The following is a 72,089-nucleotide window of genomic DNA, read 5'->3' as shown; positions in this document are numbered from 1 at the left end:
GCAGAGAAAAAGCTGCATGACCCTTCCCTGCCATGTTTCTAACTATATGCAAGTTTATCTGTTTGTAAATGTCACCAAACACACAATCTAGGAATAAGGTAAAGCATAATGTGATTGAGGTCCTAATTTTACAACCAAATCTGGAAGACTCTTTCTGATGAATTGTGAGGCAAAAGCTATAACCTAGCTTGAGAACTACACATATTGTTCTGTGCAACAGTGGAAAACACCATACACGAAACACAGTTTGGGGGGATAATTCATAATCATACATTCAAGAATTTTCTTTTCTTAAACCTGATTGGTGTGTGACAGGAACTTATGTTTCAGAAAAGCTGCATGCATCTGAAGGTGTTCTGCCCATAGAAGAAATCAATGCCAGGTAATTGGTCTTGTCCACCTTCTGCTTTTCTCTTCCTTTTTATATTACATCAAGGAGTTTATTAACAGAAACAAGAACAAGAAATTTTTCTTCATCCCAGACAAGTCCCTGGAATGTGTTTTCATCAATTACACAAACATAGATACAAAATCTGCAGTTTAGTCTAATTAGTTCATGTTCTGTTACAGGCCTAGTAATTAGTAGCTACTTTTCTGATTGATATTTTCAAGATCATTTTAATAATCTTTATACAGAGCATTTAAGGTAGTGTTTAATAACACAAATCTATCATAGACAATGTATTCCCGCTGGTATTTAGACTTGTTGCCAACCTGCATCCCCTCTACAATGCTGGCTTTGCACCAATAGAAAAGTAAAAAAAAAAAGTTGGTGTTTCAAAACCAGTATTGTATGTAACCCAACATTATATGCAAAAGGAATTGAAAGAGAACTTGTAGTGACTTGTGAGTTTTGACATATAAGGATTTCAAGTACCTGCAGGTGATTTTTGACATTCCCCCTATTTCCTGTTTTTAATAAAACATTATTAAATTCAGTGGATGTTCAGGTAAAAATCCTCTTAGCATAATGTTTGTACTTTAAATAGTGACTAGCACATGAGAAATCCTAAACATAGATTTACAGGGGAAAAAAGATGTAGTTTTAACAATGTCAACAATCTTTGGGTGTTGGAGAATCTTCTGGACCACTATTCTTGCTTTCTAAACTTGAATGCACCTCTGCTCACACAGAGAGTAAAATGGTAAAATGGAAGATATTCCTGAAGGGCAAGAGTTGGAAACAAAATTAAAACAGCTTGGACTAACACCCGTGGGCACAGAGGGGTGCTCCAGCTCGGTGTCCTCTGCCATCCAGAGGCGCCAGGCAGAGACACCTGGTGGCAGAGGGACATGCTGGACACCCACCCTCCAAATGCCCCTCTGCTCTGCTCTCCAGGAGTCACTGCTTTCCCCCGGGTCCCCATCACTGCAGCTGGCTGGGGCTGCCCTCTCTTTCCTGCAAAGGATCTCGTCTAGAAAACAAGCGAAACCCATCTCCAGATTGGCGCCCAGGAGGATCAAGGCAACTCCATTTACTCCGCACACACGTCTTCCACTAGCAACCATTCTTCTCCTAAAACATGTTGGGATGTCAGGTTGTTCATGACCCATCTCCATGGACTGCTCCGTCTTTGAAGTGGGTGGCTACAAGTTAAGCCAAAGGCATCAAGTAAAAAATGTTGCCAGGAGAAGAACCCAGATTTAAAGGAAGATTATGTAGTGTGTCTCTCTCTCTCTCTTTCTCTGAGTAGACCACTGCACCAACTCTGGTCCATCATACTGTAACGCCTTTGTTCAGTCAATAAAATTGTACTTGCCAGAAACATAAACAACAAAATATATGGGGAGGCAAAATGATACATTTGTCATTTAGAGAATGGTAAATTTATTTTGTCTTGAAGTAAAATAACTTAAAGTATGTTTAAAATGCAAGTATTTATTTTATTTTAATTACTTTTACTTTAATTATGTGTCCATAGTAGAGGATCTTAATGCAATTCCATATTCTGCTGGACACAAAATTTACAGGGGTCTATTTGACTGCACACAGACCTTTTCTTTGGAAATATCCATCCAAGCGAATCATCAGTGTTAGCAGTCAGAGTAGTGCAGTAGAGCAGCTACATGAAACCCAATAGTATTGAAAATTTGAGGGGTCTGCCTACATTATAACGTGTCTTTAGCAAAGTACAGGGCCATCCTTCTTTGAAGCTTAACAAGACAAGAAAAAATACAAATTATCCAGTTTCCTCCATCAAACTAATTTTTTCGTCTTAGATATTCTAAAACTTTTGGGGCTTTCTTAGTTCTCTACTTACATTTAACTAGTTGTAAAAAAACTTATCTTCTGTGAGACTATATAAGAGACTTTTAATCTGAAGGATTGCATATCATGACAGTCAGAATATTAATGGTTCCTCTCTTTCCAAGTCCAGGCTATTAATGACTCTGCTTTACAGAATACATAATATCTAGTGGAGGATAGCAAAGCTGAGATCTACTTTGGGAGGGTGCAAGGAAGTATGACTGACCCATCCTTCCCAAAATCACCATGGGACTGCAAGCAATGGCTTTCTCACCATCTTCCCTCAGGGAAGAACTGTGGGAACCCAGAACAGTTCTGGGAAGAACCCAGAACTGTGGGAAATGGATTTTACAGTATTGTCCTGCAGCAGAGCATGGAATAGTAGTGCTTTCAAACAGTAGTGGCTGGATCCCAGGCAATGCCTTGGAAAGGATTTGTTGAAAAAAGGTTTCATCTGATGGGACTCACCAATTTGATGAGTGCTGAGCATAGAATTCTCCAAGGCTCCAGGCAGAATCATGCCTGATGGAGCCAGTGAGCACAGTATGCTCGCAGCCTTTCACAAGAAAGCTGTCAGCTGCAAATACCGACTGTGTAAAAATAAATATCTGCAAACACTGATATTCCACAGGACACAGAAAATCAGTTTTAAGAAATAGAGTGTACAGCTAGGAAATTTTAGAATATTTAGATTCAGAATATGTTTGTAAAGTATACATTCATATTTTACAATTACTTCTTGCTGCTTCTGGGTTGTTTCTTAATTCACCAGTGAATCATTGCCAATGATTCCCCTGTGCTGAGTGACATACAAGCCTCTTCATTTCTGTGTTGAGCTCGTGCATATGTGTCTTCCTAGTAGAAATCTTAACAAACTAAAAAGACTTTGGGCCTGAAAATCTGCTTTCGCTCTCCATCTGGGAGTTAGTTTATCCTCACATATACAGTGTTATGGTATTGCAGTACTAGATTTTTGACTCTCCAAAATTTTACATATCAGCCCCTTTTCAATGTCTGAATTTGTCATGTTTTAGAGGATTTAATAATTGGAAAATCAGCTTGATAGATGGAAATGTTTGGGGGAACAGGATAGCTTGGTTCTTTCTGTATGAACATCTGTAATAGACTAGAGAAGTTCTATGCCACTGCAGATACTTCTTAAGGAAATGGGTCATATTTATTTTTTTTCTTTACTTTGTTTCTGTAATCAAATACATTTGTTCTTGGCTCTTCCAGTCTATCTTTTACATGTTCTTTCCTCTGATTACAGGTATCTTTTTTTAGGGGGGTTTTCAGTATCAATGAATTTGTATGGTTTTCTTTTTATTTTCTGTTTAAACTGTAGTACATACCAGTTCACTGAGAATGAGTTTGAATGTTATAACTTAGTATATGTCTATTACATACAAGCAAGGCACAGTGTCTAAAAAACATGAACAAAGTTGTCTCCATCCTGCTACAAATTTGATGGATATGGGGATTTTCCCCCTGAGTGTCTACACTTACAGTTATCTCCTAAAGAGACAATAGATCAAGCTCTTCTAATAACTTGAATCATTATTATAAACCAGCATTTGTTGCGCATTTTAATTTCCCCTCAATCTTCTAGTTTGGTTCTTAAACCATGGCCATATCCAGCTGTGAGCCTTGTTTTGAGGATTGCTTAATTTAGTTTGAATGAGATCAGCTTGATGAAAATTGCTTCAGGCTTAGAAACATTTTTGTTAATAACAGAAGTTGTAAGTTCCCATCATAGCTATATGCACATCATTAATTGTGGGTTTGCATTCTTTTAAAGTCGACCTAATTGCTTCCTACCACTGCTGCAAATTGTGTAAGTGTCATAACAATAGGAAAAATGTTAGTCTGGGCTCCAGAGAGTTCAGTATGAATGAAAAAGTCAGTCAGCTGAATTCACTATCTTCCATAAAAGTATTGATACCCTGGAGTACTGCAATTTATGCCTATGCTGCAGCTTCCTTATGTCATGTATTTCAGTGGCTTTTCCAGCTTTCCCACTCACTAAAATCTAACAACCTCCAGCCCTTTTGACTGCAGAGGCAATTCCTTCTTTGTTGGAATTGATCCCCACTTGAGTCTGAAGATAGCCTGAAACAGTGGCTCAGAGATGTGACTTTTCCTAGCCTTGAGTATGCTTGTACTGTGCTTGAGGCACAACCATAACACTTCAATGTCGCCCTAATTGTTGAATGATTGTGCACTACTTTTGTGCCTAGAGTGGCCTGGGATTAAATTCTGAGTTGAAAAATAATATCATTTTTTACACTGAGGCATCTTAAAAAAAAAAAAAATGGAGACTCACAAAATCTTGGCATTAAAGTGGGAGACGATAGGAAATAAAAAGATGAAAATGCCCTAAAAGTTTTCTCTCCCTCTCTCTCTTTTTTTTTTTTTTTTTTTGGTAATATAAGAGAAAGATAAGTTTATCTAAATTTAGAAAAAAATAAAAAGATAGGTAAATTGACCTGGGATTCACTGAGTTCAAAAAGGAAACTGCATTGCAAAAAACAGTAGCAGGGCAGTGAACTTCTGCACTGAATCCAGGCAGTTTATCCAGACTGTGGTTCTCCCCTTAATGCCTTCTTTCACAGCATGTCCTGCATGTTCACCCTCTGTTGGTTTTGCTCCCAATGATTTACATATCCTTCTTTTGTCAAATGACTAGAGTTACATCCAGCACGTAACCAAATACAGGTATCCCTCACTATTATCATAGAATAGGTATGCTTCTAGTCACAGGCTAGGGGCAATGCATCAATGAAAAAGTGTAGGGCCCAATCAGATTATTGCCCCTGTTTTATAAGAAGTGGCTAGTTATTTCCCCATATGGATATTGACTTAAGAAGAACAGCAGCAATAGAAGCCTGGATTTCTGCCATAATCAATGAATAACCATTTAGTGTAAAATCTCACAGTTTCCTCTAAATTACACTAACCTTCCATTGTTTTAAAATTCAGACATCATGAGACAGTAATAGCCAGCTAATTTCACTTGCTGGGTTGATAATTCATACATAATATAGCTGCTAATTTGGCAAGCAAAAGCATCAGGCATGCTGATATTGTGCACACATATCTTTATCTCCTCTGATTCCTTTGTGTTTCATCATCACTGAAGATTTTTTTCCAACTCCATGTTTCATAACAGGAAGGAAGTGAGCTGAAGAGCTATGATTTCCATCTAAACTACTCTCTTTTTGTCTGCACTACAAAAACTAGCATCCCTTTACCAACATTTGCTTAGGTATTTTTCAAATGAAAGGAAATTATGGGAGTGAGAATACAAAAAAGAAGCAAAATCTTCTTTTTACCATAAAGTGTGCATTGGAAATGAGTGAGTTTCCTACTGTTCAGAACATATATTTTAACAGTAGGAGACAATGAATGCCCTAAGGATTGTCTCCTGCCTGGTGATACAGTAGAGCAATCAGAAGACAGAAGGCTGTTTGCCTTTTGGAAGGAAAAAAATCAGCCCTTCTTGAGAGCCAGTGGCAAAATTCCTTATTTTCATCTCTCCTGTGATGTTTCCTGACCTCATTCGACTTTTAAAGTTACATACAGCTATCTTTTCCTCTGTGCTTTCTGGTCCTGTGGTTCTCCCTGGAATATGTAGGATTCCCAAAGACAAATTCTTGAAACAGGGTCTGTCAATTCTATGACATTTGGGGGGGAAAAAAATTTACAGATTTGCTTTTTAACTACATTCAGTATTTGCTAATAGGAACTTTTTGATGAACATAGTGAAATCAAAGCCTCTCAAGTCATTACTTACCTTTAAAAATCATAAATACAGTAAGTTTCTTTCTGTTCATCTTCCAGTTTCTAAATCATTAAGCAATGTTCATATCACATGTTTTGTTTTGTTGGGTTTTTTCCTACAGGAAACTAGAGCTTTTAGGACAATTTGTTCAACTGATTGACTGGCTGAAGGATAAACGCTCTAGAGAAATAGTATAAAGCACTTGTGGTTTAAGAAAAAACTTTGGATCTTGCCAAACATGGTATTGCAATAAGATTAGTGTAAGTCCACCCCTGAAGGTCCCAAACCTTCTATTAATTTAAGTGCTGCACTTTATGGTTCTAAGTGATGGCATTTTAAAATTGAGACAACATATTAAAATTGGGCTGATAGCCCTTTGATAATCAAGCAGTGGCAAACATTCCAATGTTTAAAATAAAGTTAGCACATTCTGTTCTGCAGAGAGACTGAGGGTAAATTCAACAGAAAAAGTGGATTCTTCAGCCAGAGCTCAGGTAATTTTGCAGACTCTGCTCATGATGCCACTGAGGTACTGTCTCTCACAAACAGTTGCTCAAGCCGTGAGTGAAATTCCATTTCAAGCAAAGCAACATCATAAAACCAGGCTGACTTTGGCCTTGTGCAAGAGTTAAATGTAACAATCTGAGCAAATTTCCCAGAGATTTATATTATCCTCCCTTAAAAAAAAAATAACCAGGTAAAATAGACATAAAATTCATAGGGAAAAATGAAAAAGGAAAGAGGACCCAAAAAATCAAAGGAATACCTCTTAATCTATGCAAATGCAGAATTTGCTTTTCTTTCACAGCTTGATTCTTTTGGTATGAAAACCTGTTATAATCTCATCTTTACACAAGATGTCATGGTATTTTGTGCAATTAAGTAAGTACTTTTTCAAAAATTAAAATATAATTTAAAAAAAAAAGGTAAAGAAAATGAACCCGTAATCTAATGCAACTAAAAACTAAAAAGAAAAAAAACCAAAAAACAAAAACAAAAAAGCCCAAACCCTAACTACCTAACTACCTACTTACAGTGCAACACTGAAAACAGCAAATAATCGGGGCATATGTTTTCTAAAAGGAATGGTTGTTTAGTTAACGTCTCTCAAAAATATATTTCTTTTTCTTTAATTCACCTTAGATAAGGAAGAAAAAAACACAACAAAAGTATAACTGAAATTCCCCAACTCTCAACTCTCACCTTGTCCAGAAATTAATTGAAGAATACTCAGTAAAAGTAAAAAAAGAAGAAAGAAAGATCATAAGTTCTCCCCCAAGCCTTAACAGCTTGATGGGCCACAGCAGGTAAGGTCAATTTCTGTGGTAAATGGATGATAAACAAATTAAACAATTGGCATAATGCCCAACCATCTCTGATTCACCAACAAAATGGTTCTTTGTAAGGGGACCAGCTGGGAAAAGCAAGCGGAAATAAGGTGGGGTGAGATCTGAGTTCCTGCCCCTGAACCATGCAGGATCTGTTCTCTATCATTCACTCTCATCAGCAAGGAATATTTAAAACTTTTTGCAGTCCTATGCATATTCATACTTCCATGCTGTACCTATTCATTCATGTATTCTGCTCTAATTATGGGTTCACTGCCACTTCAGGAAGATTTGCCAGGCATCAGCCCAGGTGTATTTTGCCTTAAATATTCTATCAAATTATTTGCTTGCAAACAATCTGTATACAAAAATAAATACAAGGGTTTGATTTTCAGCTGCAAAAAAGCAGGTGCAAAAGAAAACATATCCATCATGATACAGATTTCACTATGTTTGCATGGCCTGAAGCAACCAGTTTGAACTCGTATATACACATCCTCTTTTAATTCTGGTCATCCTTCAATACAGAAATGACTGAGCCATCCATAGCACATGGAAGTTAAATCCCTTACAGGTTATTTCAACATTCTTTATCTTTTTCAATATTCCTAGTTTAATCAAGGTTGAGCAAAAGGAATTCATTTTCTCTGCCAGAATCAAACATTTAATTAGGCGAAAATCTCAATTAATTAAAATCCGATGTCATGGCTGTTATGGAAAACACAGATTATATTTCATATTTTTTTCAAAAACAGAGAAAACAGGACTTGAAATTAAGTCTGCCATCTAATAGCTATGAGACAGCAAATTGCCCTGGAATACTGTGGGCTTGGCAGCAGTAAAGGACAGCAGCATCCTGTGGTGCATCAGCAAGAGAAGTAACATCATTTTTCCACTCTCCTCAGCACTTTTTAGGCCACACTTGGAAAAAATGCTCAGCTTTCATCCCCAAGCCCAGGAGAAGCATCAAAAAATTGAGACGGTCCAACGGAGGGCTACCAAAATGGTTACAACACTGTAGAACTTCATATATAAAGAAACATTGATGGAATTTAATTTATTCAACCTAGGAGGCTCAGGAGGAACTTAGCCACACTCTACCAATACCATGTGTATATTTATGAAGAAGGAGAAGGTACCTTCTTCACAAGGAAGACTGGCACCAGGACAAAGAGAACTTCATCAGAAATTTTCTTTGAGTATAAGAAAAATGTTCTTTACTGTGAGAACAACTGAACATTGCTCAAATAAGTGGTGGGAACTCCCATGCATGAAGTACTGAATACATGGCTTAACAAGGCCCTGGAAAACTTGGTCTAAAGATTTGCATTTGGTAGAAGTTGGGACCAGGACCCCCAACGTCCCTTCCAGCCTTTTAATTAATGATTTCTGAATTATTTAGTTTTTCTTTGTTGGTATTCTTGCTCTATGTTTAAGATCTTCTCTTTTCCCTAAAACTACTCTTACTTTCTAAAATTAAAAAAAAAAAAAATTAAAGTACATAGAAAGAAAATGTGTATGGTGCATTGATATTCAGCCCCTCTGCTAGATTTGAAAGAACATGAGAGGGATATGTGCAAGAAAAATGAGAATGTGCTCTTTATCTGACTCAACTGTTCATGTAATTTCCACAGGAGAAACATATAATGAGGCTTTCAATTTAAGCTACGCTGCCTCTGGGTTCCCCCCTCCAGTTATCAGGCTGAAACTTGAGTCACATTACACTTATACAAGAGTGGGATTACATTCCCCTAATGGGGTAGGATTAAGCCAAAGGAGGTGGAACAGCTTTCAAAGGAGCAACTTCAACACAGGGGGCCAAATTCTACTCTCAATTACACACATGTGACTGTCACAGTGATTTCAATGGGGATACTCAGGTGTAACCAGAGGTAGAATGCCTTTGTGACATGGAGCAGATGTGAAAAATCCAAGTGTAGGCTAACCATGAGCATCTAACTTTCAAACAGTCACTGTATTGTGGCTGGCAAGCAATGGAGCTTTAAATAGGATCATGATCTACAGCACTTGAATGTAAAACTTCCTTCCATACTGAATTCCTCTTCAGCCACTTCCAACTGCTATGAAGTACAGTGAAACTAGAGTAACAGATACTGAAGAATGAAGGTGAGATTCTGGAAGGTTAGATTCTCTTCCCAAAGACCTCACAATTTTTCTGCTTGTTGAAGCATTTGTCTTGCCTCCAGCAATACATCACCTGTAGTGTCAGGCTGTGATGAGAGCTGCTTTATATCCCTCTTTTTTTAATTCTTGTAATTTTAAAAGTCAGTGTCTCACTTTTTCTGTCTTAGAGCATTTTTTCACTTATCTGTGCATTTCTGATTCCATATATAAGTTAGCAAGTGCAATAGAACAGTAATGAAGGTTCTGGGTTTGAAAGATTTATGTAAGTAAAAGAGATTTTAACATGACTCACAATATGGATCCCTCATTTGAAACATACTGGACAAACTTTGCAGTAAATTTCGTCAGTGTCTGTAGAAAAATGTAAATTCTACAATCCTTATTCAGACCAGCAATTTGCCAGAGTGCTAATAAATTGTATCATAAGTGGCTGAGGTACAGGCATATTGAAGGGAAGGGAGAAATATCAGCAGTAAAGCAAATTGCTGACTGGAACGCTGCTGTCCAAGCTGTCTGTCTAGGATCAGCTCATCTGATGTAAAAGACACCACCATCACCTGCGGAGACTCTTGCTGTACTGCTCGTGCTACGTAACCATATGAATAATGCTGACAGAACGAGTCACGCCATGGGCACCCAGGAGGGTGAATCACAGGGCTTTTACTGTGCCTGCAGGAACTGCCCAGCCACCAGAGAGCGAGCACACTCAGACCTCACTCGTGGTCATACTGCAGACCCCGGGAGAAAGAAAGGGGAAGGGCAAGGAGAACTAATCTGGCAGTAGAGCAGATTTTTTCTAAATAAAAAATTTAAATCCAGGTAACCCATGTTAAATGTATTAAAGCTTTTGTTCACTACAGAAATTATTCCCATTGCATGTTTTATTTGCCTGAGAAACATTCCTATCATTCTTTAATTAAGTGATTTCACTACCACTTTTTGAGAACTGACTGGAGCCTTTACCTCCCCAGCCTAGTACTGAAAATCAGAAAGGTAAGAACGGAATCCAGAATTAGGAACAGATATACACAGCAGTGGGACCTTTAAAAAATTATTGTGTTCAAACACAATAATTTGGATCATATTCTTAAAAAGTTAAAAGTCAGAAAAGAGTTGCCTCTAAGTAATGCTGTGGTTCTATAATTTTCATGAGTCTCCAGTGACAAACTTTGTCTCTCTCTATGTATTTGCCCAAACATTGCATATTTTTTCAAAATCATCCAGGAGAGGAGTCAAGGCAAGTCAATTAAAACTGGACAAGACAAGAGAAGACCCTTATGTTTATGCTGAAGTACATTGTCAGAGGAGCCAGGCTGGGACCTAGAAACTGTCCAATACAGCCCAACTTACATAATTAAATGAAGGATAGATCATTTATCTGAAAAAAAAAAAAAAAAGATTGCCTCTTCACTGTATTTGGCAGAACACAAGAGGAGCCTTGCAGCTACTTTAGAAAAGCTAGTAAGACTAAACTGTCTCCCTTTCAGGTTGTGACACAGCTAGACAGATGTTCCTGAATTTCACTAACTGATGACACCTAAAACTGCTTCACTGGTATCATATGAAGAAAGCACTACAACCTTTCACCCACATCTTCGTAGCATGTCATAGATTCAAATTCTGATTTTCATTCTAAGTAACAACAGGAAATTAATACTGAATAATCAGTCTACTTGATAAGAAAAATAGCACAAGTAGTTAAGCAGAACACAAGTCAATCATCTCTAGGGGAACCAGACAATCCCTACACAAATAATGTATTTATTATAATGCAGAGAAAAATAATTGAGAAAATTGTTTCACAAATAATGTTTGAATAGTACTCATCTTAACCCTGCTTCTCACAGCTGTCACTAAAATTTACTATACCTGACTGCCCTTTACCATTGCGATTAATGCTAATAAAAATATCTAGTGGTGTTTTATGATGTTGTCAAAAAAAAAACCCAAACCTTCACAGGGCAAGTGGGTGAATAAAAATTTGCAGCACTGACTTAGAGTCATAAATATTACTGATTAATAAAGTGTGGCTCCTGTAATATAATTACTCTTCCCATTGTTTTATTCATTTGCAGCTTGATTGTGAATGGGTGGAGCTAGTGGTATTTTACCATAAGGAGACACAAAAATGTACTCATGATTTTTTGGAAAATACTGAAAAAACAAATCTCAGTGACATTCTAAGAATTATGTACACCTTCACAGATTTAAACAAAAATACCGCATAGACATTCTTTTTGTATTTTTCTTTGAAACCTATTGAAATCATGCCTTGTCATGGCATTTTCTCTGTATTTTCTAAGAAATGTGTAAATTCTCTCAAATAATTATTCGAGAATAATTTTCTTCTCAGCAGAGGACAGGAAAAATCATAAACCCCAGGCTCATTAAAGATTTTGATTATGAGAGGACTTGAAAAGTAAAATATTGAGCAATGAAGAAGAAATAAAAGAATTTATGGAGATAGCATTTCTACCATCTGTTTATTCTGTATCTTTGAATCAGATGATGGAGCAGTCCTGTTCTTCAGTACCTTCTTAGATCGCTCCCATTACTGTCTGCAACTCCAAGAGAAGGGGCAGGTATTAGTCTACAGTTTTATTTTTGTATTATGATTGAATTCAAAGGTAGAAAGCCTGTGATATTTAGTCAAGTTATGTCGGTGGCACATGTGTTCTGTGGTCGTACTGGCTTAGAAGTTTTACTAAAACAGAAGAAGAGCAAAGGAAACAATTTCATTGGAGTAGTTCTTTTGTGATATTAATTCAGTAATAGTTAAAAGACAGTATCTATACTGTTAGTTTTGAATATTTCATGTTTTATCCAGATAACTACAAAATAATTCCAGGTGTGCCAAAACCCAGAAGACCAAAAAGAGGATAATGGGGTGGTTTTTTCTGAGACAAGAAGGAATAGCTTTAAAAAATCATATTGAGACATAACATGACTTGGTACTAGAGGAAATTGTCTGCTATAGAGACATTTTATTTTATTAGGTAAAATGGTGTACTTTAAGAGTGCTGAGTCTGCCATAATACCTTTTCTTTACTGCTTTGGTGTTACTACAAAAGAAATGTTTCTTTCAGAAAGCTGACCAGTGACTGCAAAGTTGTGGAGAGAGTAAGGTAAGCACTGAACAGGGTACATAGAAAATTTTAGTCAAAAGATGATATAGAAATGGGAGACCTAAGGCTTTCTGTCCCTGCTTCTAGGTCAGTTGCCCTCTCATTTTCACAACAGCAGCACATATGTCTTGTAACTGCACTTCTGCCTAATTTCCTTATGTACATGGAGACCACTTCCACCTCTACCAGGAGCACACCAGAATGAGAAGAAAATGCCATTTTCCTGACTATAGAAAAGCAATAGATTCAAAGGCTGAGTTTGGTAGAAAAAACAAAAGCTCACATCAATACCAGTGAACTGTTCTTAGTGTATCTGCAAAGTGTCTGTGTGGTTTATAGTGATAGCGGCTTCTTGTAAATATTTTACTAGTTGAGTTCTAAATGTTATAATTATATAGGTTTTTTCTTTTCTCCAGTGGGAATAGGAATGGGAATGCAGTTTTCATTTAAAATTGTCACTTGTCCTAATGTTTTATTGCTGCAGTGCATGAGAACATATTTTTGTAGTTAGCACAGCAAAATTCCAGGCTGGAAGTAGTACAACATGATGGTCAAGAGATCAGATCCCATATCTTGGTTTTCACTCTTCTTGAAATTATTTTTAATCCGATCATTTATTGTCTTGGAGCAATAGAGTTTTGGTTGGGTTTTTTTGGTTTTTTTTTTTTTTGTGACAAAACCTATCCCAACTTTTCTATTTTCAGAATCCTATCAGGTTATGCCAATTCAGTTCATGCCTAAGTTAATACATTTGGACAAAATACTGAATGATAAGAAGGAGGCGTTGCCCTTATCAAGGTTTTTGAAATACGGTTTCCTTAGGAATGACCTTCACTGAGGGTACAGTCTGTGCATACAAAGAGCAGAGTCATTAATAAATTATATACAATGTAGGACTTGAAAAATACATATGAGGTAGACAAGGCTTTCTAGTCTGAAAGAGCTGCATGAAGCTGTTAATATATGATGTGACATGAAATAAAAGTAACTAACCATAAAATAAGTGTTTCTAGAAAATCCAGTACCATTTGAACAGAAATGAAAATCAAAGGAGGAAGTTAGCATAATAATTTTATCTACAGCTTTTATGAAACATTAGAAATAAAGGTAGTAAAGTTGTTCAGAGTCAGCAAAAGGAGAGGTTATAGCAAATTTTGAATGCCAAATTCTTTTTGACATGGAGAATTCAAACTACATCTTTGAGGACAGTAGATGAGAATAATAATTCATACAGGTGATACAAATATAGGTAAATCCATCTTAAAATATTCAAATAATTATTAAGATTGTTGTTTGAAATGTTACAACATTATCAATCAGTTGATTGATACTCCTATATTACTCCACAGAAATATTAAATTTCGCTTCAAACAGAATGTTTAATATCTTTTAACACTTGTATAGGTTATTGGGAACAAACAAACTGGTATTACATTGTCTGAAAAAAAGGGAGATCTCAGTCTTTCAAGAAGAACTTCAAGGAGGTGTCAAGAACCTTCTTCTTTCACCTTTTTTTCTTTCACCTTTCTCTGGTAAGAGAAAGTGGGGGATGTCAAGTATCTTCACATCTGAACAAATGAGTCAAAACTTTATTTTAATAAGGAGGACAAAGGCTAGAAATTGCAAGGACTCAGTCATCCTAAGAGTGAAGTCAGTAAAATGAAATTCTGTGCTGTTTAATGAGACAAGACTGAGTCCTGATATCTGACAAGATACTTTTATCCTGTCTCTAACAAAAGCATAAGAAAACAAGATGCATACAGACTGACCCACCCCTGATAGAGCCTTCTAGAAGCTGACACTGATTTTATTCCTTGAGCAACCTATTTACCCCTCAGTACCCATTAAAACTTGTGACACCTCTGTGTCAGCACCTCAGTGTTAATAATTATGTTGCCTGAAAAAAATGCTACTTATTATTTGCTTTTAAATCTGCTGCATGATAAATTGGAGTGGATCAAGTGAAACATAGATATTTTATTCCTTGTCTTTGACTTATCCAATATTGTGGCTAGCCAAACCTGGCAGGTTAAGAAATGGTTAGAGGACTGGTGCTATTATCAGAGTTTTGGTTACATAGATCATGGGACATGTTTTAGTCTGGTCTGCCGGGGCTCATGGTGTCCACAGGACAAAGAAAGGGAAAGGCATCTTTTGTTAGGGAATTTCCAGGCTGATGAAGGGGGCTGTAAACTAGATTTGCTGGGGGGGGGACACCTATCCATCCCAATCCTACCAGTCAGATGCCATCATCTCTAATGGACGTCAGGAGTAGTTCAAAGATATCTCAGCTGATTCATACAGTGAGTTAGCATTATAAGGTTGTTCAGATGCCTCTACACAAACACTCATACTAAAAGGAACAAGAAGAATTAGAGAGTTGCACATGCCTGTGTGGATAGGATACCACTGGCATCACAGAGACGTGGTGGGATGGCTCCTATAACTTCCTACAGTACTGGCATGGAAGGCTTTTCAGGAAAGATAGGCTAGGGGTAGGAGGAGGGCACATAACCCTCTACGTCAATGACTGGCTGGGAGAGTATGGAACTCTGCCTGCAGTAGGTCAAGATTAAAGGGAGTATGGGGACAGAGGATGTCGTAGTGGGGGTCCTGGTACAATTCTCCAATCAGCAGGATGGTGTGGACATAGTCCTGTATAGGCAGAGATAGGAGCAGTCTCACACTCCCAAACCCCTGGTTCTCATGGGGGTCTTCAAGCACCCCAGCATCTCTTGAAGGAACAACATAGAAGGGCACAAGCAATCTAGGAGGTTCCTGGAGTGTGCTGCTGACAACTTCACCACAGATGTGATAGAGGAGCCAACAAGGAGAGGTGTGATTCTTGATCTTGTGCTCAGCAGCAGGAAGGAGCTGGTGGGGAAAGTGATGCCCCAACAGAGCCTAGGCTGCAATGACCACCACATGATAGAGTTCCAAATCCCCACGGCAGTGAAGCCATCACACAGCAAGATAACAACCCTGAACTTCAGCAAGCAGACTTTGGTCTCTTTTTGGACCTAATCAGGAGAGTTCCAGGGGACAGAGCCCTGGAGAGCCAAGGGACCCAAGAATGCTCTCTAATCTTTCAGGACCCTCTCCAAGTTCAAGAACAATTCATCCTGACAAGGAGGAAATCAGGCAAAAATGCCAGGAGGCCCCCATGGATGGATAAGGAGCTGTTGAGCAAACTCAGAGGGGAAAAAATGGAACTTCCAGAAGGTGGAAACACAATAGGTGGCCTGGGACGAACAAAGGGAAATTGTATGGGAAGCTAGGAATAAGGTAAGAAAGCTAAGGTCCAGACAGAATTGAGTCTGGCCAGGTATGACCACAGGAAGAACTTCTTAGTATCTTGCAAACAAAAGAAGGACTAGGGACAATGTGGGCCCTTGCTGGAGGGAAGCAAGAGACAGGGCTATTCTGCATAAGCAAAAAGCTGAGGTTCTCAATTCCTTCTGTGCCTCAGTATTCAATGGCAAGTGCTTCAGCCACATTACTCAACCTGAGAAAAACAAATGCCGGCAGTAGAAGACCCTTAGGCAGTGTAGGAGATGACCAGGTTCAAGACCACCTAAGGAGATTGAACGTGCCCAAATCCAATGAGATTCATCCACAGGTCTTGACATTACCAAGACATTGCCTTTTCCAAAAAAATGTGACAGTCAGGTGAAGTTTCCAATGACTTGATAAAGGGAAATATAACCCCCATTCTTAAAAAGGGGAAAGTGGATGACCCAGGATACTACAGACCAGTTAGTCTCACATCTGTGTCAAGAAAGATCATGAAGCAAATTGTCCTGGAAACTATGCTAGAACATATAGGGAACATGTTGGCTGTTCCAAATCGTCTTTTTTTCTATGTGTTCTAGCATATAGAAAAAAAGGTGATTGGGAACAGCCAACATGGTTTTACTAAGGACAAACCATGTCTGACAGACTTGGTGATCTTCTATGATGGGGTGCTGCAGCTTTGGTGGACGGAGTCAGAGCAGCTCGCACCATCTACTTGGATCAGTGCAAACCATTCAACACAGTCCCACATGCCATCATTGCCTTTCTATTGGAGAGACATGGATTGATGGATCACCCACCTGATGAACAAAGAGCTGCCTGGATGGCCACACTCAGAGTTGTGGTCAGCAGCTCCTTGTCCACATGGAGACCAGTGACGAGTGGTGTCCCTCAGGGGTCGGTCCTGGGGCCCATCCTGTTCCACACCTTTGTCAGGGACGTGGACAGTGGGATCCAGGGCAGCCTCAGCAAGTTTGCTGGTGACACTGAGCTGGGTGGGGCACAGGGGAGGGAAGGGATGGCATCCACAGGGACCTGGGCAGGCTGGAGAGGTGGGACCATGCAAACCTCAGGAGCTCAGCAAGGCCAAGTGCAAGGTCCTGCAGCTGCCCTGGGGCAATCCCAGCCACAGCCACAGGCTGGGCAGAGAAGGGATGGAGAGCAGCCCCTTGGGGAAGGACTTGGGGGTGATGGCTGATGGAAAACTCACCACGAGCCAGCAGTGAGTGCTCCCAGCACAGAGAGCCGAGGGAATCCTGGGCTGCATCCAAAGGAGCGTGGACAGCAGGTCGAGGGAGGGGATTCTGCCCCTCCATTCTTCTGTGAAACCCCACCAGGAGCACTGTGTGCAGCCCTGGGGTCCCCAGCATAAGACATGGAACTGCTGGGCAAGTTCAAGCAAAGGGCCAAGAGGAGGGCAAATGTCCTTGATAAGAGCAATAACACATCTCCCCTATGAAGACAGACTGAGAAATTTGAGGTTGTTCAGCCTTCAGAAGGGAAGCTTGTGTGGAGACCTCATAGAAACCTGCCAGTACCAGAAGAGGGCCCACAGGGAAGTTGGAGAGGGGCTCTTTGTCAGGAACTGTAGTGATAGAGCAAAGACAAAGGCTTTGAAGTGAAAGAAGAAAACCTTAGGTTAGATATTTGGGAGAAATTCTTTACTGCAAGGTTGGCGAGGCACAGGATGATGTTGCCCAGAAAAATTGTGGATGCCTCATCCCTCACAATATTGAAGGTCAGACTGGATGGGACATTGAGTGGGAAGTGCCCCTGTCCCTGGCAGGAGGGTTAAAACCAGATGATGTCTAAGGCTGCTTCCAAGCTAAAGCATTCCATGATTCTAGGATTATTTGGGCCAATTATTTTATGGTGGAAGAGCTTTCACTTTCTTCTATAGTAATATTTTAGGATCTATTGTCTGAATTGAGGTAAATTTAGTTTCCCTCTAAAAGTGTGTTGGGTTTTTACTATGGACCTTTCATAATTTAGTATTTATTTTACACACAGTATTGTAGTTTTAATTTGAAGGTCTATTAAGTAAAGTGTGTTTCTTTACTAAAAATTCAGGATACAGAAACATAGGCACAGAACAAAAAAATAAATGCTATTTTCAGTTTTGCAAGAGATTTGGTGCAGCACAGGCTTGTGCTCAGTTTTCTCTTCCTCAGAAACATCCAGTAGGTCCTATTTCCAGTGAGGTATTGTGTAAGATCATGTTTATAACTCATCAACCAATGGTGGCCAGCCAGTCCTCTGTTGCTCTTGTTAAGAGCAATTGCTTATGTCAGGCTTCAGTGCCCACGCAGATGGCAGCAGTTTGCTGAGGATGCAGGAGGTGTAACAGTAACTGGCCATGTCAGTGTGAGGCTGCTCTCTTTCAGTGACTTTCTTACTGTCTCCCTACCTGTTCCGGCACTCACCAGAAGATGTATTCTTCTTCTTTTGCTGCTGCTGCTGCCGCCGTATGAGGCTTATGATTTCTGCCTGCTGCAGACAGAGGCAGACAAATGCTGCTTTTGAGGAAAAGAGCATTCTGTCTTACTTGATGAAATTAAAGTATCCATAGATATGTGTTTTACATTATACATTCTTACAAAAATGACTGCATCAAATAGCTATGGGATACTTCAGGGTCAAATTCTGGCTTATACCCATCGAACTGTATTCATACCAGTGAAATTAAGCAGTATGAAAGTGAAAGTAGTAAGTCACCATCTGTCTCTGTATCCCGAGACATAAGAAAACTAGAATATATTCGATTTTGTAGTTATATTTAAAATACATAATGTTCGTCTGCACATTTGAGTAAACGTGCAGTCTAGCATATCATGACAAAGAATTAACAGTGTGATAGCACTGGCATATGATAGAAGCACTGTAAGTATTTTTTACAAAGCAAACATTGTCTTTAAATGGGACACACAAGCTAGCTGAAAGAAGAAGCAGTTAGAGATTTATTTAATATCAAAAAGCAGGAAAAGCACACTTAAGTCCACAACAGCCTTGCAGCTTGGGTGGGTTTCACTTGATCCTTAGAAAAGTATACAAAGCCTTACACACTGATCTTCTGCTGTATAATGCTCTACCAAGTAGAGTCTCCAAACCTCAGACAGACAGCCTTTCTGTGGGAAAATCCCTAACATTTCTTTATAATCATGAATCTTGCTAGGGGCAAGCAGAAAGACCGTTTTAGTGATTAAGCATAGGATAGATTCTTTCAAAATGCGTTTGAGGAGGGTTAGCTTAGTCATTAGATATGCAGTATTTTTAAACATCCTGGATCAGCTCTTCAAACTATGCCCCAGCTTCTTTGTGCTGTGGGTGTGGTACAAAAGAAAGAAGCTGCCCTTGCAGGTCTCTGTCACACCTCCCTGAGCTTGTGCTGTGTTGTGAATCTGGACCCAGCAGTGCACCTAATCAAGGCAAAATGTGAGGAGAAGGAAAACTGCTATGGCTTCCTCACTCGCATTTAAAGTCTGGTTTAGATGGCACTGAACTATTCTGTAGAATATCTATTGTATGCTGACAAAAAATATGATCAGAATAAACTCCTAAACATTAAAACCTCATTATTCTGAGAAAAGAAATCACGATGTTGCCCTTCTGCTCTGCTCACCCTTGTCCTTAGTTTCACTGTTTTATTTTTCGTGAATAATAGTGAAAATAAAGCATATCTTTCCACATGCTGCTAAATATTTATATTGACCACATCACCCTACCACTACTTTCCATAACATTGTAGCTGATCATTTTAAACAGTTGGGACAACAGTTTCCATAAAAACCCTGGTGAGATTCTTTTGCACTCTCTGATTTAGCCTCCCATTGCCAAGAGATTTCTCCTAATATTCATGGAGTCAGTTGCATTACAAATTGCAATTATTATCCAAATTATACTTACAATGTACTTTTAGACAAGTCTACTTGTCTAAAGCTGCTGGTGTTTGACTGACTCTGTAGAACTGAATAAAGCAAGGATTACCAAACTTAATTTGAAGAGGTTACAGTACTTAGAGCTCTGTGTAAGGTCAAGTTCTTGCATAGGAACAGTTCAATTGCTCACAAACTGCACTGAACAGTTGCACAACAAATACAAGAATTTGGAAATGTCTCAGTAAGCTGTGGTATTCCTGATACAAATATGACAAGGAACTTCTGGGAAGCTCAGGAAGAGGAGACCATATCTACTAGTACTCAAGAAAGAAACATAACAGTTACAAATTGAAGAGAAAAGCTGTAATAACAGCTATTACAGACACTAAGAGAGTATTTTTGAAAATTAAATATTCTAACTCTAACCTCTAACTCGAAGATGGGCACAAAACCTTACCCATGTCTCTCAAATAATTACCTTTTCCTGTACAATCTCCTCTTCCTCACTCCCCAAGAAGACTTGGTCATGTACTGCAGGTCAGTGTCTTCTGGCTACACTGGCAACATGCAATACCAGAGAATACCAGAGAACTCAGAAGCAAAGACTTAGAAGGACTTGCTGGCAGGCATTTCTTTTCCATTTTCATATTGTGTCTGCTCCAGCTTGTAACCAGCTACTGCAGGTTTCAGGTGTGGACAGGTTGCGCAGGTAGATGCCCATGTTCTCACGCACACAGGCCAAAATTATGCTTTCAAGCTTCCCTTGGAGACCAAGCACTAACCAAGCACTGGCAAGCAGAGCTCTGGGAACACTGGTCTCATGCTCCCAGCAAGGTATAATGCTTAGTGAACAGACTATATGGCACTCTGGGTTGTAGCACAGAGTGACTAAATTCGCTGCAACAGATCATTGCAAGGACATGTGCCAGGGCATGGATCACAAGAGCATCTTCATCCATTGATAACAAATGTCTTAGAAGTAAATGAAGGGGAAGTGTTTTGGAGAACCTGCCTTTCGTCTGCTGAGGTGGGATCACCTAACTGCTGTCAAAATAGCAGTAATGCTTCCAGTTCAGCAGCCAGCAGAGTCCCTAGTCAGCAGGGCAGGTACAAGCACTGTTCTACCTGCTGGAAGTGTCCTCCAAGGTGTGGCAGTTCCTTCAGCCCGATTCCGACCAAGCTGTGGCCAGAGAGTTTGCAGTCATTTCTCAGTCTCACCCACACACTTGGCAAGGCAATGACTTGACAGCAATGACCATGTTAAACAAGGCAGAGATTCACAGTCTCCCTTTTCCATTGCAGGAGCCCTACAGACCGCTGTAATGCTGCTGAAAAATGGAAGCTGCCCAGATCTTTCCTCCTGTGGGGACTTTGGACTCCTTCTGACGCTGCAGACACCCTCCAGAGTGGCAGCCACTCAAAGAGGGGTGGAGATGTTTAAGTAGTTAAGGCCCAAAATGGGGTCCTCAAAACATTTTTTAGCTGATGACCCTTCCCAGAGATGAATGACCTCTACAGAAGACCCAGATTTCTATTTGGAATTTCTTAAACACCCAGAGCTCACCCTGCAGGGATGCCTAGTCTGTTTCTGACAAGCCACATACTTCAGGCAAGAGTCATCCTCCAAATTATAGAATTAGAAAATCATTACATTTGGAAAACACCTCCAAGATCATTGAGTCGAACAAACTAGGCTCAAAGATGCTTTCCAGGACAGAGGCTTCAACCTTCAAGCTCTTGATTCCTCTCTCCATCCTCACCTCCACTGCTGAATAACTTCAGTGAGTGGGATGGAAGCTCTCCAACAGACACACAACAGCTTCACACGTGCACGGGACTGCCTTGGATGGTGGAGGGATGCCTGGCTTTATCAGGCATGGAGGGAGTTTGAAACAAGGTTTGCCTGGTTTCCTAATAAGGTTATCCTAAATAAATGGTGAAACCACTGATCTCTTTCAGAGCAGAGGGAGCTACTGCTCCAGGCACCTTCTGAAATTAAAAATAATACCTTGCAAACCTAAAATTAAAAAAAAAAATAATAACGTGCACTTACTTAAGAAAGGGCTGTAAATTCTGAGAGGGATGGCTCCCAGTAGCCCTTTACCAGCAGAACCTTTCCAAAGAGGGTGCCATGGGCAGAGTCCCAGCTTTATGGACACAGGCCTGTCATGAAGCACAAACACAGATCCCGTGCTGACTGAGGAGATGGAGAAGGGCCAGGCAGATCTCTGCCTAAGCAAGCCACAATATCCTGCACATAGATGAGTCTGCAGTGCTGGAGTAGGAACACCCTGTGCCAGAGGAAGGACCAAGGAGTGTGGGAACTCAGGGCGAGGAGCCGGCCAGAGCCGGGCTCTGCACATCTGGAGAGTTCCAGGTCACAACCCAAGCAGTCCAGTGGGAAAAAGAGCAGCAATGCATTAAGGCATGAGCAGGCAGCCACACTCCTGAGAACAGACAAGTTTCAAACTCCCTCACCCAGATTCCCAGCAGCCGCTCTGGAGGGGCTTTCACGAAGAGGGAGAAAGCACTGACAGAAACACAAGCCCAGGCCTCCCTACCACTGTTCTGGTTCACTGTAACAAAAGCATGATGAAGTTTATTGGGGACACCTGATCTCTTTCCATCATCGAGGAATCAGTTCTCATGGTGGTCCGTGCTCCTTCCCGCACAGCTGATTTAAATCAGCTCTATGCTTTGGGAACTACCTGCCACAACATTTTTTCAGCATCCCTTCAAGGAAGAGAGTACCTAACTATCCCCACCAAAATCAGCACAGCCTATGCTGAAGAGGAGGGAAAATTCCTTTCCCAGAGAAGTTCTGCTGGCTCTTGAGACCAGCAAAACCCTTCACGAGCCCATCCACATCAAGACTGTGCCATGAAATAAGGGCTCCAGTATCAGAGCTCATTGTCAGGGTGTCACAGACTCTGTGGAATGGCACAGGCAGATATAAACCTTTTTCTCTTCCATGTTTTTCTTAAAATTGTATTTACCAATCTACTGTACCTGGCAGCTTCACTGACCTAACTGGAATCACTGATTATTTGTTCCTTTTAGACTCCACAGTCACAGGAGTTCATGCATGCTCTGGCTCTATTCACTTTTATTGCCAAATTACAAATATCTTGCAATATTAAAAAGATTGACTAAAGGGCAACACAGATTAGCACCACCTCAATAACAGAAATTATTAAAACTGAACCAGGTAACTCACCAAACTTAATTCATCATTAACTAGTTACGGTTTTTTTCTCTCCTTGATCAACAGCTGCTTTAATTACTGCCTTTTGTCCAGCACTATATTAAAAAGCACATCAAAACTTGAAATATAAGGTAATATAGAATATAGAGTTATCTTATTCTACAATAATAATTGAAGGCAAATAAAGCTCTAGTGAATGAACATATTGCTTTAGTGACTATAATAGACAGGCAAGTGTTTGGTCTTGCAGAACAAGACTTTCATTTTTCAGGGGGTTTTCCATCCACACTCAGTCCTTGCAATATAAAATTTGCAGTGATAATTGCAATGCTGCTACTTGTCATGCTCTTTCATTCTTAATTATCATTTCTTCTATGAAGCACTTACTGAATGAAGAGACCAAATTCTCCTGTGAAAGTTGGCAACAATTTTACCATAGAAACAGGAATAAGTGCAGTGTTTAAAAAATTATTTTATAATAATTTAGCATTTATAACACACAAGGCTTTCACTCTTTATTAGTCAGTAATTATTGCAGAGTTGTATTAACATGACTGTGTTGTTTTATTTACTTTTATGCGCTACAAAAGTTACAGAATTGCTGTAAGGACATGTGAGGAGCACAGTCCATTGCACTGGGCACTACATATCTGCGGAGGAGCCATAAGAGTCCTCAAATAAATACCTGCTTAAATGACCCAATGATTTCAGAAAGAAATGCTTTTGTGTAGGCAAAATGTTTACCAGGAAAAAAGTGTCAAACTGATGAAGAATAATTTTGATTTAATAGTTGTAAGAAGTAACATCTGTCCTTCAGAGTCTTCTGTACTTGTGGTTTGTTTTTCTTGTTTGGTGGGTTGGGTGGTTTTGGCTTTTTTTTCTTTTTCTGGTTTTTTTTTTTGGGGGGGAGGTGGGGGGTGGGGTAAGAGGGCAGGGGGGAGGTTGGTTTTTTGGTAATGGTCTGGTAAGGTAAATTAAAACTGCAAGTACCTTTGCCTAATGTAATCAGTTTTGGAGAACCAATTCACTGAGGGACAGGAATCCCGAATGTTGAAATCTCACTTCCAGGACAAATTTAATGACCTGCTTTGAAGAACCTCATAGTAGCATGGGTACCGTGAAGAAATATGATATGTAGCAGTCCTTGCAAAAATCTAAATGTTCTTTCTTTTGCTACTATATAATTGGCAGGGATTGCTGACTTTGAAATGAGATGGGCTCAACTGGATTGAGGACACTTGACTCTCTAAAAGTCCATTGGGGCTTTACTCAGAAAAAAAAATTAACATCAGAGCATAAAACAGCTGTGCTTATTGGAATGACAGGCAAAGATGCCTTGAAAATGTATTCATTAGAAGAAAAACAGTGAACAGAGATTTCAAAACACTGCTCCTGTATGAACAGTGGGAGTTAAGCTGTTTTCCTAGTTTACACTACCTAGTAAACAAGTAAGATCTGGACTCAGTGCTTGACTAAAGCACATCTATTTAAACTAATGCAAGAGCTTGAGCTTTCTGATCACAAAGTGCTCAATCCTGATAATCCTGACAATTATCAGAACTATCCAGAGATTTCAGAGAGAGCAGGCCCAGCCTCTTCTCAAGGTTACTTGAGTAACTGAAATACTCTAGCCTTTCAAGTGCTCATTTTGTCAAAAGGAAACCCTGCCTCTTTAGAACACCTCAAATCCTACCGACTGTGCTGTGTGTGAAGTTTGGGATCATTCTGCAACAGCAAATTGGGCAGCTGCTGAGCTCAGAATGAGCCTGAGCTTGAGTCATACGAGTAAGGTCAATCCTGCAAAACCTTCCTTACTTCATATCACAAAGGTGAAATACACGCCAATTAGACCTTCAGACCTGGTATGGGGATAATTCCATTAGGTTTTGCCAAGAGTCCTCTCCCTTACAATATAACACAGGTAACTTGGATGTAGTCTTCTACCCCAGGACTTGCGCATATGAAATTTCCCTTAGGCAGGAATGAGCAAGACAGGGAGTGGCTGTTTTATTTTATACTATTCTCAACATTCAGAAGAGTTATTATCCTATTTTTGATTCCCACACCAAGCAAGATGCTTTTACTGATGCGCCAATATCTTAATAGGATTTTTTGTCTTATAAAAGAAAATTGTATTATTTAAATTAAAATATGGAAGAGGAATCAGGTTGGTAGACAGGAAATTACTTTTTCCTACAAAATCACAACAGTGATTTTATATTATTTTTTTAAACACTGACCCTATACTATTTCTATGCAGATTTTAATACACTGATTTTTTACCCACATGTCTAGGAGGTTTGTCACTAGCTTCAATGAGAGTTGGACTTGAAGCTTCAAAGCTATGCATTCCTGCCTTACTAGAAGTTAGCAGCAAATCTTTCACTACCTTCACAGAAGGCCCTGTGTAAACTGGAAAGTTTGCTCCTGCAATTTCTGATTCACTAGAGTGCTCTAATATTAATTACTTCAGATTGCTTGCAGAAAGATATTCAGTGTCTGAGACCTCAGATTGTGTCTACAAGTTGGGGGAAAAATATTTGGCCTCCAAATTTTAGACTATTTTTAAGTGTCATATATATTGTAAGATCTTCTACATATCATCATATCTTTGTAAAAAAGGTTAATTTATGGGCTGTAGTTAAAACCTTCATAAACTTTTCAAGTTAATTCCCACCATATTTTACTTTATCATGCACTGTGACACGTCAGTATTATCTCTATATACCTGCTAAGTTTAACACTTTTCAAACAACACCTTGTATTTGTGACAGTTAAAAATAAACACAAAATTTTACCCATGAGAAAAAAAAAAGAGGAGTACCAGGATAATGGTTAAGATTCCTCTTCTAGGAAATGTTGCTCTCTTGATCCTGAATTCCCTGAGTTACTGGAATTTGAAATGGCTTAAATGTGCTTGATTGAAAATTATTCCAAAAGCCTTGGAATATAATTTGCTCTGTACACGAGGAAATTTGCAACTACTAAATCTGGAAAACAGCACTTATTCACAAGCCTCCTAAACTGCACAGAGAGAGTCCTACCCACTGGTAAATTTTGTAATTCCACATTAGCAGACTCAATTACAATATCCACTGCAAATAGCATATCAGTGCATCATAGTTACAGCAATCAGCTCCCAAAATGGGATATCATGGCCCTGAACTCAACCACACTGAGAAACAGCACAGAGTTTGAAGAGGAATTAAGCAGCACATCGGCTTTCATTTCAGCAGAAAAACAGCAAGGGTAGTGGATGGGCTCATGCACTGTTCAGGAATCTGAAAACCCTCTATCCAGCCACTCAGCACTCCAGGAAAGCTTGAAATCTCAAAAAAAACGCCAAATGACTAAATGGAATGAGTGACATCCAAGCAAAAGATGCTTCTTTCTCTTCACTTTCAAATGCTGCTTACTTTTGAGTTAAATGTTTTTATTGATTCTAACCACCTCAAATAAGCTTTACAGCTTGCAATATTCACAAATCCAGCATGAAGGACTGACACAGAAGGCAGTGTTCCAGTACCAAAGAAGATCTTTTATCTAAACTGACTTCCTCTCTTTTAATTGATTTGCTTTGATCATTCCTTAAGGTTCATGTACAAGAGTGAGTTTGGAAAATTTTACCCATTCTCTGCAAAACGTCAGCTGGGGGAAAAAAAAAAAATCCAAAAAATTTGCAGTGACAAACACACACACACAGAGTGGAAGGGGTGTTGCGATGGGGGGTCGAGAAAGCAGCAGTTCTGACCCCAGCGGGGCTTGAGTGTGCTCCGTCACTTCCTGCTGCACGGTGGCCCTTCGGTGCCCGGGGGGCGAGGGGGCACTGCAGTGGTGAGCAGCTGGGCGTGGGTTTGGCTGGGCAGCCCTGCGGTCATCCCTGCCCGGCGGCCGGGGCTGGGGGAGGCCGGGCCGCAGCAGCGGCGGCTCGGGAACAACAAAGTGGGCTGTAAAGCCTCCAGGTGGTGGGTGTATTTGTTGTCCTGTCTGGGAGGTGCGGTGGCTCCCCGGCCCCGGCAGATCCTAGCGCTGCTGTGGACATTAAGAAAAGTCTCTTTTGGCTGATTCCAAAACCAGATAAGGAGCCGCCGAGTCACCAGCTATGTCTAGACACCGGACCTCACAAGTCAAACGGCTTGTTTGGATTAGCCTTGGAGATCTACCGACCTGAACAGCCCTCCTAAAGAAAAGCCACAGTAACACCCTATTTTCCTCTTCCCATTGCCACACGAGGTCTGCCCGGAGATAGAAGTCGAGTTCTGCTTTGGTCCGTGTCACTTATTTCTGGAAAATTTTCCGTCTTCTCTCTTTCCCACACATTACCCCTGTTCTGTCTTTCAGAAGATAAAAACAAAGAAGAAGAGACACTCCAGAAAAAAAATCCTGGTTTGCAAACTTCCTCCTTCCTTCCCTCCTTTCTTCCCCGCGCCACACACCCCAGAAAAGAGCGGGAGCTGCAGGTGGTTCGCGCAGCGGCAGCCGCGGCGGAGCGCGGCCGGGCCACCCGCTGGAGCTGCTGCCGATCCCGGGAGAACCGGCCCGGCGCGGCGCGGATCTGCCGCGGCAAGGCTGTCCTTGTCTCCTTCGTCCTCCCTCCCTGGCCTATAGAGAGCACTTGTTTGGTGCCCTTAGCCGCTGCAAGAAAATTTAAGGAAATTCGCACGACACTGCAGCGTGATATAAAAGCAGCATCTCTCGGCTGGAATGCTGAGCAGAGCAGGATCCAGAGCCTGCCCCGTGCTCCCGCGCGGGTAGAAGGCTTGGAGAAAAGCACCTATTGATTTTATACGCTTTGCTCCTAGCTAGTGAGGGCAGATACCGGCAATATGGAAAGATCGGGTATACAGGCGAGTTTTCCCCGCTCCCCACCACCACCCCCACCACCCCGGAGCCTGCTTCCTTGGGAACTGCCTTCTCCTCCTGCACTTCACAAGCCCTGGGAGGTGAGGAGTGATCCTCCAGAAGGGCCGGCACACTGGGAGCTGTTAAGTTTATGTTTGTGGCGCCTGAGCTCAAACAGTCATTCAGTGGCTTGCTCTGTTATCAAGAAAACAACAATCAGGAACAATCAGTAAACAGGATCTCTTTCCAGCCCCTTTATTAACTACCTACAGCTCCGCTAAAGCACGCAAAGCGCCCAGCAGCAGCATCCCTCACCGTGAAACGCTTTCGGCGTTTCGGGCGTGTAGAGAGGGCCAGGGAGGATCAGTGCCCCTGAAACCCACTCGGCACCAGGACCCTGACCCCTCCCCGGCTCCGTCCCGGGCGCTGTGCTGGGGCTGGAGATGCTGCGGCTTGAGGTCTGGCATCACCTGAAGGCCCCCTATTCCTTCCCTGGCATCCGTTCTTAGGTAACCCAAGGTGAATTTGTTAATATATGTATGTATAAATGTATATGCATATAAATGTATATAAATGCAAACACTTACTGTTGACGTGTTTAACTGATCTCAACTCTGGATTCACGTACCCGGCTTCTGCGTCACACTGCCACGTTGGCTGGGGATGCTGAGAGCTAATTAACCTGGGTACAAATATTGAAATGAGAAGAGTTTGAATACTGATCTCAGTGTGTGCAAACGAAGCCCTCAGAGAAATTATAGCGGGTTTATTAAGGGTATAGCGAGCACTATTAAGGGTAGCTTCAGCAAGAACTAAACCGGCGGATCTGGGACTGCTAATGGCCACCCTCGGTCCAGACCGGAAAGAGGAATCAGAGCAGAAACCTGACAAAGCACCATAAGGCCATGCACTTCATGAAGAGGATCTTTTCTCTCGCTTACAGAAATCCTGCTGCCCAAGCTCAGGAAGTGCTCTACCGAAGGCACTAGGAGGATCCACTCGAAAGTTTGTCTTTATTCGCTTCAGGGTAGAAAACACTCGAAAGCTTGTGCGGCCTCGCAAATGCATGTAATGAAAAAGGGAATCAAAGGCCATAAAAGCGGAAAAAAATCCCACAACAAAACAAACCTCTGAAAATCAGACGAGTGTTGTTTAACCAAAATTTCGAGGGTGGAGGTTCCGGGATGACCGCGGGTGTGGGGGCCACAGTGGCCGTGGGGGCGCGGAGACCTCGGAGTGGCCGCCGCAGGAGTGACCCGACTCTTCCTACCCGCGGGCAGGGTTGGGGGTCTCAGGCGGCCTGCGGGGGCGCAGGCAGGAGCCTGGCGGTGGGTGTGTATGCAGGCACATCCCGAGTGGGCTCCCGGCCCGCGGCTGCAGAGCCGCGGCAGCGCTCCGGCTCCAAAGACACGCTGCTGCCCTGCGTGTTTCGAGGTGCAAGACACTGCGCTGGCAGCACAAACGTCAACCCCTGCCTCCCGGCGGGCGGCTTATCTCGACGACTGCCCCAGCAGCCCGGAGGGCGCGCCGGGACCGCGGGGCGCCTTACAGGGCTGGGGGGCCTTTCCCTGGCAAGGACGGACAGCCCAAAGTCTCCCTCCTGCGTGGCCCTCGGAGCCGAAAGGCATTCCGCCTGCCGAAGGTCCTCCCCGGGGCGGGGAACAGAGGGGCAGCTCTCAGCAGCCCCCGGCGTGCAGGTTGCTCTCTCTGGGGGTCACCCCCGCCCTGCGTGACCCCGCGTCTCCCCCGCGGAGCCGCCGCTCCTACCACCTACACGCTTGCCTCCCGGCGGGAAGAGGCGAACGCAAAGGGCCCCAGGTTGCCCTGGCCTTACAGGTTTCCAGCGCCAGTTACAGACCCTCCCGAGTCGGAGACTCCGTCTCCAAACTCACCCAAGTAAGAGCGACTCCAAGAACTTACACGTCAGACCACCGGGCAGAAATGATACCCCTTCTCCCTCCCGCCCCCCGAAGCGCCGTACCAATCCTCTGATCCTGCATGAAAACACAAGGGTTACTGATCACACAGTTTAAGGTAGATTTCATATTTATTTAAATATTTATCAAGTACTCAAAAATGTATTACACTTGAGCATACAAAATGAATCCAGTTTCTAATCAGGATGATTGAAATCCTTGTATTAGATTTTAACATTTTTTTAATGTTCTCTGTACTGTCGAAATGGTTTGTCTATAGCTGAGCTTGCTCAGAGTGGGCTGAGATGGTGAGGAGGGAGGGAAAAGAAGGTTATGTTAAGAAAACATTGGGGTTTGGAGTAACTGACATGCAAACCAACTTGTCTTTGTCAGACTGAAAATCTCTGTATGTTCCAGTCCTTAAGGGTGTTTTAAAGTGAACCTTTGTCTTGTGCTGCCCGGGAGCACTAGGGAGCACTTGGATTGGAGAAAAAAACAACCCTTTCCCATTTTTTTTTTATTTACTTCTTTCTACTTTTCCCCAAGAAATCGCCCACATTTCTAGCTTTCACCACCCTTTCCCCCACAAATTAAAAAAGGAAGAAAAGAGGGAGTGAAGAGAGGGAAGTCGACAGAAAATAAGGAACATATTCGTGCAATTTCACAGCAATATCCCCGACAGAAATATCCCCACAACTATTCCTCCTGCAGCATTATTCAATTGTTTTGACAGCAGACATTGATAAATAATGGTCATACTTGACTTGTTAAGCAAAAAGCGTCCCTTTTATCAGGAGCTTATACTTAAAGTACAGGTCACTTCAACAATCTCAACAACGAGGCTTTGGTATACAGCACTTTCTTTTTATTATTTTTTAAAAATAGCAGAACTCAGCAAAAAGCCTGAGCTCTCAGTTCTTTAGATGTCTTAACGTTATGTCTGATCATGCCTAGAGTAATATCACTTTTAAGGGCAAGGGATGGGGTGGGGGAACAAGAGACTTTCTAACGTTATCGATTGAAAGCTAAGGCATCCAACTAGCCCTGATACAGTTGTTGAAACGGAAATTTACAAGCTGGTCGTTAATACTTGCAATAAAATATCACACTCCTTTTATTCACTAACGACCGGCTTTGCATGCAATATTTTATTTCAGGTATTTTAGCTGCTAACCTGTAAATATTTAAAAGAGGGAACTTTGTTCATTATTTAATGTTAATATTATTATTAATATTATTATTATTATTTTTTCTATTCCAAACGCTTATCTAGTGAAATAGTCCTGAAGATATAATAATTCTACATATGGCGCTTTTATTTCACATCATATTTAAGGAAAGAAAAAGGACAAAAACACATAGAGTTAGACATATAATTCAAAGACCACGGTACAACCTTTTCTTTTTTTTTTTTTTCTTTTTTCTTTTTTACTTCAGCAAACAAAAAAAATTAGTCAACTGACATGAAAAGTGGCAAGTCTTCCGATAATAAATAATAAATTACTTTATAATTTTGCAATGCAAGAGCAAACAAAAGGAGTGATTTTTTTTTTCTTTTTACTTGTCCTATTTTCTTTTTTTACTTTTTTTCCTGTTTGTTTTTTTTTTTTTTTTTTTTTTTTCTAGAGAGTGAGAGATAAAGAGAAAGGAAAGAGAGAAAAACAGTCGTTATAACCAATGACTATACACATCTCTGGGGGAGGGGAAGGTTCTTGGGCGGACACATTTCAAACACAATCCCGAGACGCTTTGTGGCAAAATAGAGGTATACCTTGTTGCAATGTTTTTATAAATTCGCCTTTAAAGAGGAATTCAAAAATCTATTTTTAATCGCATCACACTTAATAGGGGGTGGATCTCAACCAAACAAAATCAAAACCCCGCTACAGGCATGCTAGAAGAGACCCAGGAAAAACCCCTTTTAAGAGTCAACTAAAAACAACATTGCAAACCAATGCAGCTCCACCTTCCTGCAAGGAATCTTTCAACAGTGCAGGGCTGAATCGTCTCTTTCCTGATGATGGAAAACCTACTGGAGCTTCTTTTGGCAAGGCTATCCCCATTATAGAAACAGCACCATTCGGAATGGGAGGGACCGGATAGAAAATCCCTCTACCTTGGTTTCTCCCTAAGATGTGCAGTCAAATGAAAAGATTTCCTTTTTTTTTTTTTTTTTTTTGAGATCCACGAGTACAAATCCTTTATATTTGGAAAATGTCTTTTCGATACTCCTCTGATCATTGAAAAGCACGGGGTTTGTGGTTCTTTTAAGTATTTTTTTTTTCTAGTAAGATCCCATGATTGTCTTCACAGTGTTGCTACCATATTACCTTGTCTTTTCAAATATGACTCCGTTCATCTCATGGAGCAGTTCCTTGCTAGGTTCGTTACAGGGTTGTTAAGTATTCCTTCCCCCTAAATTTCGAAGTCTCAACACGTTCACTTTCCCACTCTCTTCAACAGGGGTGAGGGTAAGGGCAGAAACAACAACAACAGATATTGGAATGAATGTTCCTCATGCCTCAATAGGACTGGCTACCATGCTGTTGGGTGTATCTGGCAGCTGAGAGGACATTGATGCTACTTCACTTCCAGTAGAATTGGAACCAGGTCCTCCTTCTGAAAAATTAACCTGCCAAAAAGAAAAAGAAAAAAAGAAAAAAAGGGGAAAAAAAAGGAAAAAAAAAAAAGAGAGAGAGAGGAAAAAAAAAAGAAGAAAAATAAGAAAAAGAACTGTTGCTACAACTGTAAAACTCAAAGAAAAGTAGCAGGCAAAGAAGAACATAAAAATAAATATACAAGGCATGCAGCCAATAGGCCTGATACATCTCCACAGGAGGCTGTGTCACTGCTGGTTGCTCTGTTTAGCTTCCCCATTGACTTCACAGGAACCTTCTTCAGGCCTTGGGCCAAATCACCAAGAAAAAGTAGATTAAAAAATGGAAAAAAGAAGACTGAAAAAAATCAAGCAAATAAACAAACAAACTTATTAATGAGGCCTTCTTCTCTGTCTTGGAAGAGCGGCAATCCCGAGAGGATGTTCTAGTAAATTATTTAGGAGTGCATGTGTTTTCTTGATATGAAACTGAAAGATTACTTTTTTTCCCTTCTGTGCACATACCAAAATAAACCTGGAAGGAGCATCCAGGAGCAGAAGGCATTTGAAACCAGCCATCCGCTTTCATTCCTGATTCGAAGCTGGTGCTATCTCTTCTTAATGAGAGTCTGTTTGATAAAAAAGGTCACACTATTCCATCTTAATGTGCCCCGCTGCTCCCGTTAGTTTAGGAGTAGTGCTGGGAAAAGGCATGACTTGAAGGGTGGAGCTTTGTTAATCCAGAAGCATTTATTTGGCACCTATTTAGCTGGCCAATTCTGTGATTAAGGCCCTTTCCAGATTAGAGCCGTGTCTTGAACGGCCAATGAAGGGTCTATTCCTTCCACTATTCTTTAATTTAGCTCTTTTCAGTATCACATATTATGTTGAAAGTATATCAATATTAACTTGTCAACTTAATGTTCTATTTGCCTATATATGTATGCATATTCAGACTATCCATCTTCGATCCTGACTTTTTTTTTCTTTTTTTGAACTATTTAATACAAAGCCTTACTGCACCAAAGATTTTTAAAGTCTTGTATTTTGTTAAGGCACAGTAAGTAAAGCAACCAGAGGAGATAATTTTTTCTCTCGTCTGATGGACAGCTTGATTAAAGCAGGAAAAGCAGTGGTTGCTTTAGTTGTAAGAGGATGCAAATAGCCCTGCTGCTGTGCTACAGTCTCCTGAGCAAGCATAGTGTGCCAGCGAGGGAAACACACTGCAGACTGCTGTTGGGCAAAAGAAAAGGGATTCTGCAGGAGAGCATGATGCTAAACGGAAAAGGTCTGAACACAGTGCTGGATTCAACTACAAACCTTTGTCTTCCATCACTTGGTGTAAAAAAAAAAAAAAAGCAAAAAGAAAAAAAAGCCCAACAGATCAAAAAAAGATTTGCATGTTAATAATTCACAACTGTTATTCTGAATCCCTGACATACTATACACAATATACCTTTCTCTTTTAAATATCTGGTTTTAACAGACTTGGGCCGGGAAACTAACTTAAGACTGAACTTCTCTCCTTAACTCACCTTGTTGTGCCTAAGTGTTGTCGGTGATTTGGCCCCATACGGCCATATGGGCTGCCAAGTGACATAGGCATAAGGAAGTGAGTTAAGGACAGAATTTCTTCTAAAAGGTCTATTTTGTTTAGGCTTAAGGTAGTGTATTATATTGTTTGAATTTTTCACCTAAATATGTAATAGCAATTTCCTTTCCAAAGAACACTTAATGTAAGCTATATATATGTATAGATTAATGTATATACATAGATACATAAAGTTATATCTAGAAGTACATGCTTGAGACACGGACTTTGAAATTTTAATCAAGAGGTCCTATTTGTCCGACAAAATAAGGGCCCTGGCTGACACTAATCATGTATTTAAAATTCATCCTCCAATATAAAGGCAAAATCAGCCTGAAGTGGGGAGGGGTTAATTCTAGAAACTACTTTCACGGATATAAGTGTAATTAAGAGACATATAAAGAATGTTTTGGTGAAGTGCTTTCAGTTTTCAGGAGTGTGTGAGCTATTATGATAATAAAGGCTCAACCTGAGTCGAGTCTTATCCAAACTCATACTCAACTAAGAAATATCTCTGCTGTACACTAAGATCGATTTTGCACCAACCTCTGTGAAATCAATCAGTTCTCTGCTTTCACAGATGCAGTCGTGCACGCCTTGCAATTTTTAGAAAACCCAGTTAATCTGGATTTTTTGTCTCTCTGAGAGCATCTGACACCTGGAATGAATCGCCCATTGCTCTGACCCGGGTACCGCTTGGCTCGGGCGGGGAACCGACACTTACTAGTTGCTGAAAAGCAGGTTGGTCTATGTCACTCTGCAATGCGAAGTCACTCAGTACTTTCCAGGGCGGCTGGTAACTCTGCACCTCCACGGGGTTCGCCTGCAAACCGCCGTCATGTCTCTCCGGACTAGCAGCCACCATCGGAGTTCCTGTCATCCCTTGGATGTTCTGTAAACAGCCCAGCAAAAGATGTTAATGAGCTTGGTTAGCTTTATTGTGTATAAACGCTGAGTCAATAAACTGCTTTCTATCTTATCTATACGGTCGCTTGTATTTGCTTTGTTAATCTGCTGTGAATGTCTTACTCTATTCTACTCTAGGTCAGCCTGTTTCTGCTCGCTGCATTTATCACGGTGGAAGTTTACTCTCTTTCCCTTTAATCCTCCTATTCGTCTCAAGGCATATCCCCTCCGCCCCAAGCTCTCTTGAACATGAGCACTCTGTATCTCGACTGCCAATGGACGTCTCAGAACGAGAAACGGTTAATCCTGCTCCCCTCTATAGTTCTCGTCCAGTCTGGTTTTGTTTTGCGTGACCTTAACTGGATCGTATATCCAGTGCACAGCAAACCTGGGGTACGTCATTAGCGTGCTCTTTCAAAAAAAAAAAAAAAAAAAAAAAAAAAAGCCCCAGCCCTCTCAGTATGCCCTGTGGTGTAGGCACAGTGTACAACATAACTCCAAGCCTCGACCAATAGATTGTTCAGGCGAGTTAATAACACCGTGTTTTATTGCATTCCAACAGGGTAAAATGAAACTCCTTAAATTCCACTTAATTAGGCAGCCTTATGAATTAATAGTCATTCTCGGGTCAGTCAATATACACAGGGAGAGTAGCAGACTCTTCTTCAAGTAGACTTACAACAACAATAAAAAAGAAACAAATTTGGCTTAAAATGGAAACAGATAACTTGTTCTGTTGAACCCAGTGCATGCCGCCTGTTTACATCACCCATGCGTATATCTGCAGAAAAGTGCTCTACATAGATAAAACTATATATAAATTAATTCCTGTAAACACTATGGTAATTCCGAAAAATTTGCATTGCATTTGTCTTTTTCTGCAGTAAGTGCACTGACAAATACACACACTTTGTTGTATATAAAGTGCTAAGACAAACACCTCTTATTTTATTTTTACTTTTTATTTTTAACTATTTTTACTTATGGATATTCTCCTGTTTAAAAACACTGAAGAGGTCAAAGGCGTAATTTTCTCCTTAAGGAGCCCTTTGCATTTGCAGTATAAGTATAAGACGAGACTGGGTTTATTACATCCCATAAGCTCTGCGGGTTTCATTCATGCTGCAGAGAAGTTAGTCTAACCTACTGCGTATTCTCAGCCCCACAAATTCTGAGTACGCTTAAGCAGCCTAAATCGGCTCCTCGCTGTGGTGTGTTTCGATTGCACTGACAGCAGAAACTAACGGGTAATGGCTAAGCGGTATCATTTTCTTTGTTTTCAGGGAGATCGCAAAAAATTAACACCATCAGACCGAGCCCTGCGGCTGTCCGGGCCGGACATACACCACGCTTTTCTCCTTGGGAATTAAGGCAGACACGGATAGAGGCTGAAGCCACTTACAGTTTTGTCATTGGGTTGCTGCTGCTGAAGCTGCTTCATCATAATGCTCCTTTTTTTGTCCTTGCATCGCTTGTTTTGAAACCAAACCCTGATGACCCTCGGGCTGAGGCCAGTCATTTCTACCAGTTGCTCTTTCATGAGGGCATCAGGTCTGGGGTTGGCAGCGTAGCAGGTCCTCAAAGTGTGAAGCTGTTTTTCATTAAGGACAGTCCGGACTCGGGTTGTCTTCTCGGGCTGCTTGTGGACGTGGGGCCGCAGAGCTGGCTGTCTGGCAGAGATAGGTTCTGCTGTAAGGGAAGGGGAAGGGAGGAACAGGATCCCCATGAGTAGGAAGCAGGGAGTCTGCAGAGACTATGAATCTAAGCTGGTGGGACAGGGGAAGGTGGCGGGCGGGGGGGGCGGGTGATGAACCCTCTTTCAAAGGCCATTCAAGCACTCAGATCTATCGGAGCTGCTGCAGCCTCCTCTGCTTTATGCACTGGTGGAGTGACTGACATTTCTGACTCCACAGACAATTAATTTGCAAAAACAAACCACCCCCCTAAAACCATTAATGACAGAAGCTTGAACCTGTATGAAACTTGACAGGGGAGGGCAAGTTAGCTAAGGTGTGTGTGCGCTAGGAAAGGAGCAGGAGGGTTTTATGTATTTATTTCCCGACAAATCACCAAAACAGAATTTTGGCCCGAAAATTAGCGAAAGAATACTTCTTAAATTAATCATAACTCGGGTCTGCGTCTTGTATCGTGAATTAAGCTCATTTTAGCCAGAAGCAGTGATAACATGCAACAGCTCCCGGCAGTTCGACGCTTCCAAACCAGAGCAAAACAAGCCAAATCCTCTGCACCATGCCAATGGAAAAAAAAAAGCCCTGTGAGAGCTCCGTATCTCAAAGCACGGGAGATGGCATTTATCTTAAAAAGTGGAGGTGGTAGGTGCATTTGCTTATACTTCGATGAATAATTTAAAAATATCTATGTAGTGCTTTTAAAAGGAGAGCAAGCCCACCATCTCGCAGAAACTGCCAAGAAATGCAAAACTACAGAGGGCATCACATCAAGAGCTCAAAGTGTTCCTGTGGTTCTGCTATTCTTCTGTGCGTTGTGTAGCTGTAGGTATTATGTGTAATCTGACCCAGTCGAGGGAAAAATAAAAACAGTATCTTTTTTTTTTTTTTTTTTTTTTTGCTTAAACTGTTTAGCTAACAGTCAGAAGTGCTTGCTTTTGTGCACTCGGGTTCCGACTTTTCTAATTGTAACAATACATCAGCAAATGCGATGACGACAATACGAAGGCTTCAAATCTTATCAGTATTGTACCTGCCGACACACTAAGCCTTTCAGAGACAAGGCACAAACACGATATAGGGAGCACAGTCTCTCTAGAATTCTGCTCTGACCAGTTACGGGATTACTTCTGCCTATATGTAGATATGTCACCTGAAAGCAGCTCAGAAGAGGGAAATGAACCCGTTTTAGAACAGCTGTATTTACAAATAACTTTCCGAGTTACGGTCACTTGCATAGCAAAATGCCGGCCAACCTTGTATTGTCCAGCCTAGTCAGCCTCAGAGAAGTGTCCCTTCCTAAAGCTAAGGGTCTCTGAGTGTTTGACGTACCCGTCGAGAACTGGAAGTGTGAATGAAGTTGTAAGGTGGGGCGACTCTGAAGTTTCAAGGCTGAGTTTTGAGATGAAATTCTCATCAAATTACATGAAACGTTTCAAGAAGGCAAGAATCACTTTAAAAGGCAATTACGGAAGATTAGCTTGTTGACAGTTTTAAATTACAGCCTAAGCGCCAGCCTGTAGTTATGAAGTCTATCTCTTTTCAGACCCTACTTCCTCCACCGCTCAGAACAGCTTCTCCGCTCACTCCTGCGGCAGCGAAGGGGTCTGAAAGCTCAGACCTGCTCTCCGCAGCGGCTCGTCCCTCTCCGGTTCAGGCTCGGGGCTGCCCCGGGCTCGGGGAGGGTGATGGAGGGATCCCGCACTCGGTGCGCGGTGGGGGCAGGAGGAGGGCAGGCTGGCGGCTGGGGGCGCGGCCCCTCCGCAGGTGTTCCGCCCCACGCGTCCCGCCAACGCGGGCCTTTCTCGGGGCAGCTGGACCCGCAGCAGCCCCGAACGTGGGGCGCGCCTCCGCCGCCGCCTCTCCGCGGGCGCGCAAGCTCAGGCCCGGCTCTCCAGGGAGGCGCGGGACCCGCTGAGACCGTGGGGCTCTCCCTGCCGCCCGGAGTGGGACCTGGCATCGCCAAACCCCGCGGGTTTCCGCGGCGCTGGGCGCGGGCGGTACCTGCCATCTGCAGCGGCCGAGCGGGATGCAGGGGGCTGAGAGGGTCCCCGCCGCCCAGGCTGGCCCTCTCCACCACGTCGTGGTCCGCCCGGCAGAAGAGGCCGTCCTCCCGCAGTGCGAATTCATCGCCGGGGATGAGCTGGCGGCTGCAGGCCACGCAGCGAAAACACTCGATGTGGTACACCTTGGCGCGGGCGCGCATCACGAAGTCATTCTTGCTGAAGCCGATGCTGCATTTGGCGCACTTGATGCCGTATAACCTGAGCAGGGCCCAGCCCAGAAAGAAGGAGAAGGGAGGGAAGCAGGGAGAGCACGGGAGGGGGAAGGGGGAGGGCAGGGAAGGGGCGGGGGGGGAGGGGGGGGGAGGGGGGGAGAAAGGAAAGGGAAAAAGAAAGAGGTTTTCACTCCCGCTCGTGGGCAGCCCCTGGCCCCGCGTAGACGCGCCACACGCAATCCACTGCTTTAAAAAGCATGGAAAATACAGAAGTCAGAAGAGGAAAGGAATAAGCCGGATTCACACTCAATCGGTGCCCTGATCCCTGTGCCATAAAAGGCGGAGTGGACACAAACACACCGGTGAGAGAGGAGAGTTGGGAGGCAGAGGTGTAAGAAGAAACAAAAAGTCGGCCCCGTTTCTTCCCGAGGATATCCGACCTCTCCCTCTTGCCCCAGCGCTCGGGCTGCTGCAGGAGTGGGGCCATCCCTGCCCTCTCTTTGCCTCCTCACCTGACCTAGCCTGGTCTGGGTCTAAACTAGACTACCCGGGCGCACCAGGGAAAGGCGAGACTGCCGAAGCTGCCATCCGAGACACAAACGTGCCAGCTCCACCAAATTGTGATACTTTTCGCGCGGAACCCACTCAAGACTTGTGCCGCTTGATGTGTGTATGGACTGCCGTCACCCCAGCCCCCGGGATCCAGCAGGGGTAACTGCCAGCGCAGGCTCTCTTCCCCTAGCCTCCTCTCACCAGGTTAATGTAATACAACAATATAAGCATAACACACATGCCTCCTCAGGCTTACATATATTGTAGCGTAAATCCTCTCTTCCGCCCCTAACAAAAAGGCAGTTTCGGTGATCTGACTCTGCAGCTTGTCTCTACCTCAGCGTCCCTGCCCTGTCCCTCCTCCTCCTGACGCTCCCACCTTGAGCCGGGGCTCCGGCAGGAATGGGAGGGCAACCTCTCGCTGACAGCCCCACAAAGCAAATTATGATTTTCTGGAGTGGGTGGCGGGCTCCTAGTCTCCCATGGAGGAGAGGACGACAGCTCACCAACCAGTAGACAAACATAAGAAAACGCTCCAACTCGGGTGTCGTACTGCACACTCTCTCGTCTCCCACAGGGTGCTTATTAGCCAGAAGTCCTTGGTATTATTAAAATTAACATCTTGGCACGAATGTACGGGTACATGTACTAAAAAATGTGCTGGTACATAAACTGTGAAAACTGTTCCTAAAACTGAGCTACTATTTATCCCCACCGGTTTCCTCACCAGTATACTTCCTTAGCGATACAGTCTGTTATGTATTCCTGTGAGTATACACTGCTTTAGTTTTTATAGCTATAGAAGTGTACTAATTCCATATTCAGGACTACATACACCCGAATTACACAGTTTTGAGAAGAAAAAAAGCCCAAACGGCTGAACGGCAAAAGCACAGAGTGATCGTAAAGTAGGTGCATTCATAGGTACAAAAGTTGCGCTGGTTGCCCACAGGTTTGACACTTAGAGACTGGCTCACGGTCTAATTCAAAGCCATCTTGCATGTAATGTACTTTTCCCTTTTTAAATTGTAGCAAATTAAATGTATTCCGTATTAACTTAAAAGAGCTGATTTTTTTTCCTGCTCAAATTTCTTCCGCTTAGTTCTACAAGGAGGTAAGTGAACACATTTCGGTCCAAACGTTTTCCTTTCATTTGAATTAAGAGAAAGGACAACATTTAGGAGAACGGTTCCAGCGTTCTTTTAAAAGTAAAGAATTAAAAAAAAAAAAAAACCTCTGGTTTTCGCCATTTTAGAACTTGGAGAATAATCTCACAATGGCTTGAAGGAATGGTCTGCTTATAAATGGTGCACTAGAGAAGGAAAGACTCGAGGGTTTTATTTCAATTCAGAATTATACAGAAATCAGAAGATATCTTAGGTGGCTAGGTGATTTGCTTCCAAAACTTTCTGCAAAAAAAAAAAAATTGTTCATAGCTCAGTGTCATACAAACTTATGATTTGGCAAACCCAGTAGGCGACACTGAAATGGATCAGCATGACCCAGGAGCACAAATAATAAACACACTCGAAATTCCTGCTTTGGTTTCTCTATAGTGTCAGCATTGGCAACTCTCACATTTTATCAGTTACCAGATTTTAATGTGAGGAAGGAAGCGGTTCCATTATCTAAATATACCCAATTGTTCGCGAACAGATGATGGGCAATTTGATCTGCTCTGTCTAATTCATCAGTACAGATAAGATAAGAAAGAAAAGGCAGTCAGATATCACCAAAGGGGTTAATATTTAAAAAAGATTAAATGTCAGTTATTTTAGCTAAGAAATATTTCAGTCTAGGTTTTAACGTCCCCACGAAAGGATCCTCCAGTCCGAAGGAAATTTGGGCTTTGTTTTTGTTTTCTTTTTGCTTTTTGTTTTTTGATAGGCCTAGTTTAAGTAGGGTTTTCTTTATTTTTTTTTTTCTACTCGTGTATTTACGTCTACGGCATACATGTTTGAAGTGCCTTTCTTTTGAATGTCACTATGTCTCTGCAGAAACACAGAGATGCATTTCTCAGGTTGCCTTAGAAAGTGATCTGTTCCGTGTTGTTCATAGTATCTACACTACTGAAAATATTATTCGTTATCTACGATTCTTCCCTTGGTTGTAATCACAGGATGTACTGCCAAAGTCCTCTGAAAGGACTACACGGTCCTACACGGTCCCGAACCTAGTTCTAGTAATACAGATATTTGCATTTGAAAAGAAGAAATAAAAAACTTCACTACTAACTTTTTTCCTCGCAGGTCTATTAATGGGAAAACACATAAAAACATACCAATTATCTTTTACCCGCTTCCTCACAGTTTTCCCTCTTAATTCGTCTGTCAAATTTAAAAAGTTAAAAAGAAAAATAAAATCTCACCGAGCAATTAAACAACGTAAATGGCGTACCTGATATAATCTCTTTTACAGTAGGTTTTGCCATCCCTAACAAAGCACGTACAGGTCTCGTCCAAATACTGATTACACTCTGCACACTTCAAACACGCCGCATGCCATTCCAAATCCGGAGAAACCCTCAGAATATACTGATCGTGAATTTGATTGCCGCAACCAACACATAGGGAAATCAGACGTTTTTCTGAAATGAAAATAAATACATGATTGACTAACCGCTTACTCTCCTACAGAGATAAACACACTTTTAATGTCATTCCCTTATAAAGCGTATTGTGGGAGCGTTGTTTGGTTTCAGCCTTTTTTTGTTTGTTTGTATATTTGGGGGGTGGGGGGGGGTGTTTGTTGGGGTTTTTGAGAGTTTTTTAAAAAAGAATATTACACTTTTGGAAGGTAATTGCCGTGTGCTATCAAAACCTTGCCTCGCTTAGAAGGGAGGCGGAACATATGTTAAAAATACAAATGTGAAGAATCTTTGGGGTGAAGGTCTTCATTTCAAAAACCTTGCATGGAATCAAAACTCCAAACTCCCACGTTGTTTAATTTTTATTTTATTGTTGGCTTGTTTGAACGCCCTGCCTTACGAGGACAGTACCTATGTGTTTCATTTCATATTTTAAGAGGCTCTGACTGGAAACGATGAAGTATGGTGGGGTGCACTTCCCACTGAGCCCTTTCCCTCAGAAGAAGGGAGTCGAGGCTTCTAGCAAGAACAAGCATCATTACGGTTGTCACTTGCTCTCTTTTGCAAGTCTAATGCTAATAACCCTAGACCGACTAGGTGCTGGATAGTCAGACAGCCTCACTGCAGTCTATCACGAGAAGAATTTAAGGCTCCGTGGTTGGAGATCCCATCAAAATCCTGTCTGCTCCCCAAACTTTAAGAGAGAGTAGGACCCCAGGCTGTTAACATACAAGGATACGACAGAGCAAGCATGCAGGCATGGTAACAAAGGCACCTTCTCTACCATTCAAATGAAGTTCATCACTTTAGCAGTTCGTCTGCCTGAGACGATTACAATAGACAGCACATTTATTCCAACAACGGTAAAGATTCCGCCTTACTTTTTGGTGGGTCTCCCATGTCTCCCATATCTGTAAGAGGGTGTAATGTCCACAGTGAAATGGTGTACGGTTTCGTTTTAAGACCCGAAAGTAGGTTTGAAAGCTGTCGCTAAAAACAAGAATAATAATAATAATAATAAAAAAATAGAAGTATTAACAGAGGCAAAAAAAGAAAAAAAAATCGAAATCGGAAAAAAAAGGGGAAAAAAAAAATGGTACAAAACACCACCGGCGTGGGAGACACTGTCAGGGCTGCGGAGAGAGAAGGGGACGCGCGGTGAGGCGCGGTGCGGGGCGCGGCGCCGGGGGCGCGGCGGGGTCCGTCCACGCGTAGCGGAGCGGAGCGGAGGCGCGGGAGCGGTGGTGGAGCGGTGGCGGCGCGGGAGCGGTGCGGTGCGGTGCCGTGTGGCGCGGCGCGGTGCGGTGCGGTGCCGTGCGGTGCGGTGCGGTGCGGAGGCGCGGCGGTGCCGGACTGGGCGCTGGCGGCGCGGGCACTCGCCTCGCCCTTATCTCTTACTCAAACTTCTCTGCTCCAACTCAGCCCGCTCGCCATTGGCGCGACGTCACGCGCGGGCACGTCACGCCCGCGCGCGGCCATTGGCTGCGGTGGCGCGGCGCAGCTGCGCCATTATCATATTTCAGCGTCTGGCGGCGCGGCCGCCCGGCTCGGGTTCGCGCGGCCAACTTTTCCTCGCTCCTTATTTGTATTTCCCTTTATACTTTCGTCTTGTCGCTCTCCTCCATCGCCGTCGCTTATCTCCCGTCACACCTTTCATTTTCCTTCCCGGCCCCGCTCGGGCTCCTCTACCCCTTCCCCCGTCCGGGCTTGCTGCGCCACATGTACCATTTCCGTATGGATATTTACATATACATATAATTATACACACACACACGCGCGCGCACACACACACATATATATATATGCCTATATTTGTGTGGATATTTATTTATTTATTTATTTATCTATATCTATACACACACACACACATACATATGTATAAATACACATGCCTATATTTGTGTGGGTGTATATATATATGTATATGTATATATATGTTTTTTTTTTGTTTTTTTTTTTTTGTGATGGTGTTAATCCGACTGTTTTCTTCCTGAGCATTTATCTTTCCCAGGCTGGTGCCACGCTCCGCTTTGCCCAGGCGGAGATGCCCTGAAGAGGGAGGCTAGGGCTGGCTGGCTGAGCACGACCCCAGCCACGAGATGGGACTGTTTACTTTTCTCCTCCAGCTTCCTCTTAAATTCGTGGATAAAATCTTCAATATTTCTGTTCTACGCAAGATCGAGGGAGGTACAAATATTTACCTTAAATTGTCTCTCAAGAACTTCTGCCTTTCCCCAACAAAAATAATCCCTTAAAGTTCTTATTATAAAAAAAAAAAAAAAAAAAAGGAAAGAGAAAGGAAAGGGGGAGGGGGTGGGGAGAAGACGCGGACTTGCCGTCGGAGCGGACCTGCGGCGCTGCTCCCTGGAGGCGATGTGGGGAGTCCTCACCCGAGAGCCGCGGCCAGGAGAGGTGCCGTGCGCTGTCCGCGCCTTCGTCTGCGCAGCGGCGCACGGCGCCCCTCGGATTCCAGAAGGCAGTCATCTGGAAGTTTCCCAAACTGGGCAAAACGCATCTTAGACATGGGCACTGATTTCTCTATGTGTGTTTTTCAAAGGCCAGATTCGACTTCGGCTACTCGGTGCCTGTCCTGTAGTCTGTGCAGAACCGTAGCCGAGCACGACTGTCCCGGGCTCTTCCGACGCCCCCCTCTCCACACCCGGGTTTAAACGCTCCCTTTGAGTTTGTTTAGATCCCATTTTTGTCTTCTGTTCCGTATGGGCTATTATACCGCCCTCATCAACGTAGGGTAGAAGTGCCCTCCAATCGCTGTTGATCAGGAAAATATACTTGTTTCCAATGTCCCATGTTTGTAAAAGGCAACCGAGTTCGGGTCTAAGAGAGGCAAAGCCATATTCATGCAGAATAATTTTCCACGGGGAAGTCTCATTGCGATGAAATAGACAAGAAATAGTTCTGAAACTCGCATTTGCTGCTGAGAGAGCTACTAATCAACGGACCATCTTGCATTTCTAACTTACTTTGCAAGATGTTTTCCTTTCCGAAGCTGAGGGAGCAAACACACCCTTCAGGTTTATTTCAAACAAGAAGCGGGACCCAGTGTTGCCGCTTGCGGAGATAACTAAACTACCCTGAAATGATCTCAAGATAGTGTCAGGAGGTAAAGATATGGTTGGAAACATGCTCACACAGTTAATTTACATATTCTGCCTTTAAATAAATGGTGTGAAATGCAACTCTTCTGGGTGATCACTTCCACACCCAAGAAACTAGAGGTATGCAGATATGCGGGGGTGTTTATGCACATGCATATATAGAAATACATTAGGTATAGGGGTAACTATGAACACTTAGGCACCTAGGTATCAGAACAGTAGCTGCAATTCTTTGTGTTAGTTGACTAAACCAAAAAGCAGTTTGAAAGACTTTCAGACCGGGCAGCTTCGGACAGCCTGGCACGAGTTTGGGGCAAACCTCCAGTAACAGCCAATTTCACTGAAATCCACTGCTGCAGTGTCGTCCCCGCGCCGCTCGTCCGGGCCGAGCGATCACGGCCGCGCTTTCTGCTCGTGCCCCTGCCGGCCCTGCCGCTGCCGGCGGGGCGGCGGGGCGCGCACGGGGCTGGCGCGGGGCGCTCCGCGGGGCAGCGCGGTGCCCGCCCGGCCTCCCGCCGCTCCGGGCGCGCAGGCGGCGCGGCGACCTCTGCTGGCCGCGGGGCGAGCGACCGCGGCCCCGCGCGGCGGGCGCCCGTCGGACCTTTTGTGTCCTTCCTCCTGGTACGCGGCAAATGTCATCGTCTACCCCTCCCCGAGGGGCGCGCAGGGGCCTCCTTCCGTCCCCCACGGCACCACCTCCCCGCCCCGGGGTGGCCTCGCGTGCTGCGAGCTGGAAAAACGTCCGAGTAATTAAAGAAAAAAAAAAAAAATCACCCAATGGCTGAGAAAAAGAAAATTCCAGGATTTTATGAGACTCGAAGAGAGAAGGTGTTTCCTCGTACTGCATTCTAGGCATTTTTTACCCCCTTAGATGTTTGTATATATTTTAAAAAATTGACCTGCCTAAAGTACAGCTCCTCCCAGATTTGAAATAACACATCTTCTTTTCCACCGTTAGACCCTTGATTGAAAATAATTCAATCGGATTGTAATTCTATTAACCCCCACCGCCTAACTTTTGGTTTAACTACTACTTCTGGGAGAGATGACTGGATTTTAAGCTTGATCTTTGCAAATAATGTGCAATAAGAGAGAAACCTGTCTCCGCCCCACAAGCCAGGATTGGGAAAAAAGGAGGGCTTTGATCAAGGGATTTTTTTCCCTCCCGTGCTACTGATTTGCTTACTGTGTATTCGATTCGCGTTACCAGTAAGGAGAAGGTCTATATTTAGCTGGCATCAGAATCAGGTTTAAGGGAGTGGAATAATGAGTGGAACTGCCAGTATCAATGAATAAGGTATTTAGAGGAAAACCCTGTTGAAGGATATCAGTATACACGTGAATGGGAAGACGCAAACCGAGATTTGTACATATATGAGACACTTCCGAAAATACATGTATTTTCCCTCCCCTCTATCGTATTTATTTACTTTTGGGATGGAGGCTGGGAAAGCCTGCTAAAAGTCGGTGACTCTACACAGAAATCAATAGCTTTCATCACACTGAGGGGCTCAAATGAGATTATATGCATTCGAGGGAAGAGAACGGGGACGAAAAAAAAAACCCAAAAAAAACCCCAAAAAACCCCACCCCCCAAAAAAAATAAAAACCACAACCCCCAACCCGACAGTGGCGGTTAACCCTTTCCATCCCGTAAAGAACCGCTATAAATTCTGCCCTGAGTTTGCTTAGTGGCAAAAACTAGGACGGTTTCCCAGGGGGGACCGAAAAAAAAAATTAGCTTTGGGAAATGATTAAGGAGGTGTTGCTGGTTTCGGAAGAGAGGAAGCGGGTTCTCTAGGGGCTGGAGAGAAGGGTGAGATGCCCTTGCTAGGGGCTGAGGCAGTACCAGGCTGCGGCGGCCGTGCGCCGGGTGCACAAAGGTAGCAAGGACTCCCTGGCCGCCCCTCCGGGGCTTGTCGCGTTCAGCGTCCCGGGGTTCAGAAGAGGGGACCTGGCCGCAGGACGCAGCGAATCTCCCACTCCGGTCGGAAGAGCTATTTTTGTCCCAAGGTATGGCGGTGGCTCAGCGCAGCCTCGCCAATCGGGCACGCAGAAAGTCTCCTTGAGTCTGCTCCGGTTTAAAACTTGAGGAGCTTTGGAGCAAAAAGATGCTTTGCAAGAAGTGTCTGGAATTGAGGTTCCCAGAGGTTCAGATTTCCCCTCGTTGTCTTGCGGAACGTGGTGAGGAGCCCGTGCGGTGGATGTGCCGGGAAGGAAAGAGGTTTCGCACAAGGCTGAAACTGGAAACAGCTCAGCGGGGAAATCAATCACGAAATGAATTAGCTGCTCCGGGGTGTAGGCTTTGACTCATCTAGAGGTGTGCGATCTTTAATCTTCGAGTCTTAGCTACTGCATGTGAGGGAGAAGTCTACCATAACAGCACTAAATCTATCAAAACAGAAGAAAACCTGTCAGTGGGCTTCTTCTGCACGCCCAGGAAACCTTCCTGACTTCTAATAATACAATCAAGCCTATTGAATCTCGCTACTGCTTAATTTAAAAAAGAAAGAAAAAAAAAAGGGAAGAAAAAAAAAAAAAAAAAAGAAAGAAAAGCAGAACGCAGCCATCCTCTCTCTCCTAGAGCTTTTCTCGGAGTTCAGGAAGACTCGGAGTGTCTCCACAGGATTGACCGGCATCCGCTTCTTTATCCAGCCAGAAGTGGAGACGCTGGCATGGGTAGCCTAGGCAGGGGAGTAAGGTCTTTAGCAGGTGGAGAAAAGAAATCCCCGCAAAATTCTAGGGAGAGTAAGGTCCCCAAAAGTTGTTAAGGTGTCAGAGAGCGGGTCGTCCGAGGCATGGAAAAGCCCAGTTTCTCGTCAGCCGAGTGCTGCCTGGCGTTAGCGTCGGCAGCCCCGGACGCACAAGGGGAGCGAGGCAGTTTGGGGATGTTTATTGCTTTAAACTTTCCCCTTTGTTATCTTCCCAGTGTCAGGAAGTGTTCGAGGACAGGAAATACAGCGGCGATTTTGTCGCCGGGGTGAACAGAAATCTCAAGGCAGCGAGGGAGTTTCAGGCCACTCTCAAGTCCCGGCTCTGATGCGGGTCCCACCAGGGTGATCGGGCCCTTTCGTTTCCCTCGCCGGCCATGGGATCTGTGTGGGCCGTGGTGGGGGAGGCAACGACCCGAGCCCGGCCCTGCCCGTGTCCCAAAGGGCGCCCGTCCCACATCAAGGATTAAACTGGTGGGAGAGACGGGATGCCAGCAGCGGAATAACCCTGCCCCTCACGAGTCTATCCTGCCATAATGTGAGTAGGAGACACCCCAATTCTACCCCCTCGTAAGCAAGATGATTCCCTTGGGCAATTTCCCTCTCCAAAATAGCCTCAACCACCATCCCGCCTTAGCCCTGGTACAATTGTCGCTTCTTCACGTCCCAGGAAAACAGCCCTCAACCCCGTCTGTGGAGCGCTTTGGAGAGGAAAAAACCCCGGAATACCACCCTTCCCCCACCTAAAAACTTAATAACGTCGTCCTCATCAGCGACAGTAACCATAGCACGGCAGCAGAGCAGCAGCCGAGGCGGGCGCGGGGCGCCGGCGCTGTCGGGGCCGGGAGGACTGCCTGCCCTCGGCACGCCGGGTCCCGGCACGGGGGGCCGGGAAGGCACGGGGGGCCGGGAAGGCACTGGGGGCCGGCAGGGCACTGGATACCCGGGCACATCTCGCCGGGCCGGGCGGCAGAGAGCGGCAGATCCGCTCCGTTCGGCTCCGCTCCCCGGGCGAGCTGCTTCGCAGGCAGCCCGGCTGTACGGGCCGCCCGCCCGCGGCCGAGGCGAGGAGGCAAGGCGACGGGAGAGCCGCAGCCCGCCCGGTGCCAGCGGAACCGGCTGCTGCCCAAAGGACCCGTGCCGGGCAGCGCCTTCCCCCGGGCGCGGTGGGTTCGCCGGTGCCACCCTCGGCCCTGCCCGGCTGCAGTGTCTCACCAACTCCGCATTCCGCCGTGCGCAAGAAGGCACTGCCTAGCTGTCTGTCCGAGAGTCTCTCTTTCCTCCCCTGCGCCTCGCTGACCTTCGCAACGGGGTTCCAGGCGATGAAAAAGACGACAAAACAAAACCACCAAACAAAAAGCCAAAAACACACACACACAAACCCCCCCCCCCAAAAAAAAAAACCCGACCAAAAAAAAAAAAAACCAAAAAAACAACACCCCCCCCCAAAAAAAACCACACCAAAAAAACCCAACGAGACTCAAACATGGGCAGCGAACACCAAACAAATGAAGGAATGTAACAACTGGAAGACACTGAGTTTCACAATTAGTCTTGTCTGATGGGCAGCGATCTACCTTAGATCCAATAGATGATCTACCATCCGTCTTTGGTCATTATAAGGTGAATTTTTTGCTTCTTAAATGAATATAATAAAATTGACAACTGCAACCAAAGCCAAAAAACCTTCTATGTGTTTTAAAACCAGACACAGAGTTATCTGCATGGAAGCAAGAGGCCAGCTTAATCAGCTGAGGAGAGTCAATACAAGTAAACAAAAAATTATGCCTGGTAGAATTGGGTATTACGGCTTAGATCCTTCAAATAAATCTTGTAAAATTAACAGCCAGATAAGCAGCAGGGACACCCAAAAAGGAGACCAAGTCCAAAGAGGGAAAAGTTAGAAATCATTCATCCAAAGACAAAAACATTTTGGCAGACTATCTAAGCCACATACAGTTTATTATACTTCTGAGGAGGAGAGGTTGCCTCACTACAACAGGAAAAAATAAAAACAAAATAAAACCAAAAACCACTGAAAAGGATTTGCATAATGCTAACACTGCAACTTTCAAAACTGCAGACACAAACTTGTTAAAGTGGCTACATACAAAATAGGAGAATTCTAAGTGAAAGGTAGTGCAACCAGAATGTTAGTGGGATGAATTAAAGATGGACCGTGACCCTTTGTACAATATTTTTCATGCATGAAAACAAAAGCAGGGTCTGTGGAGGTGAGTTTTTATCTGATGTCCACTGTTCAGTGGTCTCTCTTTTGAACAGGGGCAAATAAAAGCCATCAATAAATAATAACTCTTACATTAAGAACAAGCATGCACAATATACTTATGGCTTAGCATTTTTTTCCCGCTAATGGGACATGTGCCATCCATTATGTACGAAGATGAAAGGCATATCATACAATATGGTGGTATTGGGTGTTATGTGTACGTAGATAGAAAGCAAGTCAGAGTATAAATGCAATAGGTACCACCAATACATGTGTTACATGTTTGTGTCATTCATCTGGAGCATATAATCATCATTAAAGCTACTTGTGGTTTCCTTTCTATTTCTCAGGATCTCGTATTCCATCCCTGCTCATGACAAGAAATGTACCATGACTAAGTGTAGGAAGAGCTTTAGATGCTTGTCAGTGTTTGTTCTCTTCCTCTATAAGGTGTGTATTTCTGGCTGTATCCACATATTGTGACTTTTCCAACTGTGTTGCACACAGCTTCAGTTTCCCTAGGTAAACAAACATGTACAGGGTGAACTCGACATCTGAAGATCCTGCAGTGCAGTGTGTACTTTAACAGTTTCACTGCCAAAAACACATTTGGCAGATAAATTTTTAAATGGTATTAACTTCCTATCTATGCATATAATGTATTTGAACTGCAGGTCAGGGGAAATTTTATGTCTTTAGGACAGTTTTTCAGTTTGCCTGTAGGTTGTCTGCTGTGCACTTGTCCACTCAGTTTCATGACATGTTGGAAAAGAAAGCAAAACACTTTGGAGAAGGCAGGCCAGTAAATGCATTCTAACCCCGGGACCATACTCAACATGTGCTCTGGGCAACACTGCAAGGGCCATCAGTAAAGAGGTGGTGTCATTCCCTCTCTTGTCAGGGGTACTAAAATGAATAGAAGGCCTAGGACAGACACTAGATATGATCTGAAGATCATATGCATTTGACCCATCTTGTAGGATAAGATGTATTTGTGTAAGGAATGGTTAAAGTGAGGAGAATGTGATCTGGGAAAAAACATAAAAAAAGATGAATGTGGCTTTAGGGGTGGGAGAAAAAATCATTGAGAAAAAATGTATGGAGGAACAAACAGAATGACAGAGGGGCAGAGGTGAGAGAAATGTTTAAGAAATTGAATGCAGTGTCATTGGAAACTGAGAAAATAAGGAAGAAGGGAAAAAAATGGTGAGGAGAATATAAAAGAAAGAACATGTCAGAAAGAAGGATGAAGAGAGGGAAGATGGAGGCAGGGCAAGAAAGTAGAAAGACGAAAGTTTCTTTCCAGAGTGTGTTTGTAATTGACACTGAGGCAAATTGACAAATCAGATGTTGCCACTAATGATGATGATTTGACACTTGACTGCAGAAGTTTTCCAATCTTCTTCATAAAAATATTTTTCTGTTAGAGTACAATCAGTCTTAGTGCATGTGACAAAACATGGTTATGCCTATATTAATTTTGGCACAGTAATTGTTTACTTTTTTGCTACTCTTGAATTTATGTAGGATTTCTTTCTTATAATAAAGGAAATGCTGTTTGTTTGTTTGTTTGTTTTGTTTTAAAAAAGCACAGCTCTTAAAAAGAAAATACTCACTAAACCTCCCTTCCCAAAAATGTCTCTTTCTGTAACTCCTGTAGGTCAAAGAGGACCCCTGCTCCACATATGTGCAGAAACTAGCAGGCCTATAAAAACTTGATGTGAATCAGCACTGTTCCATTAAAGGTCAACTACAGCTGAATCAAGCTACTCTTAAAAGGCATCTACCAGAGAGAAGAAATATGAGACAGACAGGAACAGTATAGAAAGATATAGGTATTAATCAGAGTAAAAGACAGACGGCAAAAGCAAGAAAATTCTGCCAAGCTTTAATACTTTCCCACTAATATGTTCAACAATGGCCTTATACCCTACACACTCTGTCTGGCTAAGGTCACGTTGAAGTTAGCTATGCAAAAGGAAGCAGCTGTCAACTGTAGCACATGGCAGATGGAGAAATCTTATCAGATTTTTAAAACATGAAATTGCTTTTTTTTCTTTAATTTAGAAATTGATTTGCTGTGTGACATTAGAAACCCTTATACTGGCACCACATGTTGCAATGAGCCATCTTCTACCTCTATGTGACAAGATAAGGATGTTTTTACTATATGTGTATGTTTTGCCCTACTTGGATTTTCAGAAATTCTTGGGGTCAGCCTTATTTATCTGTTTCAGACCTCCTTCCCCTTTATCTAGGCTGTAGTATAAATATTATTCTCATAATGATGAGTTTGGTAACAGTTGCTTATGTGGTGAAAAGTAAAAAACAGGTTTTTTTCAGGAATTATAACAGGAGGTCAGAACAGGTGAACAGAATAGTCCTTCCTCTCTTTCAAATCTCTGCTAGAGGGCTGGCTAGAATTTCTTGGTGGAGCTTCACCAATCTGAAGAGTTTATAAAACCCGTGATTCAAAAATTCAGCAAATGGTTAATAGTTTAAGACAAAGATTAGGTATTCCAGATGCATGAACCTGCTCAGAAACACTACTGCAAATGGCTTTTGAACTAACTTTGTGGCAAGATGGAATTGTCTGCTTAAAAAAAAAAAATACTATGCTCAACTGTTGATTTTGCAGCGTCTCAAAGACACCACAAAGTCATTGCCATGATGAGTCATCTGCAGGAGTCACTCAAAAGTTTTTAGTTAAGCAACACATTGAGGCAGGCAATAATCATTATGTGCATTTTACAGATGCACTGAACTCTTCTTTGAGCGAAAAAGGGTGAAATTCTGCTGTCAATATCATCAGCTTATTGAAGAGGTGGCTTCTTGTTGACGTACAGTGCAACAACCGGAGATACTTCTCAGTTTTAAGGATCAAAGTAACACAACCTCTGCATCTTTATGTTCCAGCAGATAAATATGTGTTTCTAAGGAAGCTCTGTGTGCAATATTATACTGAAGCATAAGCTTTAATATGTAAGCAAATATAAACCCAAACATTTTTACATGAGTTTTTATCTGTGAAAGAGCTAGATCTGCAAATCTAGCAGGTGCTCTGGCCCACCAACAACCAGTTATAAAGTGAAAAAAACATATAAAAATTAGGATAATACTTTCTTCCTTTGACTCTGAGATTATTTATTATGCAAGTCTACCCTTTTAAGAGTTCTGACTAATAAGTGGTAAAGCATTTGCCTATTTCTGAGGACTCAAGGAAGTCCACTGTAATAAGAGGCCTTTCTGAAGACAGGTTGTATGTGGCTTCCTGAGTCTCTGACACTTTTCATTCATTCACAATAATTCTCACTTATTGTCATCACCACAAAAGACCGATTATAGTTGTTTAAGGTGAACTCTTACTCCATTCTTACAGACGAGGAAAAAAAGACTTTCTGAAAATCACCAGCTTGAATTGTTGAATTGAATTAATGTCTTTCCTCTTTTGGAAGGAGTGTTTTTGTTTATATAGATTTGCAGCAACTAAACACACTTTGCATCTGGAGTCCTCTATAAGTTTAAGAGCTCAAAAGGAAACACAGACATGTACTTCAGAAGATCTGCTCTTTGACTGAGAGAAATAAAGGGCAATGGTTTTCTGGAAATTGTTTATGGAAAGTCAAGAGGATGTTAAGCAAAGCTTCTTGCAACTTGCTCCTGTTTTATGAATGTTTCAACATAATTTCCTGTTATCTTTTCTTTCTGTGAGTTACTCTGATTCAATATTATTCAATGGAAGAAAAACAAATGATTGAATGTACATGAACACAGCTTCCATTAGTAGGATTATCTGGAATAGAGGAGTATGACTTCTCTAAAACTGTAGAAGTATGCATTTTGAGGTCTAAACGCAGAAATTCTTACTCAGAAGATCAATGACGCTGATGTGATCAGACCACATGTATATGTAGATTTATTCACTTAAATAACCTCTTTTATAAATGCTTCAGTACGGAGTTCTGTGACAGAAACCTTAGTCAAAGCTGTTATTTTCCTCAGGTCAGTAAAATTTTCATATGAGAAAAAGCCCACATGCTTAAACACGTAAATATTTTTTCCATCTAATATATATCCACTATATATATATTTTTTCTTTTTTTTTTCCTGAGAAAGTAACAAAAATTAGTATATCATAATAATTGGAATACTGTTTGTCAGAAGCTGGAAATACCTTGCCCACCCATGTCCAGTTACAGAAGCAAAATTTACATAAGCTTCACAAAATTTTACCTAAGACAAACCAAATTTTTTGCAAATAAATTGACAGAAGTATTTTTATAGAAAAGAATAATAAGCACCAGAAATTACTTACAGACAGTTAAAACACTGTTGAAAATTTAATTCTTATGCTAAAGTATATATTAGAAAAGAAGAATAATTTTACTAGTCACTTTTTTTTCTAGTTCATGTTCTGATGACATAGAAACAAAATGGCAACAAACATGGAGAGTGTAAGAGTGAAGAGGTATTAAGGGATGCTAAACACAAACCGTAGTCTTTTTCAAAGAAAGGTGTCTTGTGACTAGACAGCGCTAGTAGAATTATGAATAACTAGGATTCAAATCAGTAGAGCAGCAGGTTTACTTTGCTATCAGAATTTCAATCAGAGAACATAGTTAAGTTGTATTTTATTTCCTCTTTAGCTGTGTTGTGTTCTCTGAAAAAAAAACAACCCACAAACTAATATGCAACTAATCTGCCAATATCAACAAGATCTTTAGAAATTTTCCAACAGAGAATAAGCATGCTATTAATTTGCTATAGATATTTCCTTTTTTGGATAATACACCTACCCACATTTTTCTTATGAAAATTTTGGCTGGCTAAGTAAAGATTACATTCAGAAATGACTATTAATTCCTTGTTATCTGTTCAATTAGTTATGGCAAAAAAAGGTATGGTGGATGTATAATACAGTTGTGGTTTTCAGACTTATTTTTATGAACACTAAATACCATGGTCAGTCCTACAACAGCTTAAAACTAACCATTAAACTACTAAATTAATGAATAATTAAAAAATAACATTTACTTTTAATTTATAACTATTGATTATGTTGTAAAGATGACGTGGGTGAACTGAGCCCCATGTGAGGTACAATTGGAGGATATTTTACTGGAAACTTCATGCCTATATGATCTCTAACATCAAAATACAGCATTTTAAATATATTTAAAAGTAGATATTAAAAAAAACCAACAGCTGAGGAAATGTCAGATATTGCTGTATTCAGATGCTTGTAAAGAATCTCTGTTCAGTACACCCTGTGGAAGTAGATTATGAATCTGGGACCGTCCTTGAAGTTCCAACACGCTGGTGTCCTAAGAGCTGGTGTGAGAATGCACAGTCCTTTTTACAGGACTGTCTCATGATGTGTGCTCCACTAGAGTATAGTAATGTTCTGGCTACAGAGCATCCCTTCAACATGTCTTAGAGCCAGCTGCTACTCAGTTTTCTGCACATCTGGCTGGATAAAAAGCTTAACAGATTCTGTGCACCACTGACATGAACAGGGCCAGAGTGGCCCTCAGGGTATGCCTCAGTACATTCGTGATGGATACAGAAAGGTACTAAGGCAATTTTCATTGTGCCTTCTTTAAAAGCCCTGGTTCTGGTTGCCTTGAACATCACCAGAGATATTATTAGCATTACAGTCCCCAGTGGGAATCCAGGCTTAGCATGTTTGCCACCATAAAAACATAATAATAAAGAATAAATCTGCCTCAAATATTTTAGAATCTGTAATGCCAGTGAAGAGAGAAGGAGAGGAACAAAACACAGCACATAAATTGACTTTTGGAAGATTAAACAGCACAGACAAAAAGAACACAGAATGAAATGCAGAGATCCTGAGGTCCATGCTATTGAATACCTCTATATGCTGCGTGCTTATTATGCCTGATTTTAAACACAGCAAAAGTTAGATCCATGAAAAATGGTGTCATTTTAGAAGACTTAAATTTTGTCTTCCAATTTTTTTTTTGTTTTTGCTAAATCTGTAACCCTGTGTTAGGCATCTCATTTTGCAGGGGTGGGGAAAGATATGAGGTCCCAATTACGTATCCACCATATTAATGCTTGCCTGCAGTCAGCATGCTGATCAAAGAGATGTGCAGTGATCCTGAGTGGGAAGCACCTGCAAAATATTCAGTCTTTTCCCTATTCATAGCTTTGACTACTTTGCTAAAAAGGACTTCAGTCTGTCTGGGAGAAATAGCTCAGTGACACATATTTAAAAAACCAAAACCAACAGAAAACATAACAAAGCACAACATTGCAGTCAGGCACCTGTTATACAATAACCTAGAGATAACAGGGTTTTGCCTGGATGTACCTGAGAAGGCTCAAGATGACACCTTTCAAGTCCCTTCAGAGAGCTCCTATCACATCACCGTTACCTGGTGGGAGCATGAGACAGGGAAAATGCTAGACATCATCCATCCTCTCTGCTGAAGGTGTATAGCTATGGAGAAGAGATCTGCAGAACCAGAACACAAGGGCAGGAAGAACCATGATTCTGAAGCTCAGTGATTGGTTACTTGTCTGGAAGAAGAAAAACCCAGGCTGTTTTCTCTGTCTCAAGGCTTATTTTCTTCCTTGCTGATGCTGCATTCAGTGATTGGATAAGAAGCTAGAAATTTGATCTTCTCTGCTCTTCAACCAGCATATTGAATAATTTTTATTTAAATAATTGTATCCCTCTGGTTCTCATATTTTGGCCCTGTAAATACTTAACTCTTTTCTGGTCTCTGAATAAATCAGTTAAAATATCACAAACACTGAGCACTGCTCTGTGCCCACTCATAGGGAGCTCAGGTGGCACCACATGCAGCTGTCGTGGATATACTCCAAAGTCTCAACATCTGTGTGCTTAGTTAAATATTTGTAAGAGTGACATATACTGGCTCCCAGGAATGTATCAGGAAGAACAAAACAGAAAATGAAAGGAATACTTTAAAACTGAAATGTCTCTATTACTTGTTTTCTTATTTATTCTGAGAAATTTCCAAGAAGTAATTATTTTTCTGACACGTAACATTGTTTGTCATTGTTTGTAAGCCAGGAGAACACAAAGGCAGTGAACAAAATACTTCCAATGTGACTTTTGGAACAAATAAATGTCTGCACTATGAGTGTAGGAGGATTTTTTCATGAGTGTCTGTTTTACATTAATGAATGCTTGGAAATTGTAGCAAGCAGTAAATAGACAGCAGAGAAATCCCACGACTGTGTCTTTTCATATTCTCCACCAAGCCATGAAATGTAGCAGAATTGTCACCAGTGTACAGTCTAAGTACTACATCAGAGCTCCCTTGTGCTGATGGAGTGATCCAGCTAATGGACATTTTTGTAAGACAGATAAGTCTGTCCTTATTCTTACTTCTAAAAATTGTTTTTTTCCTCTCTGCTGGTCTTTCTCTGCCATTCAAACACTCCTGGTCTGCTCACATCTTCCATCATACTGTGTGCACTATCAAATCTGTTTTCTTTCCATTCTTTTTCTCTGCCTGCTGCAATCTCTCTGCCCTTCTGGCTGTGAAGGAGAGGTAGTGAATTGCTAGAAAGGGGTGGGAGAGCGACTACAGAGTGGCCACCTTTGCTCTCAGTTTGCACTTCTTCTCTCAGAATGAAATTTTCTCCTTTATATCAGAGCAAGGGAAAGGTGTTGCTCAGCTGCAGGGCTGTTAAATGAGCGGGGGCACCTTGGCCTTAACATCATTGATGGCTTCACAGGCATCTCAGTTCCATTGCAAACACCAATTAGTATGGTGCTCTGTTCCTCAGCTCTTGTTTTTGTCTGTCCTAGCATTCCTTTTCCCCCTCAGGTAATGCAGGTACTGTTGGGAATTTCACAGCTCACAAAGACCTGTCTCATGATACACAAATTTCAGAAACACAGGTAGCAAATTTTAATTGGATTATCAGTCTGCATGGATTTGTATTGGCTCATATTTTCAAGAATGTCTCTGTAAAGGAAAAGGACTTCCTTCTTGACATAGATGCTAAGATTAACTTTGACATTTAGACTATTTCACAACCAGTATTGACTTTGTAGATCATAAGAGCCATCTGGGGCCTGAATGTGTAATTGCTTTTATCAGTAGTTAACAGTTTATTGAACTGAACATGTTATGAACACTGAATGGAAGCAGATTTACACCTAATATTAGATAAATATCAAGATACACACCTAGAACTTGTAATTTTTTTTCTTTCTTTCTTTCGAATGCAGTTGATCACCTGAATGTCAGAATTAGCAAAGCTCAGCTGTTCCTGGATCACAGAAGTTTCTAGTCACTTCCACTGGTTTAAGAGGCTGTAGCCTTTATTCTCAATGCTCTGATATGGATCTTGTGCAGTTTTTCTTCCCCTTGTAAATTCTGCTGGATGATTTCAGAGCTTGCTTTCTGAGATAATATGAAGTCCAATAAGAGTACTCCAGTAGCTCAGAGAACAGTTATCTAATTAGCATTGTTGCATCTAAGGTGTAAGTTATCTCTTTTCCCACAAGCTAGTTTGCTTTCAGCTCTGTTTCTAAGGCCAGCTCTAGCTTATAAATCACTACATGGTTAGAGTCAGCTACAGCTCGGTGCTGCCTGTACTGCACTTTCAGTAGCTCTGACCTTGTTAGCTCTCTTCTGGTACCTGCTGGGACCACCCATTCCCCTGGTCCACAGTATGTATAGACCCTCCACAAAGCAGGTGTACACAGTAAGATATTGTGGCTTTGCTTCAGATTGTGTGACACAGGAGTCTGTCCTATGTTCAGAGAGTCCCTTCCCTTTCCATGGGTTGTATGTTTAACTCCCTTCCTAAAGGGGTGTCTGTGTGGGTATCTCTGTCTGTGTGTGTGTTCATAAATTAGACTTTGCTTTACAAAACATTCCTCCACAATCCAATTTAGGAGAACCCAACTCTTCAATTTGATTCACATGGGTACAAAAATCAATGTATGCAAATGGATACTGTTCTGTTCATATCTGGCGCCTCATGGTGTGAGGTTGAAAGTTTTGGGACAAGTCCAGATCTCTACAATTAATGTTAAATTTATTGTGCCAGAATTATTCTCTAATCCTAGAAATGTTTCTGCACAGTCCAAGCTAGATCAGCAGTGGCACATTAATTAGCTTTCTTCTGTCTTCTTCCGGTCATTTCCTGTTATCTGTCCAGATTACTTGTCACAGACCTTATTCTCTGTATTTTCTGTATCTGGTGAAGCTTAGCAGCCACGTAACATTTTATGTATGTCTGTTCTTCACTGCGAGTGTTTGGGCTACAATCCTGGGGATGTTTCTTTTTGAAGTTGTGGCTGTGCCACACTTTGCCCATTATGCTGCCCTAGTTTATCACCAAATCCACATGAGATGGTCGCTGCAGTGACTTCCACTGCTAGTGTGACTAAGGGAGACACAAATTCTTAGATTCTTGTCATGCAAAGTACAAACCATCTGGAATACATGAAACTAAAAATTAATTCTAATCAGGAAAGTTTTAGTAGATTTAAAATTGTTTCAGAAATTAATATGAGTAACAGGACAGATGATGTGCTATTTGGAGCGTAGTTATTTCCCAGAATAAACCTAAATAGCGCAGATGACTCTATTTGTCCGGAATGTTCCAGAAAAAAGGTCATTAAAACTGGACCAGGAAGTGGTACTGTTTTGAATAGAGTGTGAACAGAGTCATAATAACAGGAGATGACTGGAGGAGTCCCAAGGTAGCAACATGAAGTAGATGGCAATACCCCCTTGTGCTTCAGAGACAGGTTACTTTAAAAGAGTAAAACAACAGTGAAATTAAAGAGTGACAAAAGGTAATATTGTGTATTGTATTGTGTATTACCGTATATAGTAATGTAAAAAGTGTTACAATGATAACTGATATTTGTGTGTTCAGAAGGTTTAATAGTTTCTTTATAACCTGTTGCTTAATTAATAACATGTAGAGCCTTAAACAGATTTTCAAGCCTGTAATATAAAGAAGGAAAATGGGACTGGTGAAGTAGAAACTAAGCAAGAAGGTAACCCATGAAGCAATGAATTAATAGAAAAATACTTCAACTACAGCAGGAATAAACTGAGAAACATCAGGACTCTATTCAAATTTGCCTCCTGTTTTTATTTAGCTTGGATGTTTAAACTGAGATTTTCTTCAGCCAAGTGGTATGTATCTCATATTTGTGTCATGCAGCTTTAGTAATGTTCAACTTTCTTGTAGCACCTGGAACTTGGATTTATAATTTTTAACTTTAATTCTGCCATTTTCCCATGAAGTTCCTTGATAGTTTGGTAATTCAGGAAGGATAGAAAGAAACTAATTTTCTTTTGGTATTTTTTGCAGGTTAATTACTAAAAGAAGTAATATTAATGCTAAGCAAAAGGGTTTATTCATTATTGAATGGTGGTCCAATTGTAATAATTGATGACTGTATGATAATAAAAGAGTGATTAAGCAATAACTGAATGGTATTTAAATAATAATTCAACAACTATTTGACAGTGATTTAATGAAGCTTTGACAATATTTAAACATAAATTTGGATTGTGATTAGATGGCAATCAAACACTCTACTATTTCCTACATTTCTAGAACATTATCGCTAGATATGTGTTATGTTGCCAGCATAAGATATAATTTTAGGCCTAATGTAAAATGCTGTTGTCAGAGCCCTTGAAGCATAATCCTAAGTAAGATCCCCTCTCAAAGGTAGATCACAACTGTGCAGCCTGCTGCTGCTGGTGTTCAGAAGAACTCAATGGACTGAAGGGTACAGACACAGGTAAAGTAATTGTAATCAATCCCCCCTTCAGTGTATGCAGAGGGAATGCAGAGCAACAGCAGTTTTAGTTTTCTCTAGTCCCAGCTCAGGGTGGTACTGTTAGCTTCTGATAAGATGTGGCCTCAACTCTTGGGTGCCTGAGAGCCTATGGTCTAGCACAGTTCTCACAGTTTGTGCTTGTCCATGATGCCTGAGTCAAAGTACTGCTCACCATATGTCACAGTATCTGTCTGTAAAAGAATTAATCCTTTTTGTTGTTGATGTTGTTGTTGTTGATGTTGTTGTGGACTATACATTGTATATAAATGGTTTGGGTTTTCATGGCTGGCCTCTGGTGTTGGGTGGGGGTACAAGGTTGGCTCTGGGGCTTCTTTTAGAAGATGCCAGAAGCTGTCAGAGTGTCTGACAGAGCCAATGACGGCTGGCTCAAGGATAGACCCACTGCTGGCCAAGTCTGAGTCAGTCAGGAATGATAGCAATGCCTCTGTGACAACATATAATAGAAGAAATAAAGTGTTATTGCACAGATGTAATTTTGGCCAGAGAGTGAGACCATGGTGAAGCAGCTGTGCCCCTGCAGCCCATGGAAGAGCAGAGATCCACCTGTAGCCCTGGGAGGAGACCCAGGCTGGAGCAAGTGGATGCCTGAGAGAAGGCAGTAGCTTACAATAGAGCAGGGTCCTGGCAGGGATCTGCAGATACGGAGACAGGACCTCCTGCTGGAGGCAGTTTCTTGATAGGACTGTGACCCATGAGATAACCATGCCTGAAGCAGCCTGTCCTTAAAGCCTGCACCCTACAGAAGAGGGACCCATGGTGGAGCAGTTCACGGAGGCTGATGCCTGCAGGATGCACTTGTGTTGGAGAAATTCACAGAGGATTGTCTCCTGTGGAAGGGACTCCACATTGAGCAGCAGAAAGACTCTTCTCCCTGAGCAGCAGCAGAAACAATGCGTGATTGAATGGATCATAACCTCCATTCCCATCTCTTTGTGCCACTGGTAGGGAGAAGGTATATCTGGGAAAGGGGATGGTGCGGGAAGGTGTTTTTAAGATTTATTTTACTTCTCATTATTGTGCTTGGGTTTTGTTAGTAATAAATGCATTTAATATCCCTAAACTGAGTCTGTTTTTCCCATGACAGTATTTAGTGAGTGATCTCTTTCTCTGTCCTTAACTCATGAACCTTTCATTATATTTTCTCTCCTCTGTCTACTTGTGGAAGGGACTGATAGAGCAGCTTTGGTGGGTGCCTGGCACCCAGCCAGGGCCAACCCACTACAACTGCAGAGGATGAAAACAGATTGCTTAAATTTACTTTTATTTTTATGTCACGTTCTGTCCATTACAACGGAACCATAATTGTTAAATTTAGCACCAATTAGATTTTTGCATATACACTTTTATTCCTTTAGTTCATACTTGGTATTTCAGATTTTAAGAGCTTGTGGCTACAACCACCTCCAAGACTGATTCTAGAAGTTAGTACTGAAGTGGAATACTGCAAGTATATCAGTAAAGTCCTGAGTTGTGGCCATGAGTTTCACACAGAAGTTCTGCTCTGCAGCCAAAATCACCATAGCTTAATTGAACTTATTCTCACGGAATGTCATTAGCAATAGTTTGCATTAGTGGCTTTCCACCATCAAATGCCTAAATTCCATGTGTTATAAAAACTTGAGGAGTGAGACAGACGGCAGAGCACACACCAAAAAGGCAGAAGTCTGAGCCACTTCAGTGATTTACGCAGGCTGAACCCCTGTGAACATCTGTTTTTCCTTACAGAGAGACAGGAGACCTCAGGCTCCTCCTGTGTGAATCAGTTCATCAAAGTTGGAGTAGGAACCCTGCACCTGTGTCTGAGCTCAAGGGAGACCTCAATAAATGTACTAGAAAGGTGAAGACAAACACAAATGGCTTCAGTGACTGTGTTAGAATAGATTTGGCAAAATGCCTCACAATTCCAGTAGACATGGACATATATGTAAAAAGCAAAATCTTTGGGGTTTTTTTTTTACTGCAACGGGGCAAAACCTATCAGTCTTTCAGATTCAACAGTTTGATTTGAGATGACTCTTCCTGTGCCACTCCAGCTTCATCCTCATATTTGTTTCTGCTGCTGTATATTTTCATTTATGTGCATACTAGTTCCTTAAAAAAATGTTTACTTAAGTTTGACAGTTTGCTAAACTAAACCAAACTAACTGCCTCCATAACAGCTCTATTTTGCTTATTCCCTGGTGAATGCATAATATGAAGTATTTTACCTGACATTTGAATTATTTTTAAATTAAAATTCCTTAGATTTTTTAGAGGAGATTGAATGTTTTATTGCCTCTTTCATTTCATTTTCATATTTGCCAGACTTCCTGACAAAGGCAACATTATTTACATGATATGTGTTGCTATTTTTGTGGGTTTTGGCTTTGAGACATTAGCAAAATTATTCTTCAACTTAATTCCACCTTTCTCCTCTTCAAACAAGCTCTCCTAAGTTTAGGGTCACAAACTTTGTAAAGAATAAATAAATGCCATGACCTTCTCTTATAAAAGTTCACACTTACATGGTGATGAAAATTAAAAAAAAAAAAACTAGAAAAGGAAAATTTATGCAGATTGAAGTTATTATAATATAGACTCATGTATAAAAGAAAGCTACTGCAATATACAGAAATATGGCATATTTCCACCATCTCTATGGAGCAGTGCTATCAATCCACCACTTTGTGGTACACAAGAGCGGCAGAGGGTGCTCCACAGAAAAATCCTCTTTCCACTTTCTTACAGCTATTCCAAATTCCTCATGACTTCAGCAGATAATTCTGATCTCACTGTACTCATTTCTTTTAACTTGGCATCATGGATGAGATAAGCAGTAATTTCTTATCAGATGACTGTACAACCAGCCCGAATGGTTACAGGTTTGGCATCTCAAGGACAGCATCTTAAAGGATTACACCATTAACAGTGTGATTGTAACACATACAAGATCAAAAGTAGATCTGTAGCGCTGTGTATTATTTTAGGGAATATATCCACGTTCCACAGGACACCAAAGGTTAAAGAGAGTTTTACAGTCGGCATCAAAGTTTCTGGTCATCTGTTTATCACTTTGCTCCTCTGTCCTTCCCAGTGGGGAATCATTTAAGTAAGAATTTTGCTTTAACAATTTTAGTACATCTGACAAATCTCCTGTTTCTGCCTTTGAAGTTTAGAAAGTTTTAAATTATGTTTTCTTCTGCTTTGAAATTCCTTCAAAACTGGCATTGATCCCTATATGTCACACTGTTTCCTTCTCTGGATATGTGTTTTGGGGGAAGTGTATCACCTGAGCAGGAAAGGAGTGGTGGGCTTTATGAGTAATTTTTGTTGTAGGAAAAAGGCCTCTCTAGAAGTTCTGGCTGCTAAATCAAGGTGGCTGTTAAAACAAGCCACTGTGTCTTACTGTCTTGTGTAACAGTTCTGCTTCGTGTGGGAACACAATTTGTTATACACAAAGTTAAAGTCTGAGCTTTTTCACCAAGGTTGTAGTCAGAGAGTGGGATGAGCTCTTATATCCCACCCCATACTTGAAACCAAGTATAATGGGCGTCTTCAGGGAACCTAGTCCTGTTGCTGCAGGGAAATGACTATTTTGTGAGGTTTTCTGGATTCTTCCTGTGAAACGTGACTCCTGCACAGTTTTCCTTTTGATGAAGAAATAGCTCTTTGGTTTTGCTTTTGTATTACCAGCTGGAAATTCCAGAGCTTTACTGTCATTTGACACTGAAGGGACAGATGGGTTCCTTTAGGGATCCTTAGCAGAAGGATGATGACATTAATCCACATTTACAATTGAAGCTTTAATTTCTTAACATGATTTAATGATTAGTATAGGACTGAACTGGTGATCAGAATGGCACAGAATGTCTTCTAACAGAATCAATATAATACAATCCAAAAGTAGCATAATATAGAATTTATAACACAGCTTGTGATTTCTAATCACCTGGACTCTCTGCAGATTGTGTCAGATCATAATATGTGGTTTACCCTCTATGTAATAATCATAATCTAGCCTTGAAACTTATGGTTACTGAGTTTGGAGGAAGCAGCGGATAGCAGAGGTGCTTGTGGCCATCGTGAGGTCACAAATCTCACTGTCCAGTGGCTGTTGTAACCCAGGTTCCCCACTCAGGACTTAAAACTTTTTTATTTTATGCAGTGTGCTCTGGCTGATGCAGACACAGAGAACACTTCCCCGTTCTCTGGCAGGACCATTACCACCACCAGGCTGAGTGCCTGAACTTCAAGACAGGTAAGGAAGGGATTAATCAGCCTGGCCTCTAGGAACCTTGAGGCCAGTAGGAAGGGAAGAAGAAATCTGTTTTGTTTGTCTAGGACCTTCAGGATTTGATAATGAAGGAAAGGGAAGCATTACATGATTTGCTCAGTCACAGAGAGAAGCTACTTGCCCCATAAAACAGCATTATTTGCGCTAACCCTGTTACCAAGGATTAGGAGCAGGGTGTACTGGTCGTGCTTAGCCATCAGGAGGCTTGTGGGAATGGAGTAATTTGCTTTCCAGAGGTCTGACATGCAATTTGTTTGATGTTTGTCTGTCTCTTGTTATAAAAGCTGTTCCATAAGCATAGCTCCTTTCATTTTATAAGATTGTATGGCATATATACCTCATATAGAAGCAGAATCACAGAATCAAAGAATAATCCAAGTTGGAAGGGATCCACAAGGATCATCAAATCCCATTCCTGGCCCTTCAAAGGACCATCCCCAGGAGTCATACTCTATGCCTGAGAGCCCTGTTCATGGGCTTCTTGAATTCTGTCAGGCTGCTGCTATGACCACTTTCCTGGGGAGCCTGTTCCAATGCCCAACCACCCTCTGGTAAAAGAAACTTTTCCTGATATCTAAACTAAACGTCCCCTTACTCATCTTCAGGTCCTTCTCTTGAGTCCTGTCCATGATCATCACAGAGCAGAGATCAGTGCCTGCCCCTCCTCTTCCTCTCCCAAGGAGGTTGTAACTGCAGTGAGGTCTCCCCTCAGTCTCCTCTTCCCCAGGCTGAACAGACCAAGTGACCTCAGCTGCTCTCACATGGCTTAGCCTCCAGGCCCTTCACCATCTCTGTTGCCCTCCTTTGGATGCTCTCTAATAGTTTCCTTACTTGGTTATACTGTGGCCCCCAAAAGTGTCCCCAGCACTCGAGGTGAGGCTGCCCCAGTGCACAGCAGAGCAGGACAATCCCCTCCCTTGCCTGGCTGCTGATGCTGTCCCTGATGCCCCCAGGACACGCTTGGCCCTCCTGGCTGCCAGGGCACTGCTGGCTCATGTTCAACGTGCCATGGACCAGAGCCCAGGGCCCTTTCCATGGCACTGCTGTCCAGCCTCTCATTCCCCAGTCTGTCTGTACAGCCAGGGCTGCCCCATCCCAGGTGCAGAATCTGGCACCAGCCCCTGTGGAACTTCATATTGTTGGTGATTGCCCATCTCTCTAATCTGTCAGGGTCTCTCTGCAGGGCCACCCTCCCTGACTTTGAGGGAGTCAACAGCCAAATGTCCCAAACAAGGATTTTATCACAAACTGTGGATAAAAAGGATAAACAATGGTCTCTGTAGAGAACATATCTGTGTCAGGAAGTCCTAGAGATGGAGTGATATAAGAGGATGTGCATTTGCAAAATTCTTACTCTTCCATAAAGAGTATGATTTCAGATAGGCACAGAGGATGGAGATAGGTGGGCCTTGATGAAAGAATTACTTTTAAAGCCGTTGTCATATTTCTTCCAGTTTTTCTTTCTTATTCTGGGTTGCTTTAAGCAAGCCCCTGCAATGACCACTGCGCTAGATTTCACCATGCAGAAGTAATGGGGGGAATATTTTGGCTAAGTGGAATCCAAGAACCTGCCGGTCATATTCCCATCAGAGTCTTTATTCCTGGCTGCCTGTTTGTCTTTTACTGATTTGGATCTCCAAATCCTGTCATCTGTTTGTATCTTAGCCAAAAATAAGAGTTTTTAAAAATTTCTGATGCAGCCAAATTTCTCACAGGCACAGATTTTAAACTACTGGATTCAATCACTGCTTGATCTTGATTAATTCTTAACTTTCTTTAACTATTTCATTTAGGAAGTTTACTTGAGATTTATCCTACTAGACCTAAGATTAGAATTTGCTCACTGTGGTCATTCTGTTTATATATGTGTAGCTTCCTTGTGCCCATTATCAAGGGACCTAAGCTCTTACCAAATACCATGACATTCCCTTTGATATCAGGCATAGGGTGGACCCCATATGTAATGAGGGATTATCTGCATTGCACAGAGAATGGAAGACAGAATACTAAATGGAATAATGGAATTATTGTGTTTACTGTGCTTCGTAGAGTTCAGAACTGGGTACAATTTTTTAACCATCTTGTTCTAAAGTCACTTATTCAGCTGCTGTCTGACTGGGGGGAGTGACTTCTAGAATCTAGTGGCTCTATTGCCACAGGACCTGGGCACTCTGATTCTGCTTCAACTCCATCTGCATTTTCACAGGTCTCTACAGACGATGGCAACATTGTCCTTGAGTTCAAAATCTATCTTAAAGTGGTAATAGGTGCCTAAAGGATCACAGTATCATAGGGTTAGGCTGTTCAGTGATGTATGGAAATATATTCTTTGGATCTACAGCTCCTCTTCCGAGTGCATAGGCGCCCATCACACAAATCCTTGCAGACCTAAAAATGGCATTAATCCACACCTTTCTGAGGAGCCTAATCTCTGTTCTTCATGCTCTTCAGAAATCTCAGAACAAAATTACTTGATTCTGAACACAAGCAGTAAATCATGACTGAGAAGGAGCTATGGTGCTCCAGCAGTTGCCTAGTCCAGATGTAGCACTGCTGCTTGACCCTTAAAACACCAAGTGCCAGCAGAGGCTTTCAGGCTTCAGGAATACATACCTTGCAAATTACACAAGTCAGACATTTTCCCTGTCCCAGTGTGTAACCATAGTTAGTCCTTAGTTTAACAGAATACATTTTTGTTTGTCTTCCAGGTTAAAGCACCTTCTGCGTAATTGACGAGTGATAATATACAAACAGTTACTCCAAGGCTGCAGTTCTTGACTCTTAGGCCCCATGGCTACAGCAGGGAGACCATAAGTACATATAACCCTATAGTTTTTATGGGTAAATCATAAGTCAGAATGACTACAATAGTCTGAATTGAAGCAGTTTGAGAGACTCACCACTGTGCACTCAGGGAACTGCATACCTGAAAACTAATTATCACATACATCCCCCATGTTCCAAAATAGTTCACCTTTAAAAATTGCTAGAATGCTGCAAGTGCTATAAACACGTAAACATATAAAACCAAAAAACAAACAAACAAAAAACCCATGTCCAAATGTTAGTTGGTAACACTCAGGAAAATCAACATCTACATTTTCTTCCTCTGTTTAGGAAGAAGCTATATTTTGATGATAAATTTATATTTTGATTTTTGCATTTTTCAAATGCAAAAAAAAAAAGCCCTTTGTGTCTGAGAACTGTCAATGTTTTCATGGACCTTTTTCTTAATCTGTGAAGATGTGCATTGAGCTGGAAGATATACCATACAACTTCTACAACTGGATACTATATATAAAACCAAAAATTACCTAATCAATAAATTGGCTGAACTTGAGAACTCCAGGGCTGCTTTGTTGTTGCTATTTGTTTGTTTGTTTGTGGGTTTTGTGAGGTTTTTTAGTTGGTTGTCTTTTTCTATATTTTTTTAGTAGCATTTCTACAGGTAGTGACTATGTAGCAATGGAAATAATTTTCCTTACCTAAAATTCCCATATCCTCAATCCATGAAAATGCTCATTTTAATTTCCTGTAAATATGCAGTTTATACATTTTTAATAGAACGTGTGGCTCTAGGACTATATTTCAAATTGCCAGTGTTTCAATAAGCCAGTGAAAAATAGAGCCATCTGCAATCTGTATGCCGAGCACAGAAATAAAATTACGCTTTAAAGCAACCGTGAAACTGTGGCATTCCAAAAATGGCATATTGCAATGTGTCCTAGAGCATTAGATATCCGTTAATCTTTTAGCAGCTTTTTGAGCAGGACATCTCTTTGAGCATGAATGCTTATTTCCAAAGAGACCATGCCCTTGCCTTAGGGGAAAGGTTATGAAGACTACTGAAGAAATTTGTCAGGACACTAGATTTATTGTACTTCTCTTTTTCAAAATGTACCATGTAATCGCTAATCTCTGGAAAACTTTGATTTAACATGTCATCTAAAAGATATTACTGTATTATTGCTATCACACTAGCCAGGATGTAAAATACAGGGGTGAGAGTAGAAGGAATACGTCCCAGATTTTCAGACATGACTGGCTGCAATCTCCTGACACAGCAGTGATGGTGTAACCTTCCAGTCACACTCTGTCCTGCATGTTTCACTATATAATCTCCTCTAGCATAGTTTTCAAGTACTAAAAAGCTGAAATTTTCCAAACATGGTTTCAGAGAAGCAGATATTTTGTGATGATTACACATCCATTACAGTAATTTCAGATGCATGCATTTAAAGTTTCCTTTAAATCTTTTGACTGAAAATAAGAAACTGTAGCAAATTTAGCCCTATTGTTAACAGACTTTGTTCTTTTACATAGTAAAAATTTTTTGGTAAGCATGCAGAACTGACAGCTCACCAATGGCAAGCTACACAGCCCGTGGGTTTGTAAGAGGTTTGATCCCTGTAACTCTAGAGAACAGTATCAAGTCAAGAAATTTCAGAGAAAGAAATCAAAACGGCAAGACTACCTAATAACTGTGAATTTGGAATACCAGAGTAGGGTGTTCACCTTTTCATAATCAAGCCGTACATCTGTCGCCAGATAAAAGTGCTGTCTATTCCCTCTGTAATGTAAGTTAGTTTCTTCCCACTCTTCCAAGAGATAGTGATGAAAAGTATCATGTCCTTTTCAGTCCTGGTCACAATGTGCTCATGCACAATTAGTCTTTACAGGTGTCTGCATAATCAAAATTTACTTCTGTTTTTTTCTTTAAGAATAAGGCTTGGAATGCCATGCTTTCAAGATGTGAAATGCCATATAATATGAAACAAAATCCATTGGCTGAAGGAATTTTAGAGTGTTATAATATTGAATTTCATTTTATAATGTCAAAGGTTCCATAGGCAAAAATTTGCAACAGTTAACAAGTATGACCTTTAAATTAGTCACATGAAATTCAAAGCATAAACTTTAATATTCACTCATGTACAGCAATTTTTTGCCTTAAAACCCACAGAAGAAATGAATCCACCAGTCCTTATTAATATCAGACTGATATGAGTGTGTGGAGCAATGATGATAGTGAAGCAATGGTTGAAATCTATAGCACCAACTTAAGTAAGAAAGCAGAATTAGGCCAAATGAAAGAGAAGATCCTTAAAATAAAGATTTCAGGTCCTAAATCAATCATTGAACATTTGCAGTGGTTTTCATCTCCGTTTTTAAGGACTTGTTTAGGGAAACCTGGTGGGGTAAATAACAATGAAAAGAATCTCGTTAGATCGGTTCACATGTTTGTACCACATGTAAGTAGATGATAACCAAGGTCCTTTCTGTTTGTTTGTTTGTTTTGTTTCAACTGCAGTGTAGTGCTTACTGTCCTTGTTAGCTACTTTAGATCAAGGATGTCTGAAAGTAGATTTATCTAAAAGAACAAAAATACCACATTAGATAATACGCTTTGAAAACAAATCAGCCTTGGAGGCCTAGACTCGCCTCTGCTGTCACCTACACAAACATAAGAATTGTGAAACATACAGTTATGTCAAAGGTACCTGCTGCAGCTTTGGCATAGAATCCATAAGTGAGGCATGTTTACTACAAGATGTGCAAACTTTTCCACTAGTGCTTCTTATCAAAACTTAAATTTAAATATGATCTCTCTAGAATTCCTCAAAGCTAACATATCTATGTACCTAAGAGTTCTCTTGATTTGAATGAATTAACTTGGTATCACCATATATTATTATGATGCAGATTATTTTATAAAAGTGAAAAACGACTTTATGAAGTCATAATAATCCAAAGTGGTGGCCTTTGATTTTTAAAGTGCTAATCTTACTTTACAGGTTCCAAAGAATTTTTCAAAGTTCCTTTTAATTCAGAAGGAACTGGGTATGTATTCTAAGTCATGCATATCAGAGTTCTACAGAAATTGTTGATGTTGAAATACTGGTTTTAGTTTTAGTGTTTGCATTTGAAAAAAGATGCTGAAAGAAAAATCAGGGCATGGAAGTTTGCCTTTGTGTGATTGAATGTGTGGAAAGCTTTAAGGAGGCTTAAAAGAGCTCAGTATGTTAAGGACACCAAAAAGAAAACTCTCATTGAGTTGCTTTCTGTGTCTAAGTGCTTTTATATGGAAAAAATACAGTCATAAAGCTAGAATTTTAAGAAAGAAATGACAAGGTTTAGCATGAAGAACCTCAGGCCAGACAAATTTGAATAGGAAATATAACATATTTTGAGTAGGGAATAGCAACCATTCTGTTACACCTTTTTTAGATGGATGTGGTTAATTTACATATCTCAGGATGACCTCAGATACATATTTAGAAGATGTGCTTTGACTAAAACCAAGTTTATGAGACTCAGCACAGTGGTAAAGGAATGAAATGTATGATCTAGTGATATATTTGAAGAGGGACTGGATGACCATATAGATTGCTGGTCCTGAACTCGTGAACTATGTGTACATGACCAAATTGCTTTTAGAAGTAACACTGAAGGTATTTGCCAGTCTTCAGGGTTTTTTTTTTTTGTCATATTTTACCTTTTGGGACACAAGATGAGCAATTTGGTTTTCCTTGATATTAATAGCCATTTGGAGCATTAAATAAATGAAATAATAGAATAGATTCCACCACTAATGAACATCATAGCAGATTTTTTTCCTGCATTTTGCTGCATTTTTTTCCTCTTTTTTCCCCTAACTGCCTAATACAAGGGAAATGCAGTGCTGCACTGCAAGAGTGTTTTAATGTCAGATTTTTCCACATCATAAACAAAAGAGATGCCATTTAATGTCTTAAGGAGGATTTAATTCATACTGATATCACTTTACATTTACATTGGTATGCATCTCCATTACCTGTGAAATGTTCACACTCTTTAAGAGTCACTGAAGGGATTCACTTGAGAAAGATTGTAAAGTTGAAACTTTGTTCCTTTGTTTCAACAATTCTGTGGAAAGTGGGGAAGTGGAGGGATAGATTGGAGCACTGCTGAGGACAATTTTATGATGATAAAGGCACTGAAGAGGGTTGCATGCTATCCCCCAAGAAAAGTGGGTTGAA

General features: G+C 41.7%; 1 protein-coding gene across 1 annotated transcript; it reads right to left on the bottom strand.

The window, feature by feature from the left end:
* Positions 1-31,716: 31,716 nt before the first annotated feature.
* On the bottom strand, positions 31,717-42,806 carry ISL1 (ISL LIM homeobox 1; the record flags this gene model as incomplete). The annotated part of the gene is made up of 6 exons (XM_084225911.1): positions 31,717-32,391; positions 34,671-34,838; positions 36,255-36,541; positions 38,545-38,804; positions 41,708-41,897; positions 42,779-42,806. The coding sequence occupies 6 exons, from the start codon at positions 42,804-42,806 to the stop codon at positions 32,275-32,277; spliced, it is 1,050 nt and encodes a 349-aa protein (XP_084082037.1). The 3' UTR covers positions 31,717-32,274.
* Between the last annotated feature and the right edge of the window lie 29,283 nt (positions 42,807-72,089).

Source organism: Fringilla coelebs (assembly GCF_963513975.1).
Source record: "Fringilla coelebs genome assembly, chromosome: Z".
Classification (NCBI taxonomy): domain Eukaryota; kingdom Metazoa; phylum Chordata; class Aves; order Passeriformes; family Fringillidae; genus Fringilla; species Fringilla coelebs.
The sequence above is the reverse complement of the archived record's forward strand: the minus strand, read 5'-3'. Positions and strand labels throughout refer to the sequence as shown.